The sequence below is a fragment of the Lactuca serriola genome, chromosome 5, assembly GCF_051521515.1.
Source record: "Lactuca serriola cultivar US96UC23 chromosome 5, Lser_US96UC23_V15, whole genome shotgun sequence".
Taxonomy (NCBI): Eukaryota; Viridiplantae; Streptophyta; class Magnoliopsida; order Asterales; family Asteraceae; genus Lactuca; species Lactuca serriola.
Window position 1 is genome coordinate 199,296,581 of NC_136412.1, and position 72,089 is coordinate 199,368,669.

The window sequence follows — 72,089 nt, forward strand, 5'->3', positions numbered from 1 at the left end:
CGACCTTACTTGGATCAGTTTGTCATTGTCTTCATCGATGACATCCTGATTTACTCCCGAAGTAAGGTAGAGCATGGCGATCACCTGCGACAAGTTCTAGGAACCTTACGAATGGAGAAGCTCTATGCGAAGTTCTCTAAATGTGAATTTTTGAACCGAAGAGTCTAATTCTTAGGACACGTGGTAAGCGAAGAGGGAATCCACGTGGACCCATCCAAAATTAAGGCCATTGAGAACTGGTCAGCATCGAAGACGTTTACTGAAATTCGTCAATTTCTGGGTCTCGCTAGCTACTACTGCAGGTTCATACAGAACTTCTCCAGAATTGCGAAGCCTCTTACAAAACTGACCCAGAAAGGTGTGGCCTTTGACTGGGAAGAGAAATAGGAGAGAGCATTCCAAACGCTCAAACGAGCTTTGTGCACCGCACCAATACTATCCCTCCCCGAAGGGATAGAAGACTTCGTAGTCTATTGCGATGCATCAAATCAAGGGCTCGGGTGTGTTCTGATGCAGCGAGGTAAGGTCGTCGCCTACGCCTCGAGACAGCTGAAAACACACGAAGTTAACTACATGACCCACGATCTTGAGCTAGGATCAGTTGTGTTTGCTCTGAAGATCTGGAGACATTACTTGTATGGAACGAAAAGCACTATCTTTACCAACCACAAGAGTTTACAACACATATTTAATCAGAAGGAGCTCAACATGAGACAACGACAGTGGGTCGAGCTACTCAGTGACTGCGAATGCGAAATTCGTTATCATCCGGGTAAAGCCAACGTAGTAGCAGATGCCCTAATTCGGAAGGAATATTCTGGTCGAAGAGTCAAGTCGTTGACAATAACCATCCATTCACACTTTTCTAAGCAAATTCAGGCGGCCCAGCTTGAAGCCATGAATCCTGAAAACGTGACGAGTGAATCCCTTAGAGGAATGGATAAAAATTTGGAAGCCAAGGATGGCGGAGCCTTATATTTCATGAACCGGATCTGGACACTAAAGCACGGTGGTTTCCAAGACTTGGTCATGACAGAGGCGCACAACACTCGGTATTTCGTCCACCCAGGTTCAGATAAGATGTATCTGGATCTTAAAAAGTTATACTGGTGGCCTAATATGAAAGTAGAGATTGCTACCTTCGTAAGTAAATGCCTTACTTGCGCAAAGGTTAAGGTTGAGTACCAGAAGCCCTCTGGTTTACTACAACAACCAGAGATTCCAGAATGGAAGTGGGAGCGGATCACTATGGATTTCATAACCAACTTGCCCAAGACAACGGGTGGACTTGATACCATATGGGTCAGCATCAATAGATTGACCAAGTCTGCACACTTCCTTCCTATCAAAGAAACTGACAAGATGGAGAAGCTTACGAGAATATACATAAGGGAAATCGTACGACTACATGGGGTACATATATCCATTATCTCCAATAGAGATAGTAGGTTCACCTCAAGATTCTGGCAATCGCTACAACATTCCCTTGGAACAAGGCTCGACATGAGCACAGCCTACCATCTACAAACCGACGGACAAAGTGAGAGGACCATCCAAACACTGGAAGATACGTTGAGAGCCTGTGTGATTGACTTTTGAAAGGCATGAGATACTCATTTACCCCTTTTCGAGTTTTCCTACGATAACAATTATCACACGAGCATCGAGGCAACTCCATTTGAAGCCCTCTATGGCCGAAAGTGCAGATCCCCTCTGTGCTGGGCAAAAGTGGGTGATACACAATTAGCTAGGGGGCATGTTTCTCACAGTACTCTCACAGGCCCAGAAATCATTCGGGAAATGACGGAGAAAATCGTTCAGATCCATGAACGAGTGAAAGCCTCTAGAGACCGACAGAAGAGCTACGCTAATAAGCGAAGGAAACCGTTGGAATTCTAGGTGGGAGACCGAGTCCTTCTTAAAGTCTCACCCTGGAAGGGCTTGATACGCTTCGGTAAGCATGGGAAGCTTAATCCGATATATATAGGACCCTTTGAGATTCTCGCAAGAATCGGCCCTGTAGGTTACAAACTCAATCAACCCGACGAACTTCGTAACATACATTCTACCTTCCACGTTTCTAACTTGAAAAACTGTATGTCCGACGAGACTCTTGTAATCCCACTCGACGAGATCGAGATCAACGAGAGCCTCAACTTCGTGGAAGAACCAGTAGAGATCATGGACCGAGAAGTCAAGCAGACGAAGCAAAGTCGTATCCTGATTGTGAAGGTTCGCTGCAACCTCCAAGTGAGGACCGGAATTCACTTGGGAGCGTGAGGATCAGATTAAACTGAAATACCCTCATCTTTTTGCTTAGTTATTTGTAACTACTTTATTCGTTTAGACTTTAATTTCGGGGTGAAATTCCCTTTAACAGGGGGATGATGTGACAACCCGAAATTTCCATTCGGCCAAACCTTAAATGTCAACCACTTTGTATCATGAGTCAATGTCATTATTTCTTATTTTTAAGAAATATAAAGTTCGTTTGATTATTTTAATATTATTTTTAAACGAACGGGAGAAAGAAAGTGTCGTCTCAGGTTTTGAATTTTAAAAACTGCAAACACCTCGCGTCTTAGAAATTCCCGACCAAACTTTTATGTGTGGGGTGAAAAATCACCCAAAACCGTGAACTCTGTAACGACCGAAAATTCCAACCAATTTAAAAATTTTCAAAAACAACCTGATTCCATTAAAGTTATTACAAAAAGGTTTTCAATACAATTTATTTAATGTATTCCCAGAATCACATACCGACGAAAACATGAGGAGCGGTATGATCACGCCTTCGCCTTGCCACGGTCTCCTTAAGAACCTGAAAAACATTAAACCACAACTGTAAGCCAGAATGCTTAGTGAGATATCCCCAAAATACCAACTACATATACCATACACGCATAACATGCCATATCATATCCGATCATAGAACAACCATGCACTTCGGGTCTACTGTGTGACTGGTCCGCCACACCGGCCAACAGTCCACCTGGTCCACCCTCCGAGTCTAGCCATATACATTGAGTCTGTAGTGTGATTAGTCTCCCTGCACTGGGCCTTCAATCCACCTGGTCCACTCTCTGAGTCTACAGTATGACTGGTCCGCCCGCACCGGGCCTTCAGTCGGCCTGGTCAACTCTCCGAGTCTACAGTATGACTGGTCCGCCCGCACCGGGCTTTCAGTCGGTCTGGTCCACTCTCCGAGCCTCGGCATGTCTGGTCCGCCCTCTTGGGGCCTATAGCCTATCCAGACCGCTCGCTGGGCCTTCGGGACAACCGGTCCGCCCTGGGTATCTTGGCCTACAGCACAAAGCAGGACCCGCCTCAACCCAACCCCAGTCCAACAACCATGTGCACATAAACATACAATCAATAACAATTCACAGTCAACAAACTGATCTAGCAGATCACATAACATATCATCATCCTAACCAGGATACCGACCTAACCGGTCACTAGCATAGCATCATCCTACATAACAGGATACCGACCTTCACTAGATCTCTAACGTATACCATCCTAGCTACCAGGATGCAAACATATCAAAGCAATAACATAACAACAAATACCCAGATCTCAATCCGATAAAGGGCCGGCCTTGGTGCCTTAGACCCTGTTGATATAGTGAGGATAACTCACCCTAAAACTGCCGATTGAACAGATAACCCAAGCTGCTCCGATCACTGATACGGTCTCCACCACTGGACAACCACCAAGGCACTGAACTCAAAACAATATCCAACAATTACCAAAATGCCCCTGGAAATCATTGGTCAACCCTTGGTCAAAATCAAAGTCAAAGTCAACCCCTGACTAACTCTACTCGCCGAGTTCCCCTTCCCAATTTACTCTTTTAGCCCTTCAACTTTACTCTTGATATTCTGGGATGTTACAAACTCATACCTATGTATGATTTTACTCCCCAAAAGTCTAGTCATTTGTGTTTACTCCCCAATTTCACAAAAGAGTAAACTCCAAAAATTCTTTCAAGTAACATCCTAGATTTGATTCCAAATCTTCAAAGTTGTAAGTATTCTAACCATTTCAAGTCAGTAAAACACTTAAACTAGTGTTTGTACATCTATTCATCCATTCATTTATGTATTTTGTCTAGATTTCCAAAACACCAAGAACACACACTAAGTGTTCTTGGCCTTTTAACTCAAATCAAGCCTCCTAATAGTAAGTACTTCCATCCTTGAGTGTTATTAAGCTAGTATTACATTTAAACATCAAGAAACTATGTCAAGAACACAAGGTTAGAGGGTTTCACAGTCCAAGAATGCTCTTGGGCCATAAACACCATAAATGGTACCAAAGTGTGCCTAAGTCCCTAATCTAAGTCCTAGTTGATGTATAAACCATCCTTGACATGTTTAAACCTTTCCTTATTGTGTTTATGCCTTAAAAAACATCAAAAACCAACATTTATAGGTGTTTATGGTTTGGGGATCTCCCAAACGTGTAAACACCCAAAAGTGTGTTTAAGTTGGTCATTTTATTACCTTAGGCTTAGAAACTAGCTTATACACTTACCTAATTGTGTTAAGGACTTGATAACATGGCAATACCCTTTTCCCTGACGGTTTATGGTAGTAAACCCAAAGGGAAATGTCCATGAGGCCGTAAACTCCTCCAAGGAGTGTTTTTGAAGCCTTAGTCCCTTCCACAGGCAAAATCACTAAGTAGAAATGCTTCAATAGGCTTGTTAAACCACAAAACAACACTTGGTCAATAGGAGTAGAGTTTACGACCGTAAACTCTAGAGTTTACTGCTATAAACTCCCTAGGTTATGACCATCAAAACCGTAAACTCCAAGGGAGTTTAACCTTGAACTCCAAACACACTAGCTTTGCCCTACCAACACTCGGATGCAATCCTTGTGATCTTTAACACTTGTAACAAAGTGTTTTCATGTTCTAGATTGTCCCAACTTATTTTATTAGTTATTATTTAGCTAATTAGTTATATATATGTTCATTATATGATAACTAGGCTCGTGCGTGTGTACAAGTCTTCATTTGTCACCTAGCACCATACCCGACACTTCAATCCAATCCACTCACCACAAGTGAGTTCAAACTGTTTTACTTCAAACTGCTTGACAAACTCTTTTACTTATCACATACTTTTACTTAAGCTTTGTTAAACTTATTATAAATAGCATGCCCGTATATGTATAGTTATATAAGCAATGTTTAAAAGGCTTAGGAAGGCCGTCCGCCCTATTTCCTTTTCATGCTTGAGATGTGGTATGGTGGGATATCGGGTAGCCGTCCGAAGGTCGTTTCAATATTAATTATATATCATGTGTACATATATAGTCATAAAAGTTCTTCCATATTCATGCGTACTAGTTACATCATTAGTATGTTACCATCATGGTAGCACAGGATCATACTTATACTATTGCTAGATCAATGAGTCACTTCATTCATGAGTCAGTACTTACTACTATGAGAACATATACATTACATTACTATGAAAACATATACAACTATACTAGAAGAAGAACATATACAACTATACTTGAAGAAGAACATATGCAACTATACTGGAAAGAGAACATATGCAACGATACTAGAACAAGTAACAATACATTACATATACATGAATACGTTGACAAAAATTGTGATCCACTATATCGGAGCATGCCATAAATGTCATGGCCCGAGTTGTAGCCAAAGTCTCTTGGAGGGAGAGCGTGAGTTTGAGTATAGATCTATACTGGATTGACTATCCTACACCTTGCTGCTAGCTACTGCCGGACCTGCAGGTCTGCGGGTGCCAAACATCATATCTTTTCACGACCTACATTTGTGGTTGTAACCTAGTCGATAGTATTGTACAATTAATCACATGATACCTTAATATAAATCCGGTTTAAGGTAGTTAGTACAACAGTAGTTCCTATAATACAAACCTACAGAACTACAATAATTTAGCCTTTAGATACATTTAGTGGTCATTTCACTTAAACATTAATGTACAAACTATATTTTGTTAATGATAGTTACACTTGGGAAAATTACACACTTTTACGATAAACGAGCATACAAAAAAGTTACGCCTTGGTAGAAGGCTACTTTTAATAGAAAATATAGGTTTTTCTGAGGGATTCAAACGTTTTGATACAAACACCGACACTAAATTACTTATGAACTCCCCAGCTTAATGTTGATAAACTCTTTCAAAATAATTTGTATTCTCAAGTCGTCAGTAGACAGGTACCGAGGCTAGCTTTTGAGAAGATAGAGCGCATCGAAGACTTATCTTATTATTTTGATTTACTTTTGGTGTCTATAACTATACATAACACATGTATTAAAATTATATATTTAATGCAATGGATTATGTTGTTTGCTTATTTTCTGTTATACTGTGTTGTCATACTTTACATGACGGCCTCCACCCCAGAACGTTTCCGTCGTTCTTGGTTTTAGGGTGTGACAGATTGGTATCAGAGCTTTGTTTATGGTGAATTGAGTATATCAACCCATAAAAGATATACTAACTATAAACCCATTTGGGATTAAAACACTCTGACAAAGAGTCTATACTTTAAATACTAAAATATTTAATTAAGTATACTAGTCTGCATTCATAATAAAATCAGTGTCACAATGACAAGAACAAAAGTATTACGATTATTAAATATCACAAATGAACTCAGGGATGTATGGTCAGTCCTGGGAATGGCATAGCCTGATCAACTATGCTGGTCCGAAGAGTGATTAGCATATGCCATTGAATGGTTGTGATATGTTAACAAGTCTAAAAACTTACCAACAATACCACAAGAAGAATAGTAGAACCTAAACTTAAAATACTATAGTGGTATTTTGTGCTACTACAAGCTATTTATACACTAGATTCTTATACCTCTCTTCTCGTGTAGATTAAATGGTTGTATTCCATCATGGCGACCCGTACTTCCCAAATGAAGGCAATGCTAGGTGGATTGAAGAAGAGCCCAAAGATGGGCATCCAATCCCTTAGGATGATCACATCGCAGAAGGCTTTTCTGATGGATCTGACTCTAAGCTTGAAGTTAACAACCTACCGCCAGTAGGTCAAGCCCCAAACAACAACCCTCGTGCGTGTGTACAAGTCTTCATTTGTCACCTAACACCGTACCCAACACTTCAATCCAATCCACTCACCATAAGTGAGTTCATACCCCTTAACTAACCTTTGAAATACTTTTAAATGTTTTAAATGCTTTAATGGGGGGGAATACAAGTTGAATACTTATAGTTATTACATCACTCACATGTGATTAATAACTACAAAACCAATGATTTTACTACTGTTCAAACTGTTTATCAAACTGTTTTACTTCAAACTGTTTTACAAACTCTTTTACTTATCAAATAATTTTACTTAGACTTCGTTATACTTATTATAAATTGCATGCACGTATATGTATAGTTATATAAGCAATGTTTAAAAGGCTTAGGAAGGCTGTCCGCCCTATTTCCTTTTTGCGCTTGAGATGTGCGGTGGTGGGATATCGGGTAGACGTCCGACGGTCGTTTCAATATTAATTATATATCATGTGTACATATATAGTCATAAAGTTTCTTCCATATTCACGCGTACTAGTTACATCATTAGTAAGTTACCATCGGGGTAGCACAGGATCATACTTATACTATTGTTAGATCAATGAGTCAGTTTATTCATGAGTCATTACTTATTACTATGAGAACATATACATTACATTACTATGAGAACATATACAACTACACTAGAAGAAAAACATATACAACTATACTAGAAGAAGAACATATACAACTATACTAGAATAAGAACATATACAACTATACTAGAAAGAGAACATATACAACGATACTAGAACAAGTAACAATACACTACATATACATGAATACGTTGACAAAAATTGTGATCCACTGTATCGGAGCATGCCTTAAATGTCATGGCCCGAGTTGTAGCCAGAGTCTCTTGGAGGGAGAGCATGAGTTTGCGTATAGATCTATACTGGATTGACTATCCTACACCTTGCTGCTAGCTACAGCTGGACCTGCAGGTCTACGGGTGCCAAACGTCATATCTTTTTATGACCTACATTTGTCGTTATTACCTAGTCGATAGTATGGTACAATTAATCACATGATACCTTAATATAAATCCGGTTTAAGGTAGTTAGTACAGCAGTAGTTCCTATAATACAACCCTACAGAACTACTATAATTTAGCCTTTAGATACATTTAGTGATCATTTCACTTAAACATTAATGTACAAACTATATTTTGTTAATGATAGTTACACTTGGGAAAATTACACACTTTTACGATAAACGAGCATACAAAACAGTTACGCCTTGGTAGAAGGCTACTTTTAATAGAAAATATAGGTTTTTCTGAGAGATTCAAACGTTTTGATACAAACACCGACACTAAATTACTTATGAACTCACTAGCTTAATGCTGATAAACTCTTTCAAATAACTTGTATTCTCAGGTCGTTAGTAGACTGGTACCGACGCCAGCTTTTGAGAAGATGGAGCGCATCCATGACTTATCTTATTATTTTGATTTACTTTTGGTGTCTATAACTATACAGAACACACTTTTATTAAAATTATATATTTAATGCAATGGATGATGTTGTTTGCTTATTTACTGTTATACTGTGTTGTGATACTTTACATGACGTCCTCAACCCCAGAATGTTTCTGCCGTTCTTGGTTTTGGGGTGTGACATCTCGTCATTAGTAGCACAACAGTAAAAAGTCTAACAAAATCGGACGCCAGATGAAGAAGTTATAAATTTTTAACAGATTTCCTGTCCCGGTCTATTAAAAATAATCATATAATAATTAAATTCAAAGTTAGCCGACGAAGTCTAAACAAAAGTTGTAGAGCGTAATTTTACCTACGTGTGCATGTGAAGAACGTCAAAAATGGAGCTCGTATGTGAAAGTTATGGATTTTAGATGTTTTCACATGAAGAACGAGAAAAATCTCCAAAACCGAGGAATTTTGCATAGGTGGACTTCGGCCACGTGTCCTTGCCTTGCATGTGCCACGTGTCTGAAATTCTGATGAGTCACCGAAGTCATGGAAGCATCCGAGGAGTGACGCGTGTGCAGCTAAGAGTCCGACACTACCAGATGATTCCTCCATCCGAAACCACCTTACCTCGCCCCGACGCGTGTCGCAGCAGCTGTCTGAGCCGCGCAGGTTGCACGAACCATCTCTACTTCGGACTAGACTACGGTCCACTAAGGAGCTGCCAGCAGACCGTTCGCACGCGCAGCCCACATGCGAGCCTTTGGATCTACGACGCGTGGTTCCTTATCAACCGTTAGAACAGGAGGCTCGGACCTATAAATAGGTGGGTGCGAGACCTCCTGGGTATAATTCGGAAAATTGCCACTTTTAGTCCCTCTTTCCATATTTCTTTCATTTTAACGTCCCCTGAGGCGTGTTCTTAGGGGGTCTGACACTCTCTCTCATGTGTGATCATCGGCATCCCCAACCGTTACGCATCAGTCAATTCCGAAAAACCCTTCCATTCCCAATCGAAGATTTGGGAAGATCTTTCTCTCTCTTTACCCCACAGTATAAAAGGCAACATCCTCCACCGTTTATCTCTTTACTGCAATTAAAATTCCCAGAGCGCAAGAAATCCCTGAACCTTCACTATTCATCATCTTCTTCACTTTCTTCAAGCAATGGCAGATTCATCCTCTGTTCATGCCACATCCCACATACTGCCTATTCGCCCACAACAATGCCTAATCATCGATTTAACCCCCTCATGCTTACGATGCATTCATGTTCCCCATAATCGAGTGTTTGAAGTTTTCGCCGATTGCTCCTGCACTTACAAGGGCTGAATCAGTTCCGATGGATTTCTTGTCGCAGATCTTTGCGACTGCTCACTATGACAAACCGGTTGACAGAATCTTCTTTGACGTTTTTCAGCACAAAGCGTCAATTTCCAAGCAACGATTTTGCTCCCTGTTAGGGTTTGAAGCTGACTCTACGAGGGTTAATCATGAGACGATTCCACTGGGGCATTTGTTCAACATGTTTTACAACATGGGTTATACGGAGGTGCTTACTTCAGTCGCGAAGTTCAAGAAGTCGTGCCTGCCTCCACAGTGGAACGGAATGTTCACTGTGCTATTCAAAGGGTTATCTGAAAGAAGATCTGGATCTGACGGGGCCAGTCGGTTATTTCTGTCAATAATGTATGGTGTCTACAATGGCATTAACATGGATTATGGGTTTGTTCTGTGGCAACAACTCATCCAGAGTCTATCCTTTACATCCAGTGTGACAACCCGATATTTCGAGACAATGTAATGTAAAACCAATCATATTTAGGTCAAAATATAACTTTCCTAAAATCTTATATGGGTTAAATAAAGTAATAGGAATCGTATCAAGGTTTTCGTACATATAAAGAACCCTAAAATCCGAGTTATAACGAAGAAGTTATGACCAACCGAAGATTCTCGGCAAAACCGACAACAACGAATAAACGAAAAACGCGAAGTTTCAATACAATAGTTTTTAGCCTTAAGTATCTAAATGAAAGTTATAGATAACCTCAAACCGTGAGCGTACATAAAAAGAACGTCCAAATCTGACTTCGTATGAGAAAGTTATGATTTTTCCAAGATTCGGGTATAGCAGTAGACAGCTAAAAATTCGAAATAGAGCTCGAGATACTTTTGACCAACACAACCTAAATGAGAATCTAAGGTCTCAACATTAGTAGCGCATCGGTGAAAAGTCTAACGAAAACGGAAACCGGATGAAGAAGTTATGGATTTTTAACGGACTTTTCGTGTCCCGGCCCGTAAAAATAAATAATTAAAAGTAAAGTCAAAATTTTCCGATGAAGTCTAAACGAGAGTTGTAGATAACATTTTCAGCTACGCGTGCATATAAAGAACGTCGAAAACGGAGCTCGTATGCGAAAGTTATGGATTTTACAAGTTCGGGGTCCAAAATCCGAGGCTGTCAGGCCCCCACGACGTGGCACAAGCTTGCCGCGACCCGGCAAGTGACTGAGGGCGTCCAATCAATGGAAGAGGATAGGTTTGACCCCCCACGACGTGGCCATCACTTGCCACGACGTGGCACACCCCAAAAATGCCCCTATAAATAGATTTCAAGGGCTCCGAGTTCCATTGCTCAGTTCCCTTCTTTCTCACGCCGAAACTCTGCGTTTAAGCCCCCGAGACCCTCCCAAAGCCCCGGTTTTCACCTTCAAGTCCCGAAGGAAGGTTTTGTGTTCTCGACATTCCCGAGATTCCCGAGAATCCCGAGATTTTCCCGCGTTTTCAACTCTTCCTGTCGAAGTTCTGCTCGATTCTTCTCTAGACTATTTCCAATCAACCACTTCAATCGAGTGAGTTCATACCCCTTAACTAACGTTTTAAACTACTTTTGAATGATTTATGGGGGGGGATACAAGTAGAATCAAGCTAGTATTACATCAATCACATGCGATTAATAAATAGAATTACGCTAGTTATTACATCAATCACATGTGATTAATATACAGCATTCAAATGATTTGGCTACTCATTAGCCGTTTTTTTCCAAACAGTTTCCTTCAAATGATTTTTATAAACATTTTATATGTTTTAAACTCCTTATTTCGCAGTACATTTTACTCAATACATTACCTTTCAAACTTATTTACAACTGTGTTTCAAACAAATGTTTCCTTATACTTAAATTGTTTTATCAAACTTATGCCTTCAAATTGTTTTATAGATTGACATCAAGTCGATCTTTTCTTAAAAATAATATTTATATTTCAAAGGTCTTACAAAACTTATTTATGCTTTTATATTATAAATTGCATGCCTCTATATGTATAGTTATATAAGAAATATTTAAAAGACTTAGGAAGGCTATCCACCCTATTTCCTTTTCGCGCCTTGAGATGTGGTCTGCTGGGATATTGGGTATTCGTCCAAAAGTCGTTTAAATATTAGTTATATATCATGTGTACGTATATACTCATAAAAGGTCCTTCCAGTTCATCCGATGCCCTTGGTTAGCAAGGGTATACATCCATGTCCATACGTACTACTTAGATTACTAGTAAGCTACCATATGGGTAGTTTAGGAAGATACTAGAACCGTTACTAGAACGCCACATCATACAATGAGTCAGTTCATTCATGAGTCAATACTTTCTAGAACATTACTATACATTACATACACAACTATACTAGGACGAGAACATATACAACTATACTAGGACGAGAACATATATACTAGAACGAGAAACATTACCCTTACATTAATACGTTAACAATTGTGATCCACTGTATCGGAGCATGCCTTAAATGTCATGGCCCGAGTTGTAGCCAGAATTCTCTTGGAGGGAGAACGTTGAGTTTGCGTATAGATCTATACTGGATTGACAATCCTACACCTTGCTGCTAGCTACAGCCGGACCTGCAGGTCTGCGAGTGCCAAACGTCATTCCGTTATTACGATTGTTCTTTATGTCATTGTTATCAGTCGATAGTATGGTGCAATTTATCACATAGTGCCTTAGCCTAAAATCCGGTTTAAGGTAGTTAGTACGGTAGTAGTCCTTTTAGAGCTACGTTGTAGTACTACGTTAATTTTCCCATTACATATTTTTAGTGATAACCTCACTTAAACATAAATGTACAAACTATATTTTTGGATAATGATAGTTATACTTTGGAAAATACTTACTCTTACAAGAGACACACATAGAACAGTTAGGTCTTGGTAGAAGACACCTTCATATACTAGAAGGAATCAGAGGGATTCTAGGGTTTTTCAAACACTTACAATTCATATACACTTTCAAATTCTTACAATACATAGACTTACAACTTCTTACATACAAATTAAGACACTAAATACTTATGATCTCACCAGCTTCAAAGCTGATACTCGCTTTCAAAATTACTTGTATCCTCAGGTCATCATAGACAGGTACCGATGCAAGGAGAAAGGAAGATGGAGCTTGTTCAAGACTTATCTTTCATTTTGATTTATGCTTTAGTGTTTATCAAAATTTGACAGAATACAATTGTATAATAATTATTTTATTAATGCAATGGATGATGTTGTTGCTTGTTTACTACTTTACATTGTTGTTGATATTATACATGACGTCCTCCGCCCCAGAACGTTTCCGCCGTTCTCGGTTTTGGGGTGTGACAGATTGGTATCAGAGCATTATTTATAGTGAATTAAGTATATCAACCCATAAAAGATATGCTAACTATAAATACATAAGGGATTAAAAATACTCTGACCAAGAGTTTATACTTTAAATAGTAAAATATTTAAATAAGTATACGTGCTGCATTCATACTAAAATCAGTGTCACTAGGACAGTACAAAAAAATTACGATTGTTGGGCAACACAAGTAGGCTTAGAGACATATGGTCAAAACTGGGTAGATATAGCCTGATCGCCTATATTATCCGAGGGTTGACTAGCATGTGCCTAAGTTTAATTGTGTGGTTGCAACAATGCTAAAATCTTACCAACCCTACCACAATGAGAACAATACAACATAACATTAAAATTTAAAATACTATAGGAGTATTTGGTGTTACTATAAGTACTTTATATTTGAGAATTAAAACGGGATCTTCATTGCTAAGTTGATCGTTGCAAAGTGGATACACTAAGGCTACATGTAATTAGGATGTTATAGACTTAGAATCAGTGATAATTTTGCCTTACCCCTATTCTGTGTGAATTTGGAAATAAGGTCACTTATTCGAAGGTCTATCCTGTTTAGATTACACATAGCTGGTATGCACTTCACAAATAGCGATGTAACTAATGAAGGTTTTCTAAAATAATTATCTAGAGAGTTCGTCTAATAATTATCCTCTTACCCTAAATTCTCGCATATAAATCATAGCTGGACTCCATCCCCTTGACAACCAGTACCTTCCGAATGAAGTCATAGCTGGTTGGTTTGGAGAAGAACCAGAGAATGATCATCCTATCCCCTAGGATGATCACCATGATGAAGACCTTTCGTATGATACTAACTCCGAACCAGAGGTTGAGAACCTACCCCAAGCAGCTCCTTTCCGATTCCTAACCCTCGTCCGGCTTTTCATGGCCCGACCCTGAGTGAGTGGAGTGCTTGGAAATATGGAGCCAAGGACAAGATCAGCCTACGCCATTTAATAGCGACCGAAGCTTTTACGACTTGAGCAATGAGGGCTTAGCAGATATAGTCTTGCCAATCTTGGTCCGCAGAGAGGCCCGAAATGAGATTCAAGGCAGGACAGCCCTACATCAGATTACAGAAGTAGTCGCCTATGCTAGAATGCATACCCTCCACACCATTCATCTAGAATATACTCACGAGAGATCAGTAAGAAACCATGAAACCCTGTTGCAAGCACTGGCTGAATCACGAGCCGAAGCCATAGAGCTCCGAGTACGCCAGATGGTGTGCGAAAGATACCTACTTGACATGGAACGTCAATTGGTTGAACTTAGAGTTCACCAGAGGGATGATCGTCGCCAGTAGTAGACGCTTTACTTTTTTTCCCTTATAAAAAGAAATCGTGTTTTTTCTGTCTATGCTCAATATGGCATTTTCTATGAAATTATCTTGTACCGTAAGTACTTTAGTTAGGTCTTTATGCTGTCAGGAACTATCTTCTGTGGATATGATGTGAGACCTTTAAAAGGTCATTTTCCAGAATCCTTACATCGTGAATATCAAAGATATTGACAGCCGACTAACTTCTGTGTCATTCTTCATCCAAGTACTTTTATTTTACTTTCATTGGAGTCTATCTGAATCATACTTTAGTCAAGTCGTTGGACTATGGTGATTTATCTCCAGAGGCATTTCCAAGTCTCTTTCAGTGGTTGGATCTTGTTATTCACCAACCCACAATACCTCAGCTCGAACGGCAAACGTCTTGAGACCATTCTACGAACATACTTCCATTCCGTACTAGGACTACATCCTAGGAATGTAGGTCAACCCTTCGCGAACATACTTTCATTCTGTACTAAGGACTGCATCATAGGGATGTAGGTCAAACTTTCGAGAACATACTTCTATTCTTTTCTTAAATAGTCAAATTAAGTCTAGGTTCAACCATGATCGCTCACAAAATCTTTATTCTTTCGTGTTAGCAGAATCATGTCGCCAAAGAAAGACGAGCAACCCATCAACCAAGCACCAACCCTCCAGATTGATGCAGCTACCTTTCAAGTTGCAGTGTCGGCTGCCATGTCAGCTATTTTGACCCACCTTCACGCTAACGATGCGAATGTTAGCGGAGCTGTTAACAACAATGCCACACTAGGTGACAATCCAGTACCTCGACAAACAACAAACTACCACAATACCCCGAGTGCCAGGACCAAGAGTAACAAATGGAAGTTTTGGGATAGAAAGAAGGACAAATCACGAAGAGGAACGAACAAGAAACAACCACCGGTAACGACCTTCACAGCTACTACATATGCACCTCCTACTACCATTCCTTCTGGTGTCCCAATTGTCCCTACACCAGCCAGGCAATATGCCGGAAACCTACTGAAATGCTATAAGTGTAGCTTTCATCATCTGGGTAGTTGCCGTCCGTTACACTATTTAAGGTGCATCAGGAATGGACATACTACCAGCTGCTGCAGGATTCCGATTCAACACATCACATCAACCACCAATGTCCAAACCTCTCAGATATGCCATCTATGTGGCGTCATGGGACACTTCAAGAGGGACTGTCCAGCAGAGATGGACAACAACAAACCTGACGGAGTTTGATCGCAGAGTGGAAAGAGACGGTTAAGGACCCTAATATAGTATAGGTTCCCTCCAAATCGTCAGTTTTGTATGATCAAAAACATGTTTAAATCTAGTGCAACTAGAGTCTTACCTTTTGCGAGATCCTGTCTGTATAGGAATTCTCGTGCTGCGTATACTTGTCTTTTGTAGTATATCTTATTTACAGCAATAGTCTGGTAGTAAATCTAAAGTACTGTAACTCTGTTCATGGTTGCACGGTTGTTTTTGTCTGTAAACGTTTTATGTTCAAATCTAATGTCTTAAAGTTTCTGTATGATTCCGACATTATCATACAATCAGATTCAATTTGATTGACGCCAAAACAGCTTCATACGTACATCTCTTTCTTCTAGATCACTTTTCCAGCGAAGCCGTCATATCAGAACACCGAAGTACTCATTCCAGGAGTACCTTTTAGTTATGTTTCTTTCCGAAGAAATCCGCAAAGTACTCATTCCAGGAGTACCTCTTAGTTATTTTTATTTCCAAAGAAATCCCTGAAGTACTCATTCCAGGAGTACCTCTTAGTTATTTTTTCTTTCCGAAGAAATCCCTGAAGTACTCATTCTAGGAGTACCTCTTAGTTATTTTTTCTTTCCGAAGAAATCCCTGAAGTACTCATTCTAGGAGTACCTCTTAGTTATTTTCTTTCCAAAGAAATCCCCGAAGTACCACGCGTGCAGTACATCAAGTTCAATCCAAGGATTTATACGATTGATCTATCACTGAGAAATGTATGCATAAGAGTGATATATAATCAAGGTTCTACAGGTTTAGAATTGATGATTCCACTTTAACTTCTTTTCCCGGATGGGATGTGAGGGTAAGGAAGAATCAGTTATTCGACTACCTTTTCAATCTTAATTATATACGACTCGTATACACGAGATTGTGATCGTGAAGCCCTGTATAAATTCTAAAATATACTTCAGGACGAAGAACTGCCTAAGTATATGAGTAATCACATCATCATGTGAACAAACTTAGAACCCAGTACGACTCCCGAAAACAGATCGCCCTATAGTTTAAACACCCTCGGAGATACCAGAACAGTACAAACCACTTGACGAACTACACAGAAAGAGAATTAGAAGACTAGGCTTCTCAGCCTAGAGAACCCCAGTCATATTCTCGCGGAGATCGACGAATTGCAATGTATGTGCCTCGGATATCGAGGACTCCGTCAAGATTTTCATAGAAATCGTTATCTCTGCCTCGCATAGACAAAATGGTTGAGCAAACGCAAGGAAAGAAACTACTTCCAGGAATGGATCTGGAATCCGAATATCACCAGTTTGAGTGTTAGGGGAGGATGCCCGGAAGACTATCTCCTGAACTCGATGTGGACACTTCGAGTCCGTAGTGATACCCTTCAAATAGGACCAATACGCCCATAGTTTTCATGAGCTAAATGAATAGGGTTACGTCTTTCTTACTTGGATTGATTCGTCATTTCTCCATATAATGACTTAGTAAGAAGAAAACCCATGAAAACATTTTCTATAGAGGAACTTTTAGCAAAGTTCTCTAGGCGAGTTTTGAAATTGAAGAGTCAAATTTCTAAGACACACTGTTAGTAATGTGGGAAATTATGAGTACTCTTTCAATTTGTCAAAAACCATTGAGCATTTATCAACACCAGAGATGCCGACAGTTTTTCGCCGGATTCTAGGTCTTACCGACCTACCACCTTAGTTCATTCAGAACTCCTCGCAAGCTACAGAAACTCGTACGACTTTGACCCAGCAAGGGGTGGCCTTTGACTGGGAAGTTACGCAAGAAAAGGAACCTTTCAAATTCCAAGTGGGTGACCAAGTTCTTTAGGATAACTCACTCTGGGAATGGCTTAATACGCTTCGTAAGGCGTGGAAAGCTAAATCCAAGTTTGACAAGACCTCCGAGATTCTTATCAGAATCGGTCCTGTGCCTCGCACAAACTAGACCTACTCCGCGAACTCAGTAACGTCATTTCTACTCTTCGCATCTCGATTGTGAAACCATACCATTCTGTTAGGACTCTTGCATGTCCACTCGTCGAGATCCTCACCTTCGTATTAGAACCGTAGTGACCCTCGACCGAGAGGTCAAGCGGACGAAGAAACGCCATCACCAGTTAGTGAAGGTTCGTTGGAATGCCAATCGAGAACCCGTTATCACTTAGGTGCGCTAGAACCAATCGATTAGGAAGTTTCCTCCTCACGACTCGATCATTCGTGCATACTTCCTTGCTTAAATTCAAATTTCGGGACGAAATTCCCTTTAACGGGGGGATGATGTGACAACCCGATATTTCGAGACAATGTAATGTAAAACCAATCAAATTTAGGTCAAAATATAACTTTCCTAAAATCTTATATGGGTTAAATAAAGTAGTAGGAATCGTATCAAGGTTTTCGTACATATAAAGAACCCTAAAATCCGAGTTATAACGAAGAAGTTACGACCAACCGAAGATTCTCGGAAAAACCGGCAACACCGAATAAACGAAAAACACGAAGTTTCAATAGAATAGTTTTTAGCCTTAAGTATCTAAATGAAAGTTATAGATAACCTCAAACCGTGAGCGTACATAAAAAGAACGTCCAAATCTGACTTCGTATGAGAAAGTTATGATTTTTCCAAGATTCGGGTATAGCAGTAGACAGCTAAAAACTCGAAATAGAGCTCGAGATACTTTTGACCAAAACAACCTAAATGAGAATCTAAGGTCTCAACATTAGTAGCGCATCGGCGAAAATTCTGACGAAAACGGACACCGGATGAAGAAGTTATGGATTTTTAACGGACTTTTCGTGTCCCGGCCCGTAAAAATAAATAATTCAAAATAAATTCAAAATTTGCCAATGAAGTCTAAACGAGAGTTGTAGATAACATTTTTAGCTACACGTGCATATAAAGAACGTTGAAAACGGAGTTCGTATGCGAAAGTTATGGATTTTACAAGTTCGGGGTCCAAAATCCGAGGCTGTCAGGCCCCCACGACGTGGCACAAGCTTGTCGCGACCCGGCAAGTGACTGAGGGCGTCCAATCAATGGAAGAGGATAGGTTTGACCCCCCACGACGTGTCCATCACTTGTCACGACGTGGCACACCCCAAAAATGCCCCTATAAATAGATTTCAAGGGCTCCGAGTTCCATTGCTCAGTTCCCTTCTTTCTTGCGTCGAAACTCTGCGTTTAAGCCCCCGAGACCCTCCCAAAGCCCCGGTTTTCACCTTCAAGTCCTGAAGGAAGGTTTTGTGTTCTCGACATTCCTGAGATTCCCTAGAATCCCGAGATTTTCCAGCGTTTTCAACTCTTCCTGTTGAAGTTCTGCTCGATTCTTCTCTAGACTATTTCAAATCAACCACTTCAATCAAGTGAGTTCATACCCCTTAACTAATGTTTTAAAATACTTTTAAATGTTTTATGGGGGGGGATACAAGTAGTATCATGCTAGTATTACATGAATCACATGAGATTAATAAATAGAATTACGCTAGTTATTACATCAATCACATGTGATTAATATACAGCATTCAAATGATTTGGCTACTCATTAGCCGTTTTTTTCCAAACAGTTTCCTTCAAATGATTTTTATAAACATTTTATATGTTTTAAACTCCTTATTTCACTGTACATTTTACTCAGTACATTACCTTTCAAACTTATTTACAACTGTGTTTCAAACAAATGTTTCCTTATACTTAAATTGTTTTATCAAACTTATGCCTTCAAATTGTTTTATAGATTGACATCAAGTTGATCTTTTCTTAAAAATAATATTTATACTTCAAAGGTCTTACAAAACTTATTTATGCTTTTATATTATAAATTGCATGCCTCTATATGTATAGTTATATAAGAAATGTTTAAAAGACTTAGGAAGGCTATCCACCCTATTTCCTTTTCGCGCCTTGAGATGTGGTCTGGTGGGATATTGGGTATTCGTCTGAAAGTCGTTTAAATATTAGTTATATATCATGTGTACGTATATAGTCAAAAAAGGTCCTTCCAGTTCATCCCACGCCCTTGGTTAGCAAGGGTATACATCCATGTCCATACGTACTACTTAGATTACTAGTAAGCTACCATATGGGTAGTTTAGGAAGATACTAGAACCGTTACTAGAACGCGACATCATACAATGAGTCAGTTCATTCATGAGTCAATACTTTCTAGAACATTACTATACATTACATATACAACTATACTAGGACGAGAACATATATACTAGAACGAGAAACATTACCCTTACATTAATATGTTAACAATTGTGATCCACTGTATCGGAGCATGCCTTAAATGTCATGGCCCGAGTTGTAGCCAGAATTCTCTTGGAGGGAGAGCGTTGAGTTTGCGTATAGATCTATACTAGATTGACAATCCTACACCTTGCTGCTAGCTACAGCCGGACCTGCAGGTCTGCGGGTGCCAAACGTCATTCCGTTATTAAGACCGTTCTTTATGTCGTTGTTACCAGTTGATAGTATGGTGCAATTTATCACATTGTGCCATAGCCAAAAATCTGGTTTAAGGTAGTTAGTACGTTAGTAGTCCTTTTAGAGCTACGTTGTAATACTACGTTAATTTTCCCATTACATATTTTTAGTGATAACCTCACATAAACATAAATGTACAAACTATATTTTTGGATAATGATAGTTATACTTTGGAAAATACTTACTCTTACAAAAGACACACACAGAACAGTTAGGTCTTGGTAGAAGACACCTTCATATACTAGAAGGAATCATAGGGATTCTAGGGTTTTTCAAACACTTACAATTCATATACACTTTCAAATTCTTACAATACATAGACTTACAACTTCTTACATACAAATTAAGACACTAAATACTTATGATCTCACCAGCTTCAAAGCTGATACTCGCTTTCAAAATTACTTGTATCCTCAGGTCATCATAGACAGGTACCGATGCAAGGAGAAAGGAAGATGCAGCTTGTTCAAGACTTATCTTTCATTTTGATTTATGCTTTAGTGTTTATCAAAATTTGACAGAATACAATTGTATAATAATTATTTTATTAATGTAATGGATGATGTTGTTGCTTGTTTACTACTTTACATTGTTGTTGATATTATACATGATGTCCTCCGCCCCAAACGTTTCCGCCGTTCTCGGTTTTGGGGTGTGACATCCAGGCATTCTGAAATTTCTTACGCCAGGTTCTGGACTTTGGTTACGAAATGGGTGATGAACAAGTACAAGGTCCCGGTTTTTGCTGGTGCTCCAATGTCTTCGATTGGTACATTCCATACCACGAAGATTATTTTCTCGGACTCTTCCAAATTCCCATTCAACGGTTCCATTCCGGATTCTATGTATGGTGACGTTCCAGCTGATAGCCGGATCATCAGAACTTACAAAGAATTTAAACGTTCTGGTCCGAGGGATCTCACACCGAAGATGTTGAAGTCTATTCACGACGCCGACAAGCCTGCTCCAAGAGGCAAGAAGGCTGATAAAGGGAAACAGGTGGCGAAAGGGGCTAAAGGCCCTTCTCCAAATAAGAGGAAACCCACAAAGGCTGCTCAGTCTCCGCAGAAAAAGAGGCGAAAAATCCAACCCAAGAGAAAGCTAGTTATCGCTTCCTCCTCTAGTGAGTCTGAGGGTGAGAGTTCGGATTCTGAAGACTCTCCACGAGGCAACACTCCACCCAGATCTCCTACCCCTGAAATTCAAATCCCTCCTTCTCCAATTCCCTCTCCTCCTAAAACTATTCCTACTTCCATTCCCACCATAAACCCCTTTACACACATTCCAAACACTTCAATCCCAATGCCACCACCAATATTCACCGAAGCAACCACAACATCCACTGCAGATGTTAGAGCCAACGTATCTGATACGGGGGTTCATACTGATGCAACCGAACCTACACCAGCACCCGAAACCACAAACACAACCGAAACCCCAAAAGCAACCGAACCTACCCGCACACCTACACCCGAAACAACCCAACCCGAACCTACCCATACTACTGTACCACCCACTTCACCACCACCACCATCTCCCGGTCATGCCTCTGAGGGAGAGGAAACATTCCTTGGCGGGGAAAATATGACGTTTGACTCGGTCTACTATAGTACGTTTCAAGTACAGAGCGATGATGATGATGACGCTCCGGTTACAAAGAAACATCTCAAGGAGCTCCATGACAAGGTTGACTTGCTCATTGCCTCTTCTTCCACGTCTCAATCATCATTTTCTGAAGCTGCAGTTCAGAAGATTGTTGATGCTTTCTCAAAGGCTCAGCAAGATTCTCTCGCTTTTGCAACCTCCGCCATTGATGCCTCAACAAAAGCCTGTCAGGCTGCGACCGAAAAAGTCGATAAACTATTTTCTGATGCCCCTCCCTATTAAAGTTTTTACAGGAGAGTGCCAATGCCACTAAGACTACGTTGGAACCACTTGTTCAATAGTTGGCCACGTCTGTCTCCACTGAGTTGAAGTCCTTCACTTCATTTCGTCGAATGCTCTTAGACGACAACTCAGCATTTCGTGCTACTATTGACGAGCGTCTCTCAAAGCTCCAAGAAGATTTGGCTGCTGAGAACTGCTCTGAAGGTCAAGAGTGTTCAACTCTCCCATTCTCAACAGGAGGTTAACTCTCTTCGGTCCGAACGGGAGGTCATAAAGACGTGTGTTTCGGATGTCCACTCAACTATCTCAAACATCCTCGAAGCACATGATCCTATCCTTAACCATTATGTGAGGCGTACCCTTGCAGAAAAGCTCGCTCCTGCCCTTGACCTGTTAAGCAAAATCGAAGGGTTACCTGCTTTCGTGTCCAATCCGAAACAAGGGGGAGAAAAGGAGTCTGTATCCCAACCACCTCATTCCTCAAAGGCAACTCACACAACCGAACCTCCTCCTGTAGGCCAAGCCTCTGGTTCGGGTGTGAAAGATAAAGGCAAGAAGATTGTTGAGGAAGAGGAGGAAGAAGACAAAGAAACCATTGTTGACTTGTTGAAACGCAGAAGTCGACGCAATAAGGCTGATGATAGTGCTCGTGTGGCAAAAGAAGCTGAAGAAGCTGAACGAAAATAGAAGGAAGCCCACGACCTTCTTGAGAGTAGGAAAACTCTTTTTCTTGCTTGGACTCTTGAGAGGATGATAAAGGAAGCCATCGACACTCCGAGCATCTTGTGGCTGGAACCCATAATTTCTTTTGATTGTTCCAATACTATAGACTCTCAGTTTAACATGCCACTGACCCGAAAGGCGTTCATCTTTCACGCCTTCGCCAATGTTGCAGAGTTCCCTCATCCTTCTCCAAAGGTTGATCGGGACTTAATTGATTTTTATCTGAAAGCTGCTCAACCCCAATATCAAACTTGGAGCGCTCAGAAGATTATCAACGTTCGGGTCTTGAAGCCGTACACTGAAGGGAACTTCATTATCATTCGGTTCAAGGTGCTTCGGGGATCTGCCAAAACCGAACATGCCATTTCTTTAGCAGATCTTCCGAACCTCAATCCCCATGATTGGATTATCCTGCACAACATCCTTCTGACCAACGAAGCTGAATATGGTCCGATCATCGACCATCTAAAGAGGATGCTGGTGTGCTACATCATGGAAGTTGCACTGATGGATCAGGAGATAGCAACCATCTTCAAGAAGAAACCAAAATATCTCCTGTTAATATCTCCTGTTGGCTCGGCCAGTGATCCGAACCAAATGCAGATGGGCAAAATTGACTCGAGGCGGAACTCAGTCATGTTTACTAGGAATGAAGGACAGAAATGTCTTTTTGCCTTAGCTGATAAACATCTGTACACCACTGCTTGCCTAGAGCATGTGTTGGGGATCATCCACAAATGCAAGCAAAACTCAGCGGACGATGTCAAGTACTTCGACGACAGGATACATTGGTACATTCGGTTCAAACAAACGATTCTTGCCCTTATCTCACGTTTGTTTGATACTATAAAGAAGACACCCGCTGCTGCCCAAGCAAGAAGAAGAAGTAGTCTCGCTCCAATTTGACGCAAAGAGGGAGATTGTTGGGTCATGTTTTGTTATGTATTGCATCGATTGGGCTCGCTAATTAGTCCAGTTTTGTAACTCCGGTTTGGGCCTATCCAACCGTGAGCTTGATAGGGTTTAATATAAATATAGGTGCTTGCATGCATCTTAGATTAATGACTGAAACGATAGTTACGATAGATCAGAGCATTATTCAGTAGTTTCATTATCGTTCTTGTAACCCTAAATCCTCTACAGCAGAAGTTCTTTGTCGAGCTCTGTTGAGGATTGTTTGAATCAATCATTCGACATATTGTGATTCAACTTTGTCTTGTTTATTGTTTATGTTCTTCATACTAACTATTACAAAGATCTAATCGATCTTCAAGTTTATTTATTATCTTATCAATTGGTATCAGAGCAGGAGGCTGTGTAATTCATACACATCTTTTCTGTGAAAAAGGTTGCGATTAGGGTTATTCCGCATTAACTAATATTTATTGAGCCGTCATCCCATAATTGACGAACTCAAGATTTATTTGTGTTGCCTTAATTTAATACATTACAAGTCTGATCTTTTAAACATGTTATTCGATCAAGCATGGACGAGTCACAATCCAATCCCATTAACATCTAAACAGTATTGGATCAACGACAAAGATTCCCATCCTTTATACCCAGGATTACGAAATATGGGCACATCACTTTGAAGATTATGTCATTGGATCTGAGGACAATGGTTATCTCATCTGCAAAGCAATCGTTTCGGGACCATTCGCTCATTCAGCAACTTCAAGAGTTATTAAAACTCAGAAGGAATACAATGATCTTTTGAAAGATGTTAAAGATATCGCTCAAGACGAAAAAGATAAATTTTAGTGCAATATTAAAGAATTGAGATTAATCAGATTCGCTCTTCAATCTGACACTTTCAGGCTGGTGAGTTCATGCACAACTGCCAAAGAAATATGGGACAGGCTACGAGAATTATATTCTACGGACGAAGATCTTGAGCATTCCATTCAAACCTTTCTTTTGTCCGAATTTGGTGAATTCAAGCAGAGTCCTGAAGAAACTGTGACTCAGACGTTCGATCGCTTCAATCATCTTCTTAGTAAGATGATTAAACATGATATTGAAAGGAAGTTGATTGAACAAAAGGTTACATTTTTGAACGGTCTCAGATCTGAGTGGAGGGCGGTAGTGTCAACAGTTAAAGCGCATGAGCAATTCAAATCTTACTCTTTGGCGAAACTGGTAGGGATTTTGAAATCTCAAGAAAAGATCGTGTTACAGGAGAAAAATGTGGTTTCAAGCTTAGGTTCATTGGCCCTTCTGTCCCAAAGCATAAATGTGATGGAAGATGAAGACCTCAACCTAGAGGATTATGACCTTACCTCTGAAGACTATGCAATGATGGTCTCAAACCAAAAGAGGTTCATCAAGAAAAGGTTCCCTACAAATAAGAACCGAAATTGGCAGGGAAGTTACAGTTCTGAAAAGGTTAGGGAAGAACCGAAAGAAGAAGAACCAAAGAAGGAAACGAAAGCTGAAGGAGATTCGGGTGTGAGCTGCTATTATTGTGGAGGAAAGAACCACTATGCCAAAGATTGTGTTCTCAAGAAAATGGCAGAAAAGGATGAGGAGAAAGATGAAGAAGCAGTGTTGTTGAAAAAGCTGGAAGAGATTAAGAAAAAGAAATCTACTGCTAACCCTTCTATGAATGCTTTAATTGTGCAGGGTTCGGTAGCTGATGATGAGTTCGATGGCGTGGAGGTCTGGTCAACCGACTCTGAGGATGATGAAGTAAGGAAGCCTTCTCATGGAAAGGCTTATGTGGCGAAAGATGATGGTAGCGGTGGAAAGTGCTTAATGGTGTCAAACGTGTCTCAGATGAGGGGATACAACACAGATGGTGGGAATGAAGACACAAAGGAGCAAGAGGACTTATGCTTCACAGCAAAACCGCTCAGCGTGCAGTTCAATGAACTTGATGAATTAATCAAGAAGGTACAATCCGTTTTTATTGCATTCAAAGTCCCACAAATTTCATATGAAAAAGAATTAAAAAATGTTAATTCGAGAATCTCTCATCTAGACAGCAGTTTAACTCAAACACGTGTCTCCTATTCTAACCTAATTGACCAAATAAGCAGGGTGTCTTCAAAAAGTGAGGAACGGAGGATGTGGATCGAACTGAAGGAGTCGGAGTTAATCAAAACCAAGGATGAAAACATTTATTTGCAAAGAGACAATTTAAAACTTTTAAAACAGCGAAATGTATTTTGTTTAATTGTTAAGCATCTTTATACTAATATCACTCAGCTTCATTTGGACTGTGAAATAGGGCAACAAATTCATCGCATGATTTTGCCCTTCCTTGAGTTTAAGGAGGATGAAATTGACGCTGAAGCATATAACTGTGAAAGTGTTGTTTCGTCTGAGGATGTTAATCCGACATATATGTATGGTCTAGACAAAATCGAATCTTTCATAAAGTCCAAAGACCACAAGGACATGCTGAAAAACCTTTTCGATGAAAATGATAAACTAAAACTGAGGACTAAAACCATATAAAAATTTGACTCATTAAATGCCAACTTGAGCTAAGAAAATAAAATTGATGTTGAAAATGCATCTGAGCTTAATGAGGACGACAATATGAGTGAAATTTCTATAGAGGACATAGTTGATTGTTCATAATTTGTCAAGAGCGAACCCAAAAACCACAAGAATCTCATTTCATAAAATTCAGTGGAGTTTGCTCATTTGTCCCAACAAAAGTCCCTGATCCTTGCAGAAAAGGCAGTAGTATATCAAAAGCTAAGGACAACTCCGAATCAGGTGTATAAGGTCACAAGTGTAACCGAACATCAGACAGCTGAACTCACAGCCTTTGTAAATGAAGATAATGCTGATGGCTGCGATGAGTTCTTCTGGTCAGCTCCCATCGACAATGCTGATGAAACAGTAGGTCTGTCTGAAAGAACTTCATGGAAAACCAAAGGCAGATATGTGCCAGAACCTTTGAACAAGCTTGATAGCTTCGACGTGCCAAGTACTAGTGGTACAAAAGATGTTCCTGAAGAAAAAGGAATTCCTGCAAAATAAGTCACTTCTTTAAGCTAAACATCATCAGTTCGGAGTGAACCAGCTGACGGAAAACAAAAACCAAAATCGAATATCCATCGTCAGCTGAAGCACGTGAGAAATCAGAAACAACAAAGGAATCAGAGATGCAAGAAGAATCTCTCTGAAAGAAAACAGTTTTGGCAATCTCAAAACGCCTATTTCTCTTATCGTTACAGAAATTTAAAGTCAGAGAAAAACATTGTAAGGTCACAAGAATGTCAAAACAACCGAAAGCAGAGGTTCGGTTCAGAGAACAAAAGCGACCAAAATTCTAGGTGCGGTCCCACTGATGATCAAAAACAAAAGGGTCACCCAGAATCTCAAGTCAAGAAATCATCTCAGTCTAAATTCTCTCATTCTAACTCTTCAAATTCTTCTAATTCCACTCATTCCCATTCTAAATTCTATTATGTTCTCTCTCAAAATCCTAAATCTTCAACAGATCTAAAAGGAAAATCGACGTTTTCATCGATCGAAACAAATCAAAAACCTAATCCAGAGTCCAAACCAAAAGCAACAAATCCCAATAAAATTAAGGTTTTCACCATCAAAAAGAAAGATGAAACAACGCTAATAAAAAGAACATATCTTGTTGACATCTCTCTTAATATTCCTGTTCCTGTGAAAGGCTCACGTGGACCCAAGAAACTTTGGGTTCCTAAATCTGCTTAATTTTTGCAGGTTATTAGTGACGAGCAGTTTGACGAAGAATGGTACATTGACAGTGGCTGCTCACGTCACATGACAGGAAGGAAGGAAGAACTGAGGGAGTTAAGGTCTCTTTCAAACGGTGGAAATGTCAAGTTCGAGAACAACTCCTTCGGCACCATAAAAGGCTATGGAATGATTACAAACGGTGATTTCACGATTAGGAAGGTTGCATACGTAGAAGGACTACAACATAAACTCATCAGTGTATCTCAGCTTGTTGGAGGTACCGGTCTCAAGGTTTCATTCGACGATGAGGGTTTAGAAATAATTGAGAAGAAGACGAAAAGAGTTTTATTCTTAAGTCGGAGCGCAAAGGTGAAATGTTTCCGCTGAACCTCAAACCCATCAAAGGGAATCCAGCTATCTGCCTGTTATCCAAAGCATAATCTGACGAAAGTTGGCTGTGGCACCGAAGGCTCTCTCATCTCAACTTTAAGGACATCAACAAACTTGTCACTGGAGGTCATGTTTGAGGTCTTCCATTGCTCAAGTACTATAGAGAACGCTTATGTGCTGCATGTGAAATGGGGAAGCAGAGTCGTCAAAGTCATCCATCAATTATAAACACTAAAGTTGTTGAACCACTAGAGTTACTTCACATTGACTTATGTGGTCCATCATCTATCGAAAGGATCGGCGGTAGCAAGTAAATTCTTGTTATTGTTGATGACTTTTCACGTTTTACATGGGTGTTCTTTCTGAAGCTTAAATCTGAAGCGACTCTCAAGCTGAAGATGTTCATCAAGCAGGTTGAAGTACAGCTGAAGAAAGTCGTTCGCAACATCAGGAGCGACAATGGGCTGGAGTTCAAAAATAAAGAATTCGAAGAATTCTTGGCAGAAAAAGGAACCAGTCATAACTTCTCAGCTCCCTACACTCCTCAACAAAACGGGATTATTGAAAGACGAAACCGTTCTTTGTGTGAAGCGGCCCGAACCATGCTAAGTTTTGCTTCTTTACCTTTATATTTTTGGGCTGATGCTATCTCTGCTGCTTGCTTTACACAGAACAGGTCATATCTCAATAAGCGATTCACTCTCACTCCTTATGAGATCATCAACAACAGGAAGCCAAATGTCAAATTCTTCCATGTATTCGGTTCTCGGTGTTTCATCTTCAATTCTAAAGAACACCACAACAAGTTTGATGTCAAAGCCGATGAAGGAATATTTCTGGGCTATTCTCTCACTTCTAAAGCGTACAGGGTATTAAACAAGCGCTCAAGGAAAATAGAATAAACTTATTATGTGCCTTTTGATGATAGCTATGTCAAAAAGCTAAAAGACAACGAAGACACAGCTGGAGAAATCTTTCCTCAAACAGGTCAAGTCACAGCCTCAATTGCAAACCTCTTTGAGAAGTTTGTCGAGTTATTTGATGAACCAGAGAAAGCCACTCTCTTAGAAGCCAGTGCAGCAGACAACATAGTAGATCATCTGAAGCAACTTGTCGAAGATGCTGCAAAGCGAATGAATGATGGAGTATCATGTTCCAACGAACCTCCACAGCATAATGCTTCAGTTGAGGGGGAGGATCCATCTTCGTCATCACAGTCGAGCTCACATGTTGAGGGGGAGAAAATTTTTCAAGCTGCTCCCGAACGCACTTCACCAACCGAAAGTGCCACACCAACCGAAAGTGCCTTACCACCCGAAAGTGCATCAACACCCGAAAGCTCAGCACCACCAGAAACCTCTGTAGCTCAAGAAACTCAAGACACAACAGAAAGCTTATCTGTCGAGGGGGTGAATGCCGATATGCTTTATGACGATGAAAGTCAATCCGAGCTAGAAGAGATGGTAAACGCTGAATTGGATCCATCCTATGATCCAAATTATCCTCCTCTCGTCAAATGTACCAAAGATCATCCTATCTCCCAGGTTGTTGGTAATGTCTCTGAAAAGGTCCTGACCCGATCACAACTAAAGGCAAAGCAAACTTCCTTATTTTAAAAAGTAGAATTTTGTATGTTTAACTCCTTCGTCTCAAAAGTTGAACCAAAGACAGTTAACACTGCTCTTGATCAATCCGATTGGGTTCAAGCTATGCAAGATGAACTAAATGAATTCGAAAGGAATAAAGTTTGGCGTCTCATTCCAACTCCTCAAGATGCCTCAGTTGTTGGTCTCAAATGGGTCTTCAGAAATAAAATGGACAAGGAAGGCAACGTGATACGAAACAAAGCCCGTCTGGTAGTGAAAGGATACCGTCAGGAGGAAGGAATCGACTATGAAGAAACATTTGCTCCTGTAGCTAGGCTGGAATCCGTTAGAATATTTCTTGCCTATGTTGCACACAAAAACTTTGAAGTCTACCAAATGGATGTCAAGTGTGCATTTCTCTAGTTGGAAATGCGAATAATGAATGAATTTGGTTCAGAATTCTATTTATAGTCCTGAGATATTTTTGGTAGAAAATATTTTTATTCCCGAAATGATCTTTAATATAATAGAGTGATGGGATAATAGAGTTGCACTAAACCCTAGTGCATCCACTCTCCTGATATTTCTTGAAGTGTAAACCCTGACTTTCTCAAACTTACACAAAAAAGTCTGAAAATTAACCGTGACTGTTATAACTTTTATTGAAGTGATATTGTTTGTACAGAATGGAAATTTCGGGTTGTCACATCATCACCCCGTTAGAAGGAATTTCGTCCCGAAATTAGAATTTAAGCAATTAAGAAGTTACTAATATCTAAGCAAAAAGGTGAGGGTGTTTCAGTTTCATCTGGTCCTCTCGTTCCCAAGTGAATTCCGGTCCATGCTTTGCGTTCCAGCGCACCTTCTCTATCGGGATACGGCTCTGCTTTGTTTGCTTGACCTCTCAGTCCATGATCTCTACTGGTTCCTCCACGAAGTTGAGGCTCTCTTTGATCTCGATCTCGTCGAGTGGAATAACAAGAGTCTCGTTGGATAGACACTTTTTCAAGTTTGAGACAGGGAAGGTAGGATGTACGTTACTGAGTTCTTACGGTAGATTGAGTTTGTAAGCTACAAGGCCGATTCTCGCGAGAATCTCGAAAGGCCCTATGTGTCTTGGATTGAGCTTCCCACACTTTCCAAAGCGTATCAAGCCCTTCCAGGGTGAGACCTTCAGTAGGACTCGACCGCCCACCTGGAATTCCAACGGTTTCCTTCGTTTGTCAGCGTAGCTTTTCTGTCGGTCTCTTGAGGCTTTGAATCGTTTACGAATTTGAACGATCTTCTCTATCGTTTCCGGAATGATCTCCGGACCCGTGAGAGTGCTCTCAAGAACTCGTCCCTTAGCTAACTGGGTATCACCCACTTCAGCCCAGCACAGAGGGGATCTGCACTTTCAGCCATAGAGGGCCTCGAATGGAGCTGCCTTTATGCTTGTGTGATAACTGTTGTTGTAGGAAAATTCGACAAGGGGTAAATGGGTTTCCCAAGCTTTTCCAAAGTCAATCACAGAGGCACGCAACATATCTTCTAAGGTTTGGATTGTTCTCTCACTTAGCCCATCGGTCTGTGGATTGTAGGCTGCACTCATGTCCAGCCTAGTTCTTAGGGAACTTTGTAATGACTGCCAGAACCTCGAAGTGAATCTACTATCTTTATCTGAGATAATGGATATAGGAACACGTTGCAGTCTTACAATCTCCCTAATGTATGTTCGTGTAAGTTTCTCCATCTTGCATGTTTCGTTGATCGGCAGGAAGTGTGCAGACTTGGTCAGTCTATCGACGATGACCCATATGGAATCAAGTCCACCAATCGTCTTGGGCAACTTGCTTATGAAGTCCATAGTGATCCGCTCCCACTTCCATTCTGGTATCTCTGGTTGCTGTAGGAGACCAGAGGGTTTCTAGTATTCGACCTAGACCTTTACGCAAGTAAGGCATTTACTCACAAAGGTAGAAATATCTGCTTTCATTTTTGGCCACCAGTATAACTTTTTAAGATCCAGATACATCTTATCTGAACCCGGGTGGACGGAATAACGAGTGTTGTGAGCTTCGGTCATGACCAAGTCTATGAAGCCACCATGTTTCGGTGTCCAGATCCGATCCATGAGGTATAAGGCTCCGCCACCCTTGACTTCTAAGTTCTTATCCATCCCTCTAAGGGATTCACCAGTCACGTTTTCAGATTTCAAAGCATCAAGCTGAGCCTCCTTAATTTGCATGGACAAGTGTGAATGGATAGTTAGAGTCAAACATTTGACTATACGACCAGTATATTCTTTCCGACTAAGGGCATCAGCTACTACATTGGCTTTACCCGGATGATAACGAATTTCACACTCGTAATCACTGAGTAGCTCTACCCACTGTCGTTGTCTCATGTTGAGCTCTTTCTGGTCGAAGATGTGTTGTAGACTCTTGTGGTCTGTAAAGATCGTGCTTTTTGTACCATACAGGTATTGTCTCCAGATCTTCAGAGCAAATACGACTGGTCCTAGTTCAAGAACGTGGGTGGTGTAGTAAATCTCATGTGTCTTCAGCTGTCTCGAGGCATAGGCTATGACATCACCTCGCTGCATCAGAACACATCCGAGTCCTTGATTAGATGCATCGCAATAGACAATAAAGTCTTATTTCCCTTTGGGGAGGGATAGTATCGGTGCGGTGCACAAGGCTCGTTTGAGCATTTGGAACACTCTTTCCTGCTTCTCTTCCCAGTCAAAGGCCATGCCTTTCTGGTTCAGGTTTGTCAAAGGTTTCGCTATGCTGGAGAAGTTCTGAATGAACCTGCGATAGTAGCCAGCGAGACCTAGAAATTGACGAATTTCTATAGGTGTCTTCGGTGCTGACCAGTTCTCAATGGCCTTGATTTTGGAGGGGTCCACGTGTATTCCGTCTTTGCTAACAACATGGCCCAAAAATTCGACTCGTCGAATCCAAAATTCACATTTGGAGAACTTCGCATAGAGCTTCTCTGTTCGCAATGTTTCTAAGACTCTACGGAGATGTTGACTATGTTCCTCCTTACTTCAAGACTAGATAAGTATGTCATCAATGAAAACAATGACGAACTGATCCAAGTAAGGACGACACATCCTATTCATTAGATCCATGAATATTGCGGGCACGTTAGTTAATCCGAAAGGCGTCACCACAAACTCGAGAGTAGATGATTATGTCATCGATGAAGATGATGACGAACTGATCCAAGTAAGGACGACACACCCTATTCATCAGATCCATGAATACGGCGGGTGCGTTTGTTAATCCGAACGGCATCACTACAAACTCGTAGTGCCCATAACGAGTTCGGAAGGCTGTCTTGGGAACATCCTCCTCTAACACTCGTAGTTGGTGATATCCGGATCATAGATCTATCTTCGAGAAGTAGTTGGCTCCTTGAAGTTGATCAAATAAATCGTCAATGGGGGGCAAGGGATAACGATTTTTAATGGTTAGTTTGTTGAGTTCTCTATAGTCGATGCACATGCAAAACGATCCATCTTTCTTCTTCAAGAACAAGACCGGTGCTTCCCATGGTGAGAAGCTTGGTCGAATGAATCCCTTCTTGAGAAGTTTGTTAAGCTGACTGGAAAGTTCCTGCATCTCGGCCGGTGCCAGACGATAAGGAGATTTGGCTACTGGGGTAGCTCCTGGCACTAAGTCGATTCTGAACTCGACTTGGCATTGCGGTGGTAAACCGGGAAGTTCTTCTGGGAAGATGTCGGGAAAGTCTCATACTTATGGGATGTTCTGGATGTCTTTCAGTTCTTGACTTGTATCGACGACGTGTGCGAGGAATGCATGATATTACTTTCGCAAGCACTTCTGGGCTTGAATGCACAAAATCATGTGGAGGCTCGTACTAGGTTTGTAACCATAGATAACTAAAGTTTCGTTGTTAGGAAGGTTAAGATGAACTGCTTTTTCAAAGCACAAGATGTCGGCGCGAAGAAGACTCAACCAATCCATGCCGATGATAACGTCGAAAAATTTAATTGGGACTGGCATGAGATCTATCTTGAAAGTATGGGCATCTAAAGTTAAAGTACAACCTACGTATATGCAGTTAGTACTCTCTGTTTTCCCGTTAGCCATTTCTACCGTGAATGAACCATCCAATGCACATGGTTTTTGTTTAAGCAGGTGTGCAAATTTGTGACTTACAAAACTCTTCTCTGCTCCACTATCGAAAAGTATGCAAGCATATGAGTTATCGAGGAGAAACGTATGAGTAACTATCGTAGGATCAGCTACCGCTTCCTCGTGGCCTAGGGCCATAACTCTTCCTACTCTGCCAGCCATCCCCACTTTAGGGCAGTTCCTCTTGTAGTGGCCCACTTTTCCACAACCGTAGCAAGCTTGGCCCATAATAGCGTTAGGAACCTGGGCGGCCTGAGTTGTTGGCGTCCTGCAGACACGGGCTGTATGCCCCTTTCTATTGCAGTTAGAGCACTGCATCTCCTTGCAAGGTCTGTGGTGGTGGAAGTTGCACTTGGTGCACTTCGGAAGGGTTCCAGCATATGTTTTTGCTGGTAAGGGGTTCGCAGGGACAACAGGTGTTACTGTGGCAGCATTGATGGCCACAAGTTGTTGTTTCCTGGAGGATTCTTGTGAAGCCCCTCTTTTCCTCTTAGTCCACCCCTTCCTGTTGTGGTCGGGGTTGGACTTTTGTGGAACGGGTGTAGGGATTATTGGGTTCTAAGGTTTCCTATGATCTATGAGAGATTGTGACAGTTCTTTGGCGCTATCGAAAGTAATAGACCTGGAAGCTAACACACTCGACTGGATCTGGGGCGACAGTCCCCAGATATACCTCTCTATCTTCTTGCTCTCGAGAGCAACCATATCAGAGCATAGGTTTGCCAGATCACAGAACCTATTTGTGTAGGTCGTGATGTCGGATCCAACCATTTGTAGACCCCAGAATTCCTGCTCGAGCTTTTGTACTTCGCCTCGAGGACAATATTCTTTCATCAGCATGTCTTTCAACTTTTCCCAGCCGATGGAATAGGCCACCACCAAAGTCAGATACTTAACATGGCCATTCCACCATGTTAGTGCTCTGTCACAGAAGGTACAAGCTGCAAACATGACCTTGTTGCCCTCCTGGCAAGCACAGATTTCAAAGACGGATTCCATCTTTTCAATCCATTGTCTCAACACAATAACACCCCCAGTTCTGTTGAAGCTGCGGGGTTTGGCGTTCGTGAAGTCCTTGTAGGTGCATTCCCAAAGGTGTCCATGGCTTTCGCCATGGTTCAAGGGAGGTGCACCTATTCCTGATCCACTAGGGGCAGGAGCGTTGATTGCTGACACAACAGCTGCAACTGCTGCTGTGAAAGGTACCTAGAACATATTGGCATCAAAAGGATTAGCTGGTTGAAGAGGTTCAGGTGGTGGTGGAGGTGGTGGTGGTGGTATCGGTGCTTCGTTGTTTGGGTTACGCCTAGGATTTCTGTGTGGCGGCATCTTTAACTATACATTTAAAAGATGACGACTTGGATAAGAATAAATGAATAATGACTATGTCTCATGGACTAACTCCCCATAGTCCAACAACAAAATGAATAGAATGACTAAATGAAGATGACAACATTTGGATAATAATTTCCATATGATTAGATATCTGTCAATAATACTAGAATTATAGATGTAACAAGTTCGGGAAAAATGGCCTAGAAGTAGGCCTTACATCGACCAAGATAGGAAAATTTTGATAGAACTATGACTTGATCAAGACATAACAGGTCTAAGATTTATAAAGATAGGAAATTAGACCAAAGTTTTTACATAAACTAGGTTATATCCCAAAGATGATTCGACAAAATTCTATCGGCGACGAGAACTGCTAGCATGATTTCTTGATCCCGATAGTAGACGTTCCATGTCCCTCATACGCCTGTCAGCTCTCACTTGCTAAGCTCGAAGTTCCCTAACTTCAGCTTGAGTTTCAGCAAGTTCCCTCTACAGATTTGCATTGCGGACCAGAGTCCTTTCATGAGCAGACTCTAGTTGGCGAATGTGGATAGTTTTAACGCCAGAGTTGGCTTCAATCTCCACGACCTGGTCAATAGTTGCTTGACCCAGTATTGTGTTTCTAGAAATTCTACAATTCATGATGGGTAGGCCCCTGTCAGCAGAACCTCCTTCAGTGAGGTTGTAGAAACTTCGGTCTCCATTGTAGGGAATGGGCTGACCTTGTTCCTGACTCCATCTTGTCAAGTTAGTGGCCCACAGAGGTGTGGGTCCGTGAAATGCGGGAGGGGGGTTCAGGTTTGGGTTTTCAGCAGTTGGTGGTAGGTTGTTGACTTCAGGCTCCGAGTCAGAACTATCGGAAAAACCCTCAGCATGGTGATCATCCAAAGGGATTGGGTGATCATCTTCTGGTTCTGCCGCTAGCCAACCAGCATTGCCTTGGTTCGGGAAGTACGGATCGCCATGGTGAAATCCATCCATTTTAATCTACGCGAGAAAAGGGATATAAGAAATAGCTAAATAGACGAATTGGCTAAGATAATTATAGTAAGACCAAATACCCCTATGGTATTTCTTTATGGTTGTGTTGGTAAGTTTTTAGACTTTTTGCCACATCACAACCATTCATGAGCATTTGCTAATCACTCCTCGGCTTACTTGTGATATTAAACAATCGTAATACTTTTGTTCTTGTCATTGTGACACTGATTTTAGTATGAATGCAGGCACGTATACTTACTTAAATATTTTATTATTTAAAAGTACAACTCTTAGACAGAGTGTCTTAATCCCCATGTATTTATATTTAGTATATCTTATATGTGTTGATATACTTTATTAACTATAAACAATGCTCTGATACCAATCTATCACACCCCAAAACCACGAACGGCGGAAACGTTCAGGGGTGAAGGACGTCATGTACAGTATCACAACAGTGTAAAGTAGTAAATAAGCAACAACATCATCCATTGCATTATAATTAAAGTTTTAATACATGTGTGTTCTTTCATTGTAATAAGACACCAAAAATATATAATAAAAATAAAAGACGAGACTTGTCTGGGCTCCGTCTTCTCAAAACTTGGCCATCGTACCTGTCTACTGGTGACCTGAGAACACAAGTTATTTTGAAAGAGAGTATCAGCTTTAGAGCTGGTGAATTCATAAGTATTTAAGTGTCATTGTCTTGCTTTGAAAAGCTGTTTTAAAAGTCATGTAAACCTTTAAATGAAAATGTTGATATAAGTATGAAAAACCCTAAGAAATCCCTTATTTCCTACTAGTATGAAATGTAGTCTTCTACCAAGACCCAAATGTTTTGTAAGTAAAATGATAGTTTTTCCTTCTATTGACTAGTACTAAGTAATTAGTCTAACTCATCGTTTATGTGAAAGTATCAAAAAATAAAGTAAACAGGAAAAAGTAAAATCATGTAAGTTGTTATCCCTAGATTACCGGGCTTAACACGACATAGCCGAAGCGAAAGGGTATAACCTAATGAACATCCGAAGATTGTCCAATTAACCTCTGTAGCGAACAGAAGGTTCCAGGAATGGTTAGTCCCGTAACTGGCGCTACATCGCTGTAAGAGAAATAGATAACCTAATCAACATCCGAAGATTGTCCAATTAACCTCCGTAGCGAACAGTAGGTTCCAGGAATGGTTAGTCCCGTAACTGAGTCCTAATATAAGTAATAACCTTAGGCATCCGTAGATGTCCATTAACCTCCGTAGCGAATAGTGGTTCCAGGAATGGTTAGTCCCGTAACTGACTCCCGTTGAACTGGGATGGGCTGGATGATTTACTGAAGGTACTAATAAATCGTCATTACGAATCGAGTTTCAAGTATTCATGTAAGTATACACAGGAAGATGTATCCACGTAAAGGTATTCATGTAATGTGTTCATGTAAGCGTATTCATGTATCATGTAAGCATATGTAAAGGTACTTATGTATCAGGTAATGTACTACTAAAGACTCATGAATGAACTGACTCTTTTCTGATTCCTTGTAATAGGAATAATGTTTGATATCTTCTAACTATCCCTATGATAGTTAACTGAAAGGTAATTGGTCGTTCAAGTAGGTTTATACACCCTTGTTACCCAAGAGTGTGGGAAACTAAATGAAAGATGTAAACTATAACATCAATAGATATATAAGAATATAAGTGTATATGCATAGTTTAGTTCAAGAATGTAAATTGGTTTTGTAAGACATGTAAGGGTTTCGAACAATTATAAAATTGACTTGATGTCATTTTGATAAACATTTCAAAAGTAATACATCTGATAACAAAGTATTTTAAAGATAGAAAACCATTTCATGCATCGCATTTGGTACTATGTCAAATCAGTTGAATGAAAACACAATTATAAAATACATATAGATGATTTAATAACATGTTGTTTTCTACTTGTATCCCCCCCCCCATTAAAGCATTTAAAATCATTTAAAACATTGATTAGGGGTATGAACTCACCTGTAGATGGTGGCTTGGATGAACTGAACGGTGTAGGATTGTTAGGTGTCAAGTGAGGACTTGTACACACACTACGATCCTAATGAACATATAATCACACATATATGCACTCAATTAGTCTTAAATTACTAATTGATAAAGTTAAAACATCCAAGAACATAGTAAACACTTTATATAATTTTTTAAGCCCTAAGGATTGCATCTAAGCTATTGTGGGACAAGGCACTTGGGTTTAGGGTTCCAAAGGACCCTATACATGAGTTTACTCTCCATATATCCTCACACATGGAGTTTAAGTTTGTAAACTCTTGAGTTTACGGCCGTAAACTCCCAATCTTGGTGGTATTTTTTGGGTTTTGAAGTTCTAAATGATCCATAGAATTATTCCAACTTGGTGGTTTAATTCTTGGAAGGGTTTAAGGCATAGAAACACTCCTTTGAGGATTTCATGGCCCTAAGGTCATTTCCTTTAGAGTTTGCAGCCGTAAACTCTTAAGGAAAGGTGTTTTTGAGGGGTGTTTCTGATGTGTTTTGGTCCTTCAATTAAGTGGGAAACAATTCTAGGTAAATGTCCAAGGCTTTAGGTGTCTTAAAAACACACTTTGGTCCAAGATTTTGGAGTTCATGGTCCAAGATCTTCTTGGGCTGTGAACACCCAAACATTTGTGTTTCTTTGATGTTTTCATGTCCCAAATACACTTATAAACAAGCCTAAGGCAGTAGTATATCTCAGGGGAAAGGCTAGGCATTGTTTCGAGAGTTTACCGCCCAAGAAAACCTTGGGGAGTAAACTCCTAAATCTAGTGATTTAGCCATCTAAATAATGTTATAAGCACGTAATAAGCTTTCTAGCACTACTAGAGAGAGTTACTCACGTTTTGGTATAAAAACCCGAAGATCCGTGAGAGAGAAAATGGCTTTTCTCTAGTTGGAAAGGCGAATAATGAATGAATTTGGTTCAGAATTCTATTTATAGTCCTGAGATATTTTTGGCAGAAAATATTTTTATTCCTGAAATGATCTTTAATATAATAGAGTGATGGGATAATAGAGTTGCACTAAACCCTAGTGCATCCACTCTCCTGATATTTCCTGAAGTGTAAACCCTGAATTTCTCAAACTTACACGAAAAAGTCTGAAAATTAACCGTGACTGCTATAACTTCTATTGAAGTGATATTGTTTGTACAGAATGGAAATTTCGGGTTGTCACAATAGGTATAGTTTAGAAACCGACCATCAATTTCATGAAGGACAACTTAGCTATATCAATATTCTAAAAACTTATAATTTTAGTAAAAAAAAAAAGAAGGGTTTGTAGAAATCAAAACACGAGATACATCCTCATGACGTGGATTGCACCGTTATCAAGTTGGTAACGAGAGTCTCCTGGAGGGAGAGCAGGCATTGTATGTATAGATCTATACGGGATAGACCATCCCACATCCTGACTGCTAGCTACAGTCCCGGTCGACCAAGCCAAGTGGTGACAAATGTCACATTCATTTCGACGCCAGCAGGTCGTCGTGTTTACATCCGTCAATCAGTATCGTTACTAGTATCTTTACATTTACCTTATAATTCAAGGCTTGAAGGTAAGTATTATCACGGTATTTTCTACATATAAAACCATCATAATATATTTTCCTATTTATACACTAGGCCAAATTTTAAACGTTTAAAGTAACCTACTTAGGATTAACGGCTACTCTAGACTCCCCGAGGTGTATTGTTCATTTAATACCACCTGGAGTCTGCATTTCATTCATTTGGACTCTCTGAGGCGTATTGTTCATTTAATACTACCTGAGGCCTGTATTTTTCTACTCTAGACTCCCTGAGGTGTATTGTTCACTATATGGTAGAATCTATTGCTTTTACTAGTGATCTTCTCACATATTCATTAAAGTATAAACTATATTTTGATAATGATAGTTACTTTTGAGTGAAAATACTCCTTAAACATAAAACAGTCGGGTCTTGGTAGAAGACCGCTTTTAGTAGAGAAACTCATTCGTTTAAACATAAAACAATCGAGTTTTGGTAGAAAGCTACTTTTATTAGAAAATATAGTATTTACAGAGAGAAATTCGAATACTCTATGACTCTAACCACCATCCCTTAATAAGATTATTTTGATGATTAATATATATTTATATCAATGTCATTAAAATACTTATGAACTCACCGGCATTAAAATGTTGATACTCTCTTTCAAAATAACTTGTATTCTCATGTCGTCTGTAGACAGGTACACTGTAACAAACCCGAAATTTTCGTTTGGTCAAACCCTTGAAGTAAATCACTTCTTATTATAAGTTAATGTCATCATTTCTTATTTTAACAAATTTAGAGTTCGTTTGATTATTTTAATATTATTCTTTAAACGAACGGGTGTGAGAAAGTGCCGTCTCGGGTTTTGAATTTTAAAAACCGCAAACACCTCTCGTCTTAGAAGTTCCCTGCAAAACTATTTCATTTGGGTCGAAAAAAAAATCATACCAGAATCTGTAAACTCATGCTTATCCATGAGTTTACTCCCTAAGTCTAGTCAATATAAGTTTACTCCCCATTTATCCAATAGAGTAAACTCAAGAAAACCTCTCAAGTAGCAAACTAGAAACAATTCAAGATCTTCCAAGTTGTAAGTGTTCTATCCATTTCAAGTTGATTAAACACTTAATCTAGTGTTTGTGCATCTATTCACCCATTCACTTTTGTGTTTTTGACTAGATTTCCAAGAACACCAAGAACACACACTAAGTGTTCTTGGACTTTTAGCTAAATCCAAGCTTCCTTATAGTAAGTACTTCCATCCTTGAGTCTTCTTAAGCTTGTATTACATATTAACACCAAAGAAACGTCCTAAGAACACCAAGATCAAGGTGTTCACGGTTTTGGGAGGCTCCCAAAACCGTAAACACTATTTATGGTGCAAAGTGGTGCCTTAAGGTGCCTAGATGCTTCACCATGCCTTAGGGACTTGTCTACCTTCATCCTTGATGAGTTTATAACACAAAAAGCACCAAATACTTCCATTTTTATGTGTTTACGGTTTGGGGATCTCCCAAAACCGTAACCACCCCAAAAAGTGTATAAAAGTCCCATAAAAGTTCAATGGTTATTCCTTATGTCTAAATCTAACCTAGACTATTGCCATGATTGAGCTAAGGACTTGAAAACCCACAAATACCAAACTTAGGAGTTTAAGGTAGTAAACTCATGAGTTTAAGGTAGTAAACTCATGAGTTTAAGGTAGTAAACCCAAAGAGAAATGACCATGAGGCCGTAAACTCCTCAAAGGAGTGTAATGATGCCCAAATGTCTTCCAAAGGCCAAACCACCAAGTAGAAATGCTTCAAAGGACTCGCAAAACCTCAAACCAACTTATGGTCAAAAAGAGACGAGTTTACGACCGTAAACTCTTGAGTTTACAACCGTAAACTCATTAGGTCAAAGTCATGCAAACCGTAAACTCCAAGGGAGTTTACCCTTGAGCCCCAAACACAATGGCAAGGTCCTTTAGCACCTAGATGCAATCTTTATGGCTTGTCGCACTTATATAATGTGTTTTACATGCCTTAGGATGTCTTAACTTTCTCAATAGTGGTTTAAAGTCTAATTGGATATATATATATATATATATATATATATATATATATATATATATATATATATATATGTGTGTGTGTGTGTGTGATTATATGTTAACTAGGATTATTGAGAGTAAACAAGTCTTCACTTGTCACCTAGCAATCCTACATCATTCAGTTCATCCAAACCACCATCTACAGGTGAGTTCATACCCCTTAATCAATGTTTAAAGGATTTTAAATGCTTTAAAGGGGAGGGGGGAATATAGGTAGAAAACAACATGTTATTAAATCAATCATATGTATTTATAACTGTATTTTCATTCAGTAGATTTCACATACTACAAAATGTGATGCATGAAATGGTTTTATATCTTAAAAATACTTTGTTATCAAATGTATTACTTTTGAAATGTTTATTAAAAGGACATCAAGTCATTGTTACTTATTGTTCAAAACTCTTAGATGTTTTACAAAACCATTTTTAACCTACTTGAATAACCAATTACCTTCCAGTTAATTGTTATAGGGATAGTTAGAAGATACAAAACATTATTCCAATTAGAAGGAATAACATCAGAGTCAGTTCATTCATGAGTCTATACAATACATTACATGAGTACCTTACATGAATACATTACATGAGTACCTTACATGAATACATTACATGAGTACCTTACATGAATACATTACATGAGTACCTTATATGAATACATTACATGAGTACTTTACGTGGTTACATCTTCTTGTATACATTTTCATGGATGCTTGTACCTCGATTCATTAGGATGAGTTATTAGTACCTTCTGTGTAAATTGTCCTGCCTATCCCAGTTCAACGGGATATCTAGACAGGACTAACCATTAGAATACGATTACGGGACTAACCATTCCTTGGGCCTACTGTTTGCTACAAAGGTTGATGAACATCTATGGATGCCTACGGTTAATACTTATATTAGGAAATCGATTACAGGACTAACCCTTCCTCCCCACTGCTGTAGCTATAGAGGGCAATTGAAAAATCTATGGATGTTCAAAGGTTATACATTTCGCTAATTGTAATATCGTGTTAGTCCTAGTACGAAAGGATAACAATTACATTAGTATATTTTCGTATTACATTATTTTGTGATACATTCACATAAACGCGGAGTTAGACTAAGTACTTTTAGTACTAGTCAAAAGGAAAGGAAAAAGTATCATTTTACTTCCAAAACGTACGGGTCTTGGTAGAAGACTACATTTCATACCAGTAGGAAATAAGGGATTTTCTAGGTTTTTCATTACTTACATCAACTGTTTCATTTAAAGATTTACAGGGCATTCATAAGTGTTTTCCAAAACAAGACAATGACACTTAAATACTAATGAATTCACCAGCTTTAGGCTGATACTCGCTTTCAAAATAACATGTAATCTCAGGTCACCAGTAGACAGGTACGATGGCCAGGTTTTGAGAAGACGGAGCTCAGACAAGACTCGTCTTTTATTTTGATTGTATTTTTGGTGTCTTATTACATTGAAAGAACACACATGTATTAAAACTTTACTTTTAATGCAATGGATGATGTTGTTGCTTATTTACTACTTTACACTGTTATGGTTAGATTTTCCCTTGTCTAGATGCTGCTTGCTTTGTGCATTGTGGGATTCTGAGTGATGGGAGTTAGCCATTAGGTGGATACGACATGCCACATGTGATCAGGGTTGAATAATCTCAGAGTGTTGGACTTGGTCCTATTGCGCAGCTCTTGTTTGAGTCCAACCGTTGTAGGAACAAGTCTTTTACTTGAAGGATTATCTGAGCCTCGTCGCATGTGATGGTATCCAGGTGATGGCTAATTGGCATCACAAGGAGACCTTTAGCTGCTGAGGATTGGTTTGAGCTGAGTTAGAGGTTTCCCTAGGGTATGCCTAGGATGAGATAGTGCTGGGAGCAGTGGTAATGGATAAGGGACCTGGTGGAGTCGAAGCAATTCCTGAGGAAAGTACGAACAAATGTGGAAGGTAGTATGGCCCCGTACTACTGAAAGCAGAGGATCCGTACAAGATTCGGGAAAGGCCGAGACAAGACCGGGAACCTGGTAGAGTATGTTGGCCTCGCATCAGTGATGAGTATTCTGATAGTGGTTGTGGTAAATTTTTCAGCATGGTGACGTTGTGAGAGAGACCAGCAGGCGGATCAGGTGCCGGAGAGGGATCAGGCTCGGGTTCAGGGGCCGAGCAGCTCGAGAAGCGAATGAGGGAGTTGATATCCGTCGAGGTTGTGCGCAGTATGCTAGATCAGACTCCTGTGATCATTGGCACGATCAAGGAGGGTATGTTGGAGATTTTGGACGAGAGGCTGGGAGCCTTCCGTGCTGAGATGATGGATTTGTTGGGAGCACGTACCTTGACATTTCGAGAGTTCAGGGCCTGCGGGGCACTGGATTATCATGGGGCTAGGAACCCCATTGCTAGCAGCAGATGGCTGGCTGATGTTTCCAACGCTTTTCGTACAAGCAAGTGTCCCGAGGGGGACAAGGTCAGACTCACTTCCTGTCTTCTGATGGACAGAGCGAGGGATTGGTGGGAGGAGATTGGTCATGCTTTGGGGGATGATGCCGCGTTGGATGCGATGACTTGGAGCGATTTCTCAGCCAGGTTCAAGGCGGAGTTTTTGCCGATTACTGAAGTGCAGCAGTTGACACAGAAGTTTCAGGATTTGACGCAGACCACTGAGACTGTGGTGGAGATCACCGCCAAGCTCAGGGAGGGGGCTCTTCTTGTACCGCAGTATGTCGCGGATAAGGAGATGAAGAAGGCCCGATACCATGAGATGTCGAGGTATGACATCAATGAGTTCGTGAGCAGATCCAGCTGTAAGATGTTGGAAGATATGATTTCTCGGGCTAGAGAAAGGGAAATTAATTTGGAACAAATCCGGAAAAGGAAGTCGGATGAGGTTCAGGTAGCTGCGGGTTCGGGCAAAAGGCCCAAGGGATCGGATTCGAGATCGAGGGATTATTAGGACCGCAATCGGTGCGGGAAGTGTGGCAGGGCGCACGGGGGCGCGTGCAGGGGTGGTAGCTGTGGTGAGTCTGGCTGTTTCAAGTGCGGTCGGACTGGTCATTTTAGAAGGGAATGTACTGTTACCACCGCGTAGGGATCCAACTTGTTATGTTTTCCTTGCCATCAGCGGGGCCACAAGAAGGCCCAGTGTCCCAGTTTGTTTTCGGCAAGACGGGTGATGGCACCCGCCCCTACAACCTTGAGGATCACGGATGGCCAGCAGGGCCCGGTTGAGGCACCTGCAGCAGAGCGTAGGGATTTTCAGATGACGACCTTGGAGGCGCGAGCAATGTCGAACGTTGCAGGTATGCAATTTCCATTTTTTTTAGTTCTTTTATTTGTGCATGATTATATTGTTATGGTTCTGCATCATTATCGGTGTGAGTATTTTAGTTTTCGAACGGTTGGTTGTGATCGAGTTATATGCCATCTGCATTCCTTAGATAATCGAAGGGTAGTGAGGGGATGTGCCCTATTGGAGAAGGTTACATTGAATGCAGTAACTGTAGCATGCTTGGGAGAGACTTGGTATGTCTCGCTATATCGGAGTTGTATAGTGTTAAAGATGGATTAGTTAGATCCCTAGTTATGGTAAGCTTGGGTTCCTCAGCAGATTTATTATGGAATGGTAGCAAGGATTGGGATTCTTTTTGAGTATTGAGTAACAAGGGGTAAGCAGGATCAAAGTGGGGGAGAATCCTCCGAGTGTGCAAAGGTAGGAGCACGCAGACCCAGGATGAGTGTGCGACCTCCGAGAAGGAAAGGAAGTAGCTCAGCGGTTGATGGATTGAGGATTTTAGGGTTGGGAGTTTGAGGAACTCCCCATCAGCTAGTGCGTGTGATGGTAATGTTAAGTTCGTGGTTGGGAATTCGGTTTGAGGATCGCCCGTAGGACTCGAGGGAGTCGGAATGAGGATCATGAGAGCTAATGGCACATGCGTGCCTTCGTGATAGCAGCCAGTGGTGGAAGTGTTGTAAGACTACGGGGCAGCCGTAGCACTCACTAGCAGTCAGCAATGGATGGTGATGTAAGACTATGGGTAAGCTGTAGCATTCCTTAGTAGCTTCGTTAGCGGAATTGGGGCAAGGCCCTTATTTCCTAGTGATCAGATAGGGATCAGGATGGGTAGTGGATGAGAATGATAGGGAGTTGCCTATATAGCCCTAGAGAGGTGAGACCTTGGGAGAGGCCGCTCCAGGATATAGTTGGGCGAGGCCCATGAGTTTTAGCAGCACAGGAGGGACCTTAGTGTCAAGTTAGGGGATCGGGGATCCCAGGTCTGTAGTGCCTGAATGGCAGAATTGATTGAGCAGTTATAGGTGATCGAGGTTTCTTTGGAAGTCGCTGGGAGCGACTAGTGACGGTGTTGGGACTAGCTACCGATGGGAGCCGGTAATCTAGACACTGATAGGTTGGTAAGGACCAGAGTGGTCTCAGTTCATCCGGAAGGCAGAAATTTCCAGTCAGTAGTAGTGCGGGTACGCGGTTTATGGTGGAATTCAGTTAGTCGAGCCGAGGGGTGCTGACTCCAGGTTATGACAAGAGAGGAGTGTCACTGGTTACTAGCGGTGATGACCCGTACTGGTTTTAGCAGGAATAATGCATTGGTGAAGATAGGATCTTCACAGTGTCAGAGGAGATAGTTGGCTATGGAGCATTGCCTTGGAGAGGCAAGGAAATCGCGCAAGGAAGGAAGTGGAGAACCCCTATGGGTTCAGTGCAGTACTCGGTGAGCACCATAAGGAAAGTCGTTTGAGCAAGTTATGTTCCAAAAAGTTCAGGGTCAGGGTTGACTCGAGATGATTAACTACAAGGATTAATGTTAGTCGGAATAACCGAGCAGAAGGCCATCAAGGGAAGGCACCTGGTGTTTGAATAATTGGCTGGGTATTAGAGGCAGATTGTAGGTGGTGGGCCATAACAAACTTCAAGGACGAAGTTTAGTTTAAGGGGGGGAGAGTAGTAACACCCAAAGTTTTTAAGGCCAAGAAAGGAAAGAAACCCTAATTTTAGGGGCGACTCGGCGAGTCCAAGGAGGAACTCGGCGAGTCCGAGCAGGATCCGGGTCAAGGTGTAAGTGACCAACTCGGTGATTCGGCCAACTGGACTCGGCGAGTCTGGTCTGTGCGAGGAAAACCCTAAATCCGGGACTTTCGGCGCTATTTAAGCTCCTTATTCTCTCCATTAGGGTTCCTTAGAGCCTCCTTCATTCAGAAAGCGAACCCTAAGCCTCCATTGTTGTGCATTCAAGCTTCCAAGCTATTTTTGGGTGATTTGAAGGAAGAAGAAAGAGGGGAATCAGTGAAGCTTCAAGGATTGGCTTCAGATCTGGAGTTTGTGGAGCCTTTCTGAGGTATTGAAGGTATTAAGTCATTTCCTTCCCTTAGATCTATTTTGGTTGTGAGTTTTGGGGCTTTTTAAGCCATGGTTAGCCACCCTTATGGGTTAGAAGCCGGATCTGGAGTTGCTACTTCAGATCCAAGTGTGTTATGGACTGGAGAAGCATAAAGTATCAGCCCTGGAGCCGATTTTGAAGCCCCGTGGCCTTAAACCCTAGTTTATGGTGCATTTTGCCTAGATCTCCATCTCTACACGTAACGTTTGCAACTTTACATGGGGAATATACTTGGGAAGGGTAGCTCTACAGTTGTGAGTCCCTGCATGACTAAAAAGTCCTCTGCATGTATGAAGGACCGGATGGACTCGGCGAGTAGCTTGAAGACGGGGAGGAACTCGACGAGTGGGATGAACAGCTCGTCGAGTCAGATGATGTTGGGCAGGAACTCGGCGAGTTGGAAGAACAACTCGGCGAGTTCGATGAAGATTGACTTGTACTCGGCGAGTCTGTTCTTGGACTCGGCGAGTCAGGTCACGAAACCCCAAACCCTTCGAGTTGAGACTCGAATCAGTAAGTCGGGTGGAGACTCAGTGAGTTGGTCAGGTCAGGACTCGGAAATCGTTGGACTCGGCGAGTCATGGACTGACTCGGCGAGTCATGTCGCGAATGGAAGGACCCTGAGTATATGAACTCGGCAAGTCGGTAAGTGGACTCGGCGAGTAGGGTTGACCTGGAAAGGTTGACTTTGACCGGGACTTTGACTTAGACCAGAATTGACTTGGTTAACTGTCGGGGGTCAGTTAGACTAAGTGTTGCATTGATATTGATAGCTCGGGAAGCTGGTAAGGCAGGAGTTCAGGGAGTGGTCGGGCAGCAGCTAGTGGGATCATCAGCAAGTTCAGCCACTGCAGGTGAGTTTCCCTTTGTGTGAATGGGTCTACGACCACAATTTTGGTCCATGTAGTTATGAGTAGAAGACCCGGGGGATAGCCCTAGGCATAGCATCCTAGTATGATATTCGGGACGAGTCCTAATGTTAGTGGGTGGGTGCCCAAGGAATGGTTTATGTGATAGTTTATACTTGCTGTCTATGTGATACTTGTATGTGCCTAGTAGGGAGGTGAGTGTGGGAGAGGTCCCGCATCTCACCTATAGCAGAGTGTGGATGGTGTTCCACATCTTAGTAGTAGCAGAGCAGGGGCGAGGCCTGAGTTAGGGAAAGAGTGAGTGCGGGTTGAGCACGTATCTCACTATCAGTAAGAGCATGGACGGGGCTCCCTGGCTCATCAGTAGAGTTCGGTTGTTAGTACCGGAGGGTAGTCAGACACCCCAGAAACGTCTGACAGTATGTGATGATATGTTTGCATGCTGGCCTATTACGTTATATGCGATAGAGGTAGTTGGAGGGGACCAATCCCCAAGTTCGGTTGTTAGGACCGCAGGGTAGTTCAGACACCCCAGATATGTCTGATAATCTGTTACGTTATGATATGTGTGTGTGTGATAGTAGTAGAGTTCGGTTGTTAGGACTGAAGGGTAGGTCAGGCACCCCTGATATGTCTGATAATATGTTATGTTACGATATTTGTGCTAGTAGCAGTAAGGGGTGAAATAGTCCCCGAGGATCGGTTGTTAGGACCGACGGGTAGTCAGCACCCCAGAATGGCTTGACACGGGTAGTCAGCACCCCAGAATGGCTTGACACGGGTAGTCAGCACCCCATAATGGCTTGACACGGGTGGTCAGCACCCCCGAATGGCTTGACACGGGTACTCGGCGCCCCAGAATGGCCGCACAGGTAGTCGGCACCCCAGAATGGTCGTACAGGGTAGTCAGGGACCCCAGAATAGCCTGGCAGTATGTATGTTGTATGTTTGCATGGTAGGTGGTAGGGTGGGGAACTCACTACGCTTCGTGCTTACGGTTTTCAGTTTTGGTTTCAGGTACTTCCGATAGCGGATGATGGAGCTCGGGATGATCGCATGGCACACACCATATTTTAGACAGCCTGGGATGTAGTACTCTGATAATGAACATGTGTTTTGAAAACTATTACTTTGATTATGCTTTGAATCGACGAATTTACCTTAAGTAATAATTTATTAAAAGAAATTTTTAGTCTTGAATTTTGGGACGTTACAAGTTGGTATCAGAGCCTTGGTTTGAGGGATTCGTGCATACTCTCGGTTGTGCCTGGACTCAAACTGAGGGGTTGGATAAAAAGTTTTCAAAAATGAAAAGACAGTTTTGTAAAAAGAATTTTGAGAACGAAAAACAGTTTTAGAAAAGCAAAAATGATTCAGAAAGAAAAGAACTTTGAAAAGAGAAAAAGGGGTGTGGTGCATGCAATCAGCCGAGCTTAAGTAAGTACCCCAAAATACCCATACAAGTTTATGTTATGACTATCCGTTGATAGAACAGCATGCTAGAATAGGACTAAGGATCTAGGAATGATGCCTTTTGTGCCTGTTATTTGTGCTTTTTAGCTGCATAGTAGTGCTGATTAGACAGTAGTAGGACAGCCTGTTTAGGTTATGCCTGAGTTATGAGTTTGTGTTGCATGCTAGTTCAGATTCTTGCTATGTGGATACGATTGCTTGAGTATGTTATGGTTAGATTTTCCCTTGTCCGAATGCTACTTTCTTTGTGCATTGTGGGATTCTGAGTGATGGGAGTTAGCCATTAGGTGGATACAACATGCCACATGTGAACAGGGTTGAATAATCTTAGAGTGTTGGACTTGGTCCTACTGCGCAGCTCTTGTTTGAGTCCAACCGTTGTAGGAACGAGTCTTTTACTTGAAGGATTATCTGAGCCTCGTCGCATGTGATGGTATCCAGGTGATGGCTAATTGGCATCACAAGGAGACCTTCAGCAGCTAAGGACTGGTTTGAGCTGAGTTAGAGGTTTCCCTAGGGTAAGCCTAGGATGAGATAGTGTTGGGAGCAGTGGTAATGGATAAGGGACCTGGTGGAGTCGAAGCAATTCCAGAGGAAACTACGGATAGATGTGGAAGGTAGTATGGGCCCGTACTACTGAAAGCAGAGGATCCGTACTCGATTCGGGAAAGGCCGAGACAAGACCGGGAACCTGGTAGAGTATGTTGATCTTGCATCAATGATGAGTATTTTGATAGTAGTTGTGGTATATTTTTCAGCATGGTGACGTTGCGAGAGAGAACAGTGGGCGGATCAGGCGGCGGAGAGGGATCAGGCTCGGGTTCAGGGGCCGAGCAGCTCTAGGAACGAATGAGGGAGTTGATATCCGTCGAGGTTGCGCGCAGTATGTTAGATCAGACTCCTGTGATCTTTGGCACGGTCAAGGAGGGTATGTTGGAGATTTTGGACGAGAGGCTGGGAGCCTTCCGTGCTAAGATGATGGATTTGTTGGGAGCGCATACCTTGACATTTCGAGAGTTCAGGGCCTGCGGGGCACTAGATTATCATGGGGCTAGGGACCCCATTGCTAGCAGCAGATGGTTGGCTGATGTTGCCAACGCTTTGCGTACGAGCAAGTTTCCCTAGGGGGACAAGGTCAGACTCGCTTCCTGTCTTCTGAAGGACAGAGCGAGGGATTGGTGGGAGGAGATTGGTCATGCTTTGGGGGATGATGCCGCGTTGGACGTGATGACTTGGAGCGATTTCTCAGCCAGGTTCATGGAAAAGTTTTCACCGATTATTGAAGTGCAGCAGTTGGCACAAAAGTTTCAGGATTTGACGCAGACCAATGAGACTGTGGCGGAGATCACCGCCAAGCTCAGGGAGGGGGCTCTTCTTGTACCGCAGTATGTCGCAGATGAGGAGATGAAGAAGGCCTGATACCATGAGATGTCGAGGTATGACATCAAGGAGTTCGTGAGTAGATCCAACTGTAAGATGCCGGAAGATATGATTTCTCGGGCTAGAGAAAGGGAAATTGATTTGGAACAAATCCGGAAGAGGAAGTCGGATGAGGTTTAAGTAGCTGCGGGTTCGAGCAAAAGGCCCAAGGGATCGGACTCGAGATCGAGGGATTATCAGGATCGCAGTCGGTGCGGGAAGTGTGGCAGGGCGCACGGGGGCGCGTGCAGGGGTGGTAGCGGTGGTGAGTCTGGCTGTTTCAAGTGCGGTCGGACTGGTCATTTCAGCAGGGATTGTACTCTTACCACCGCGCAGAGATCAGACTTGTTATGTTTTCATTGCCATCAGCAGGGCCACAAGAAGGCCCAGTGTACCAGTTTGTTTTCGGCAGGACGGGTGATGGCATCCGCCCCTACAACCTTGAGGATCACGGATGGCCGTCAGGGGCGGGTAGAGGCACCTGCAGCAGGGAGCAGGGATTCTCAGATGACGACCTTGGAGGCGCGAGCAACGCCTAATGTTGCAGGTATGTAATTTCCATTTTTCAGTTCTTTTATTTGTACATGATTATATTGTTATGGTTCTGCATCAGTATCGGTGTGAGTATTTTATTTTTCTAGCGGTTAGTTGTGATCGAGTTTCAAGCCATCTGCATACCTTGGATAATCGTAGGGCAGTGAGGGGATGTGCCCTATTGGAGAAGGTTACATAGAATGCAGTAACTGTAGCATGCTTGGGAGAGACTTGGTATGTCTCGCTATATCGGAGTTGTATAGTGTTATAGATGGATTAGTTAGATCCCTAGCTATGGTAAGCTTGGGTTCCTCAGCAGATTGATTATGGAATGGTAGCAAGGATTGGGATTCTTTTTGAGTATTGAGTAACACGGGGTAAGCAGGATCGAAGTGGGGGAGAATCCTCCGAGTGTGCAAAGGTAGGAGCATGCAGACCCAGGATGAGTGCGCGACCTCCGAGAAGGATAGGAAGTAGCTCAGCGGTTGATGGATTGAGGATTTCAGGGTTGAGAGTTTGAGGAACTCCCCATCAGCTAGTGTGTGTGATAGTAATGGTTAGTTCGTGGTTGGGAATTCAGTTTGAGGATCTCCCGTAGGACTCGAGGGAGTCTGAATGATGATCATGAGAGCTAATGGCGCATGGGTGCCTTCGTGATAGCAGCCAGTGGTGGAAGTGTTGTAAGACTACGAGGCAGCCGTAGCATTCACTAGCAGTCAGCAATGGATGGTGATGTAAGACTATGGGTAAGCCATAGCATTCCTTAGTAGCTTTGTTAGCGGAATTTGGGCGAGGCCCTTATTTCCTAGTGATCAGATAGGGATCAGGATGGGTAGTGGATAAGAATGATAGGGAGTTGCCTGTATAGCCCTAGAGAGGTGAGACCTTGGGAGAGGCCGCTCCATGATATAGTTGGGCGAGGCCCGTGAGTTTTAGCAGCACAGGAGGGACCTTAGTGTCAAGTTAGGGGATCGGGGATCCCAGGTATGTAGTGCCTGAATGACAGAATTGATTGAGCAGTTATAGGTGATCGAGGTTTCTTTGGAAGTCGCTGGGAGCGACTAGTGACAGTGTTGGGACTAGCTACCGGTGGGAGCCGGTAATCCAGAAACTGATAGGTTGGTAAGGACTAGAGTGGTCTCAGTTCATCCGGAAGGCAGATGAGGAATTGCAGAAATTTCCAGTCAGTAGTAGTGCGGGTATGCGGTTTATGGTGGAATTCAGTTAGTCGAGCCGAGGGGTGCTCGACTCCAAGTTATGACAAGAGAGGAGTGTCAGTGGTTGGTGGCGGTGATGACCCGTACTGGTTTTAGCAGGAATAATGGATTGGTGAAGATAGGATCTTCACAGTGTCAGAGGAGATAGTTGGTTATGGAGCATTGCCTTGGAGAGGCAAGGAAATCGCGCAAGGAAGGAAGTGGAGAACCCCTATGGGTTCAGTGCAGTACTCGGTGAGTACCAGAAGGAAAGTCGGTTGAGCAAGTCATGTTCCAGAATGTTCAGGGTCAGGGTTGACTCGAGATGATTAACTGCAAGGAATAATGTTAGCCGGAATGACCGAGCGGAAGGCCATCAAGGGAAGGCACCTGGTGTTGGAATAATTGGTTGGGTATTATAGGCAGATTGCAGGCGCTGGGCCATAACAAACTTCGAGGACGAAGTTTAGTTTAAGTGGGGGAGAGTTGTAAAACCCAAAGTTTTGAAGGCCAAGAAAGGAAAGAAAACCCTGATTTTAGGGGCGACTCGGCGAGTCCAAGGAGGAACTCGGCGAGTCCGAGCGGGATCCGGGTCAAGGTGTAAGTGACCAACTCGGCGAGTCGGCCAAGTGGACTCGGCGAGTCTGATCTGTGCGAGGCAAACCCTAAATCCGGGACTTTGGGCGCTATTTAAGCTCCTTATTCTCTCCATTAGGGTTCCTTACAACCTCCCTCATTCAGAAAGCGAACCCTAAGCCTTCATTGTTGTGCATTCAAGCTTCCAAGCCAATTTTGGGTGATTTGAAGGAAGAAGAAAGAGGGGAATCAGTGAAGCTTCAAGGCTTGGCTTCAGATCTGGAGTTTGTAGAGCCTTTCTGAGGTGTTGAAGGTATTAATTCATTTCCTTCCCTTAGATCTATTTTGGTTGTGAGTTTTGGGGCTTTTTAAGCCATGGTTAGCCACCCTCATGGGTTAGAAGCTGGATCTGGAGTTGCTACTTCAGATCCAAGTGTGTTATGGACTGGAGAAGCATAAAGTATCAGCCCTTGAGCCGATTTTGAAGCCCCTTGGCCTTAAACCCTAGTTTATGGTGCATTTTGCCTAGATCTCCATCTCTACACGTAAAGTTTGCAACTTTACATGGGGAATATACTTGGGAAGGGTAGATCTACAGTTTGGAGTCCCTCATGACTCAAAAGTCCTCTACATGTATGAAGGACCGGATGGACTCGGCGAGTCCTTTGAATGGACTCGGCGCGTAGCTTGAAGACGGGGAGGAACTCGACGAGTGGGATGAACAGCTCGTCGAGTCAGATGATGTTGGGCAGGAACTCGGCGAGTTGGAAGAACAACTCGGCGAGTTGGATGAAGATTGCCTTGTACTCGGCGAGTCAGGTCGCGAAACCCCAAACCCTTCGAGTTGAGACTCGAATCAGTGAGTCGGGTGGAGACTCAACGAGTTGGTCAGGTCAGGACTCGGAAATCGTTGGACTCAGCGAGTCATGGACTGACTCGGCGAGTCATGTCGCGAATGGAAGGACCATGGGTATATGAAGTCGGCGAGTCGGTAAGTGGACTCGGCGAGTAGGGTTGACCTGGAAAGGTTGACTTTGACCAGGACTTTGACTTAGACCAGAATTGACTTGGTTAACTGTCGGGGTTCAGTTAGACTAAGTGTTGCATTGATATTGATAGCTCAGGAAGCTAGTAAGGCAGGAGTTTAGGGAGTGGTCGGGCAGTAGCTAGTGGGATCATCAGCAAGTTCAGCCAGTGCAGGTGAGTTTCCCTTTATGTGAATGGGTCTACGGCCACAATGCCGGCCCATGTAGTTATGAGTAGAAGACTCGGGGGTTAGCCCTAGGCATAGCATCCTAGTATGGTATTCGGGACAAGTCCCAATGTTAGCGGGCGGGTGCCCAAGGAATGGTTTATGTGATAGTTTATACTTGCTGTCTGTGTGATATTTGTACGTTCCTGGTAGGGAGGTGAGTGTGGGCGAGGTCCCGCATCTCACCCATAGCAGAGTCTGGATGGTGTTCCACATCTCAGTAGCAGCAGAGTAGGGGCGAGGCCTGAGTTAGGGAAAGAGTGAGTGTCGGGTTGGGCCCATATCTCACTATCAGTAGGAGCATGGACGGGGCTCCCTGGCTCATCAGTAGAGTTCGGTTGTTAGGACCGGATGGTAGTCAGACACCCCAAAAACGTCTGACAGTATGTGATGATATGTTTTCATGCTGTCCTGTTACGTTATATGCGATAGAGGTAGTTGGAGGGGACCAGTCCCCAAGTTCGGTTGTTAGGACCGAAGGGTAGTTCAGACACCCCATATATGTCTGATAATCTGTTACGTTATGATAAGTGTGAGTGATAGTAGTAGAGTTCGGTTTTTATGACTGAAGGGTTGGTCAGGCACCCCAGATATGTCTGATAATATGTTATGTTACGATATTTGTGCTAGTAGGAGTAAAGGGTGAAATAGTCCCTGAGGATCGGTTGTTAGGAACGACGGGTAGTCAGCACCCCAGAATGGCTTGACACGGGTAGTCAGCACCGCAGAATGGCTTGACACGGGTGGTCAGCACCCCAGAATGGCTTGACACGGGTAGTCGGCGCCCCAGAATGGCCGCATGGGTAGTAGGCACCCCAGAATGGCCGTACAGGGTAGTCAGGCACCCCAGAATAGCCAGGCAGTATGTATGTTGTATTTTTGCATGGTATGTGGTAGGGTGGGGAACTCACTAAGCTTCGTGCTTACGGTTTTCAGTTTTGGTTTCAGGTACTTCTGGTAGCGGATGATGGAGCTCGGGATGATCGAATGGCATACACCATATTTTAGACAGCCTAGGATGTAGTACTCTGATAATGAACATGTGTTTTGAAAACTATTACTTTGATTATGCTTTGAATCGACGACTTTACCTTAAGTAATAATTTATTAAAAGAAATTTTTAGTCTTGAATTTTGGGACGTTACACATATATGTTTACAATTAGTATTTAAACAACAAATTATAAGGGATAACACCCTAATAGACTAGGAACTCTTAGATTGAAGGGATGCAATCACGTATGATTGCAGAACTATTGTGTATGGCCGCCCTAAAGAGTTTATGGTCCAAATGACATGACCAAGTGAGTTCACGGTCAAAATCGTATGACCATTGGTGTTCATGCTCCGAGTGGGTTTACGGTCCAATGACCTTACGGTCAAGGAGTTTACAGTTCAAATGGATTACGGTCTAAGTAGATTCAACTATAAACGCATCAATTCTTGCACAAAAGATGGTTTTCAAGGGCTTCATTTTAAGGCATCGGATTCTAGGGACCATGCTTAGCCTTAGGAAGGGTTTAAGGCCTCTAATGCACCTTTCATTAGAGTTTACAGTCTAAGAAGATACACTTAGACCAGAAACACCTTGTTCTTGGCTAAAAATAATGTTTTCAATGTGATTAACTAGTGATTCCAGCATATATCAAGCTAAGGGTAGTGTACTTACTGATTAGAAGCTTGTAAGGATGATTAGGATCCAAGAACACTAGTGTGTATTCTTGGTGTTCTTGGTGAAATGAAGAACACTTGAAGATTGTAACATCCCGAAATATCAAGAGTAGACTTGAAGGGCTAAAAGAGTAATTTGGGAAAGAGTAACTCGGCGAGTCCATGGATGGACTCGGCGAGTAGAGTCGCGACTTGGTCGCGTGTTAAGTAGCAGACTCGGCGAGTCAGTGAGATGGACTCGGCGAGTAGGCGCTGAGTGGAGAAAACCCTACTTCTCGGGGTTGAGCCCTATATAAAGAACATTATGTTTCCTCCCCAGCCTCCTTATCACCCCCCTGGAGTTCCAGAAACCCTAATTTCATGGAGATACCCCATTGTTGAGCAAATTGGAGCTTGGAGAGGTGGTTGTTGAAGAGATCTTATAGAAGAAGAGGCTTGGATCAGAGGGCTTTGCAAGGATTCGGGATAATCTTCTCTTGGAGCTTCCTTTTGAGGTATCTTTCCATTGTTTGAGCTGTTATTGTTTAGATTCTTCATTTTGGGGTTTGTGGGGAGCTTATCTTTGGATGGATTGGAGTTTAGAGGTTAGATCTGAGGTTGCTACCTCAGATCTGGAATGGAGAAGAGTTGGAATGCATGAAAGTCCCTGTGTTGAGTGTTGGATGAAGCTATCTTGTCCCAAACCTTAGCCCTAATGTGCTTAATGCATAGATCCCTTTGGATTAACGTAAAGTTTGCCACTTTACGTGATGGAGGGGTTGTAGGAGGCTAGATCTATGTTTTGGATCAATTGCATGGCCTGGAATGCTTTTGTATGGATTCAGACCGGTGGTACTCGGCGAGTCACATGGGTGTACTCGACGAGTTGCTTGAAGATGAACTGGAACTCGACGAGTTGGAAGAACAACTCGGCGATTTGGATGAAGATGGCCTGGAACTCGGCGAGTTGTATGAACAACTTGGTGAGTAGGTTGAAGATAGCCTTAGACTCGGCGAGTCTGTTCTTGGACTCGCCGAGTCTTGTCGAAGAGTCCCAATATTTTCTAGTTGAGTCGAGAATCGGTGAGTCAAGGGATGACTCGGTGAGTTGTGCGTGAGTGGACTCGGAGTTGTTGGACTCGACAAGTCTCGGGGTGACTCGGCGAGTTAGGTCACGGATTGAGTGAAGTTCTGAGTATGGGAACTCGACGAGTCATCGAGTTGACTCGGCGAGTAGGGTCAGTTAGGGGTTCACTTTGACCTTTTCTTTGACCAAGGGTTGACCAGTGGTTTCCAGGGGCATTTTAGTAATTATTGATTATTGTTTTGAGTCCAGTACATTGGTGGTTGACCAGTGGTGGAGATCGTATCAGTGATCGGAGCAGCATGGGTTATCTGTTCAGTCGGTAGTTTCGAGGTGAGTTATCCTCACTATATCAACGGGGTCTAACGCACCAAGGCCGGCCCTTATCGGATTGAGATCCGGGTAGTTGTTGCTATGTTGTTGTTATGTTGTTGCTGTGATATGTTGGCATCCTGAGAGTTAGGATGGTATGTTAGAGGCCTGATTGAGATTGGTATCTTCAAAGATAGGGAGGTGCTATGCTAGTGACCTGTTAGGTCGGTATCCTGGTTAGGATGATGAGATGTTATGTGATCTGTTTGATCTGCTTGTTGACTGTGAATTGCTATATGATTGTTTGTATATGTGCACATGGTTGTTTGGACTGGAGTTGGGTTGAGGCGGGTCCTGCTGTGTGCTGTAGGCCAAGATACCCAGGGCGGACCGGTTGTTCCGAAGGCCCAGCGAGCAGTCCGGATAGGCTGTAGGCCCCGAATGGGCGGACCAGACGTGTCGAAGGCTCGGAGAGTGGACCAGACAGACTGAAGGCCCAGTGCGGGCGGACCAGTCATACTGTAGACTCAGAGAGTGGACCAGGTGGATTGAAGGCCCGGGAGCGGGCGGACCAATCACACTGCAGACTCGATGTATGTGGATAGACTCAGAGGGTGGACCAGGTGGACTGTAGGCCGGTGTGGCGGACCAGTCACATAGTAGACCCGAAGTGCATGGCTGTTGTGTGATTAGATATGTTGTGGCATGATATGCGTGTATGGTATTTGTGGTTGGTATTTTGGGGATATCTCACTAAGCTTTCGGGCTTACAGTTGTGGTTTTTATGTTTTTCAGGTTCTTCAAGAGATCGTGGCAAGGCGAAGGCGTGATCGTACCGCTCCTCATGATTTCGTAGTATTGTGATTCTGGGAACACGTTAAATGTTTTGTATTGAAAACCTTTATGTAAAGATTTAATGGAATCGAGATGTTTTTGAAAAATTTAAAATTGTTGTATTTAAGATGGTTTTCAAAATGAGTAAGCGAGGACGCGGAGGTACGATCAGCCGGAGCCAATAAGTAACCCCAAAATACCATGCGTGTTATTTATTTTTGAGCTTTGATAGAACAGCATGCTAGTAGCCTAGGGTTCCTTCTAAAATATTTTCAGTGTTCCTCTAGTGGTGAGGATTGAGCGTTGTTATGCATGTTTCTCTAGGGTGTTGTGGTAGTACTTCATACAAATATGGGTAGGTGTGGAAGGTAGTATGGGCCCGTACTACTGAAAGCACGGGACCCATACGCGTATCAGGGAAACCATGATAGGCTGAGAGAGTTGGATCCCAGGTTAGTGGGAAGAGTTTAAGTTTTTGTGTGGTGGTTTTCCGTATGGAGATTCCGAGGCATGATGAGAGCGGATCCGGATCAGGATCGGGAGCTGGATAGAGAGTTCCGGGCGGATCGGTGCCGCCCGAGGTTATCGGTCAGATGAGCACGAGCGAGTTGGATGCAAGGATTCGTGAGATCCTGCGTGACGAGATTGCTGAGTTGTTCCGGGCTGAGTTGTCAGAGTTGTTTGGGTCGATCAAGACCGCCATGGTTGAGTATTTTGATGAGCGTTATGCTGTTCTCGCAGAGACGGCTGCCGCGGCGGCTACAGCGGCTGTAGCGGTGGCAGGGGGAGGAGCTGGTCGGGGCTTTCAGTATCGGGACTTCGCTAATACGAAGCCTCCCACCTTCGATGGAGTTCAGGACCCGATCGTCGCTATGAGATGGTTATCAGACGTGGAGGGGTGCTTCTTCATGTGTTTATGCCCTGCTGATCAGAGGGTGAGGTGTGCTCTGAACCTGTTGAGGCTCGAGGCAAAGGATTGGTGGAGATTGACCACGAGGTCATATTCGGATACGCAGAGGGTTGCGGTTTCATGGGATCAGTTCAGAGAAATGTTCATCACTCATTATGTTCCGCAGGTTGAGAGGGAGAGATTGGCTCAGGAGTTCCTTGAGCTGAAGCAGGATTCAGAGTCGGTGACTGAGATCACCAGGATGTTCACTGAGAGGGTAATGTTTTGCCCTGAGTTCGCTTTGGAGTAGGCTCAGATGTCCCGATATCTGATTATGCTCAAGAGGGACATCAAACAATTTGTGTCTGCGCAGAGGTGTGGGACATTGTTGGAGTTGCAGGAGGCCGCTAGGCGGCGTGAGTTAGAGATTGAGTTGCAGTTGCGTGAGCTGAGGCAGGCTCCGGTGCAGTCGCAGCCGGCGCCGAAACGGTCCAAGACCGTTGATGTTAGAGTGGGGGATCTGAGCAGCCACACTTGTGGGAAGTGTGGGAGGAGTCACACCGGAGTTTGCAGGTCCGGTGGTGCATGCCGCAAGTGCGGAAAGGAGGGGCACTATGCGAGGGATTGTCGGCAGTCAATGCCAGTTCGGGATTTGAGGATTTGCTATCACTGTCATCAGGTTGGACATTTGAGGGTCAACTGTCCACAGCTTGTTGCAGGACCGGTACAAGCTCCAGCACCGGACACTTTAAGGATTACAGGTGGAGGTCAGGGTGGAGCGGAGCCCCCAAGGGCTCAGGGTCGTGCTTTTCAGCTTGTAGCAGAGGAGGTCAGGGCAGTGCCGGATGCAGCTTCGGGTATGTTTCTTTCTTGATATCTTGTTATCTTGTTATTATTGTGGTGTATTGTTTATGTGCTGGTATCTTTGTGTGGTTTTCGTTGCGGTGTTCATCGTTTTGTGGGTTGTGGTTTGGTTATGTGTTATTGTTTTGGGAATTTCATTGGTTATCATTCATGAGGGTTAATAGTGGAAACCTGGCATTGGTTTGAAGGCCGGGTAGCATCTGCTTTCTGAGGAGAGGTTAGATGTAGATTGAGTTTCTTTTGAGCGGGTTAATCAATGTTGATGTGAGATCTCGTTAAGGTTGTTTACGCTTGTGGGAAGCAGTCCGCGTGTAAGTGTTTTCTTTGTGCAGAGTTGTTCTGGGAGGTCGATGATGGCGACCGGTGGTTGTTAATCAGTGCTACAAGTGGGGGAGAATTGGAGAATTCTCCGGGAGATTGATGAGTATTTGAGGGTGCTTAGCTGTTGGGATTCAGCAGTGTTCTGCAACCCAGAGTATAGGCTGATAGGAGCGAATGTCGGGAATACGGGGCGGGATATAGACCTAGGGCATTTGATTGTGGAGGGCCTGGGAGCAGGCCGGGATCGAGCATGTGCGATTGAGACAGAGTTCGGAACCCTTATAGGGCTAGAACAGTACGCATGGGAGGATTTCCGGGGGTGTCAGCTCGGAATGAGGAGTGCTAGTTGAGCGGTCCGGATACACTGAAGGCCAGTAGGCATACCAGTCAGGCCGAAGGCTCGGAGAACGGTCCAGCCAAACTGGAGGCACTGAGAGCGGTCCAGATTGGCTGAAGGTTCTGAGAGTGGTCTAGATGGGCTGAAGACCTGGTGAGGCAGTCCAGTCATGCTGAAGGCTTTGCAGGTATTGTTGGATCAGTTTGAGGATATGGATTGTGTATGTTGCAGTGTGATTGCATTGGAAGGTCTGGCCCCGGGTAGTGATCTTGATTAGTTGAGATTGTGCATGTGCTTGAGAGTCCCTGCGATGAGAGTCAGAGTATGTGTGTTGGATGGATAGCGGATACGCTATAAAAAGGGTGGTGTAGCGTTGGGCGAGCACCGTGGCACTTGTCGGAGTGACAATGTGGCCAAGTGGATTCCTTGGTAAAGGGAAAGAGAGAGATGAGTAACTCCGAGAAGTAGTGCAAGTTCACGGAAGTGAAAGCGGCAGAGTAGAGTTATGATTAGAGTAATTCGAGTATGGTTTTGAGCAGCGTGTTTGCGTCAGTGGAATAGAAGCTCATCCGGTTTGGGATGTCTGCTGAGGTCGCGTAGGGAATTCCGCAAGTGTAGAGCCAAGAGGCTCGGAAGGGATGCAGGGAGAGAGTCTTGGGCTCTCAGTGCAATTCTAATCAGGGTATTGGATATGTATTAGTGCTTCATCCTGGGGGATGTTTGAGGATATCATCAGTGTATCGGGTTTTCCCAAGCTGAGGGTGCTAGAGCTAGTTCAGCATGTGTATGTGATTGCAAGAGGAGAACTCGTGGGAGTTGCTCTGAGATAGAGAATAGGTCCTTCCGTCGTCATGGAATGGATAGAGTGGGATTCGGATCGGGGATCCGATGGTTCATGGTTTTCTAGCCCATATGAGTCGAGTCATGGTTGTGATTTGGAGCAGTGTTGCATCATGAGTAGTACTCAGTTGTTAAGTGGAGTTATCAGAGGGTGAAACCGGTGCCCGGTTTGAGACGGTGGTCAGGACACTGCAAGGGAAGAGAAAGTGAGTTTGAGTTTCGATGGGTATGCCTTGAGGGACCTGGTCCGGTTAAGGCCAGGTGGCGCGTTGTGGGAGTATCTTTGGAGTTGAGTTGTTGTAGGCTTCGAGGACGAAGCCTAATTTAAGTGGGGGAGAATTGTAACATCCCAAAATATCAAGAGTAGAGTTGAAGGGCTAAAAGAGTAATTTGGGAAAGAGCAACTCGGCGAGTCCATGGATGGACTCGGCGAGTAGAGTCGCGACTTGGTCGCGTGTTAAGTAGCCGACTCGGCGAGTCAGTGAGATGGACTCGGCGAGTAGGCGCTGAGTGCAGAAAACCCTACTTCTAGGGGTTGAGCCCTACATAAAGAACATGATGTTTCCTCCCCAGCCTCCTTATCACCCCCCCATGAGTCCCAGAAACCCTAATTTCATGGAGAACCCCCATTGTTGAGCAAATTGGAGCTTGGAGAGGTGGTTGTTGAAGAGATCTTATAAAAGAAGAGGCTTAGATCAGAGGGTTTTGCAAGGATTCGGGATAATCTTCTCTTGGAGTGTCCTTTTGAGGTATCTTTCCATTGTTTGAGATGTTGTTGTTTAGATTCTTCATTTTGGGGTTTGTGGGGAGCTTATCTTTGGATGGATTAGAGTTTAGCGGTTAGATCTGAGGTTGCTACCTTAGATCTGGAATGGAGAAGAGTTGGAATGCATGAAAGTCCCTGTGTTGAGTGTTGGATGAAGCTATCTTGTCCCAAACCTTAACCCTAATGTGCTTAATGCATAGATCCCTTTGGATTCACGTAAAGTTTGCCACTTTACGTGATGGAGGGGTCGTAGGAGGCTAGATCTATGTTTTGGATCAATTGCTTGGCCTGAAATGCTTTTGTATGGATTCAGACCGGTGGTACTCAGCGAGTCACATGGGTGTACTCGACGAGTTGCTTGAAGATGAGCTGGAACTCGACAAGTTGGAAGAACAACTCGGTGAGTTGGATGAAGATGGCCTGGAACTCGGCGAGTTGTATGAACAACTCGGCGAGTAGGTTGAAGATAGCCTTAGACTCGGCGAGTCTGTTCTTGGACTCGGCGAGTCTTGTCGAAGAGTCCTAATATTTTCTGGTTGAGTCGAGAATCGGTGAGTCAAGGGATGACTCGGTGAGTTGTGTGCGAGTGGACTCAGAGTTGTTGGAATCGGCGAGTCTCGGGGTGACTCGGTGAGTTAGGTCGCGGATTCAGTGAAGTTCTGAGTATGGGAACTCGGCGAGTCATCGGGTTGACTCGGCGAGTAGGGTCAGTTAGGGGTTAACTTTGACCAAGGGTTGACTAGTGGTTTCCAAGGGCATTTTGGTAATTATTGTCTATTGTTTTGAGTCCAGTGCATTGGTGGTTGACCAGTGGTGGAGATCGTATCAGTGATCGGAGCAGCTTGGGTTATCTGTTCAGTCGGTAGTTTCGAGGTGAGGTATCCTCACTATATCAACGGGGTCTAAGGCACCAAGGCCGGCTCTTATCGGATTGAGATCTGGGTAGTTGTTGCTATGTTGTTGTTATGTTGTTGTTGTGATATGTTGGCATCCGGAGAGTTAGGATGGTATGTTAGAGGCCTGATTGAGATCGGTATCTTGAGAGATAGAGAGGTGCTATGCTAGTGACCTGTTAGGTCGATATCCTGGTTAGGATGATGAGATGTTATGTGATCTGTTTGATCTGCTTGTTGACTGTGAATTGCTATATGATTGTTTGTATATGTGCACATGGTTGTTTGGACTGGAGTTGGGTTGAGGCAGGTCCTGCTGTGTGCTGTAGGCCAAGATACCCAGGGCGAACCGGTTGTTCCGAAGGCCCAGCGAGCGGTCCGGATAGGCTGTAGGCCCCGAAAGGGCGGACCAGACGTGTCGAAGGCTCGGAGAGTGGACCAGACAGACTGAAGGCCCGGTGCGGGCGGACCAGTCATACTGTAGACTCAGAGAGTGGACCAGGTGGATTGAAGGCCCGGGAGCGGGCAGACCAATCACACTGCAGACTCGATATATGTGGATAGACTCAGAGGGTGGACCAGGTGGACTGTAGGCCGGTGTGGCGGACCAGTCACACAGTAGACCCGAAGTGCATGGCTGTTGTGTGATTAGATATGTTGTGGCATGATATGCGTGTAAGGTATTTGTGGTTGGTATTTTAGGGATATCTGACTAAGCTTTCGGGCTTACAGTTGTGGTTTTTATGTTTTTCAGGTTCTTCAGGAGATCGTGGCAAGGCGAAGGCGTGATCGTACCGCTCCTCATGATTTTGTAGTATTGTGATTCTAGGAACACGTTAAATGTTTTGTATTGAAAACCTTTTTGTAAAGATTTAATGGAATCGAGATGTTTTTGAAAAATTTAAAATTGTTGTATTTTTTTGGTCGTTACAAAGATCTATCAAAATGAAAAGATTTCATGGATGAAATCATGTACAATCACTACATAAAGAGATGTAAGAACAAAAGTAAGGAAGGAATTCTTACATTTTTGGAAGATCAAGATGAACATCTTATAATACTTGAGAGAGTTTTCGAGATATTTGGCTTGGAAAGGAAAGAAAGTATCAAAATGATCATGAATGGTGTATATATATAGGGAGTTTACGATCACCATGACCGTAAGCTCTAAGCTTCCTGACCGTAAACTCATTTTGAGGAGGTTTACGGTTTGCTAGATAGTTTAGAACTTAAACTGACACTTCAAAACATTGATTCCTTTGATTCATTAGTCTCAGAATACTCAGAATAGACTCTAAACAGTGCTAAAAGTTAGCAGAACTGAGACAGAATTGATTGAGTTTAAGAGTTATACAAGATAAAAATTTCGGGTTGTCAAAGGTTATTGTATTGAATCCACTTGTCATACATCCTTAGAAGCACTCTCACACCCAATTCCATAGTTTAAGATGAATTACATAAAACACACTATACTATACACATTAAAATGACATCATAAAGCATGAATACGGCATAAGACACTTTGAATGTTCGCGACCGCGAGTCTAAATTCAAAGGACTTGTGAGATACGTCCTCTATTTCATAATAAACATCTAGGTCTGTAAATGAACCAAACGTTTGAAGAACTATTTTTGAACTGTTTTGCAAAACATTCATTTATCTTTTTTTTCTTTTATAAATAAACAAACATTAACATTATTTTCGGGTTGTGTAGTTCAACAAAATAACATGGACAATGATCTCATTCGTTCGATTACGTTCGTGAACGTTCTTTTATGTTTCTTTGTAAACATTCATTTTCATGTGAGAGACTCAAATGTTCCAACCTTGATTTAAGTCAAACAGATTACATGTTGTCCTACCAGCTAAATTAGCATAGAAGTTTGATGTCTTCCATATATCATGGGAATATTCTTGCTGGCCACATCAGAGAATGTATCTAGTGTAGACTTCTGGAACCCTTGAAACCCTATACTCTCACATACTTGAGCCATTTCAATTCTTGCAATCGACTTTGATAGGAAATTCATCATTTTTCCTTAGATTCTTTAATGTTCATTCATTTTTTTGAACTCTCCACCTTCTCCATCTCTCATATTAACAACTTCATATAACTTCATTCCAACATCTTCATCATATCAAAGAAATCGAAAGATAAATAAAAACTCAAATGCCAGAAACTAAAAGAAAAAAACCCTAATTTTTAAATCTCTTGTGGATTCGACTTATTTGTTTCCAAAAGCCTTGAAAATTTTCCACTAACCTATATACATCCTCAAATCAACGAATGTAAATCTATTGCAACAAGTACTCGAAAAAGAAGGAAACGAATTACGGGTGGTGTACGTACATGACTTCAGTGACTCGATAAATTCAAAATCGAGTATTCAAACACTTGACAAACGAAGGCCAAAGTCCATTGGAGGAGTGATCAGCGGCCATGAAAAATAGAACGAGAATCGCCAAAATTGACTAAAACGAGAGAAAATGTGATGAATTATAGGATACAAAAATGGGGTGTTTTGGGATTTCTTTTTGAAGGCAGATTTTATAATTTTAAGGATTTCGTTTTCCTGCTAGCCACTAAGGAGGAGGATGCGCGTTACCTAAAAGAAATATAAAACGATGGCTAGTTTTAGGTGACACAAACAATGTGTGTTGTAAATCCACTCCGTTTTATAAGAGATGACATTTGCTTACGACAACCACTTTTGATTGTCATAAATATTGTGTGTTCATACTTCACTTTCCTCTAAAGTCCTTTATTCTAGTTTTTTTTTTTCCAGCGGAAGCCCTTCCGCCCTTTACAGCTAAAGCCCCGGTTCGAACTCCCCACCTGCCCCTCAATGGTTATAACCCCTACACCTCTTTCCCAGCTGGGTTGAGTTTTATTGGTTCCTTTATTCTATTAGTGTTGAAAATAACACCGTTCAAAAACTCACAATCTTTTTCCTATACAACATCCCACATTGTCACCAACCCAAAACTTTACACTACCTATTACAAAACACATGTACAATCCATTTCTAAACGCAAAACACTCTTCCAATTTCCACGAACAAAACCTACTCACTTGATATTTTCCATGTTAAACAATCCGTGCCACAAGACAAATCAAATTAAATCCCCACATAAATAAACCTACAACCACCCTAATTCCATGCAAAACATTGCAACGTCCAGGGATTAACCCAATTACCTTTTATTTAAAAATATCCAAAAAGCTAACCGACTAAAAACCCATGCGTGCCTCAAAGAATACTTCACGTGCCAACCTAGTTCCATGCTACACTCTGAAAAGTCGTACAAATCGCCCCCAAACTCACCTAATTCCAATAATCTCGACACCCAATAAGTATAATTTGCCATCTACATATTACGTAACCCACAATATAATTCAGTATTCATGCAAGCGTAACGATCAATCAAACAAAACCTTCCCATAACCTCGACACCTCCTTATCCTGTAAGTTTAATTTGTCATCTTCATATTGCATAACCCACAAGATAATTCATGATTCTTGCATGCATAATCTTCTAGCAAACAATGTCTTTGAATACAAATCCTTGCACCCTACGTTAACCCATAATTACCATATCCCGCATTGCTAAAAAACTAAACCCAACCCACCAAATCAATCTATATATACATTATCAATCCACCATTTTCAAATCATCACATAAATATTTCTTATATTCCCGTCAAACCTTAAACATATCTACTATTCCCTCTAAACCATTAACATTTTCACAATAAATTTGGATCATACATGTCGTTTGAATTTTAGTAATAACCTTCGCCAATGTTACTCAACCACTTATTCGTCATTATGCTTTGGCTCCTTAGGAAGATTTGCAAGGGGCGTCTATAACAGTAAATTAGAGTTTTCTCTAGAGTATTTTTGTACCAAATTACATATCATTGGTGATACTTTTTTTGCTTTCTTGGTGGTGGGTTGGCATGTGTTTGCATCATATATGGTTTCTAAGTTTGTTTCCACTCTAAATAGAGGAACTTGGATGGTTATTTTTGCCATTTTTTGGAAACTTGGACTAGTCATGGAGACTTCACTCGCTTGGGTATATAAAAATCCATCTAAATTAATATGGCAAAATGGCCAAATGAATGGAAATATTTTTTATTATTTGTATCAATTTTGGAGGCTTCACTTCCTTGTTTTTACTTTTCTTAGTTTGACGGAATGAAATAAATCATCTAGTGATGAAGGGACATGGCTACATTCATTCTTGAGATGTTATTGCTTATGCATGGGCGTTATTATTTCCCTCTATCAAGACTACATTCATTCATTATGTTATTGCTTATGCATTGATGTTATTATTTTTCTCCATCATAAAAAGTATAATAATGCAAGTTATTTTATTTTCAATTTTTTATATTAAAACATTCGGTACCAAAAACCTATGTGGTTTTATGTGTCAAAATGACTTTTTATTTAGTTAACATTCTATCGCAAAATTTAATTTTCATGATAAAATATTTTAGTTAATAAAATTAAATTATGTTGTTATAATAGAAAAATAATTGAAAGTATGTTTCTACATAATTCATATAACCCTGTAATATAAAATATCACATAATCATTATTTTTAATTATATTTAATTGTAGTGGATCATACCTATATGTTGTTACTTGGACTACGTTTAATTTCATATCTTGTGGCGGTATCTTTTTATGCTATTGTAATAGGGTACCCAAGAAGCCTTCATACACAAAGAATATTCTCTTTTATAGACAATATTGTGACAAATGGCACTACTCTCACCAAAAAAGAACTCATGAAATCCTAGTTACTAATCAGAAAGGGCGCTCTGAAAAAAGTATCTACCTAACTAATTACATTGTCTCTATATGAGTTATTTTTGTGCGCACGGTTTGGCAAAAGTAAGACTTCTCATATTAACACATTTTTTTATTATGAAATTGTACTTTCAGTTCACACTTAAGCGTTTAGAAAAGTTAATATGATGCAAAAACCAGAAAATGTAATAAGGTACTTTCTTTGACATAATAGCATACTTTACTTTTTGTTTATCACATCATCCTATATTTATTTCTTTTTTAATAGTTTGAGACAATGTCATCCAAAAACAAATAAATTGCATTGTTATAACTTGATACATTTTTAAAATTAAGATATCACCACGAGTTGAGCGCAAAGGCACACATGTATTTAAGGAATTCAAGTCCGTCATCTAAGAAGAAATCATTTTCTTTTAGGCGTGCTTAAGTCTATTTTAACAAACAAAACATAGTGTTTTTAAAATACTCATTCCATGGAATAGAATCAATAAATGGAAGGACGAATCATGTTTTTAAAATACTCATTCCATCAAACAAAATAAATTTTTATTTAGATGAAGCCCTTTGGAACATACCCAAGAAAGTGAAGTTGCAATGATTGTTTTAGTCACCCATAAAATTGAAAAAACAGTTACCTAAGTCTCTTGATCCTTAGTCGGACAAAAACCAACAAATCATGCTCCAAAACACATGACCACATTCTTGACAAAAGCCAACAATGCAAAGGAGAGTCAACAAGGATATATAATTTGGTGCAAAAGCACTCTAGAATACAAACTATGATGGGATATTTATACATACACCAAGAAATTTTTTCATAAAAGTCCATAGATAAGAGGTCAAAAAGATGTTCAGTAACAACGATGATTAATCTTGACATTTGCGTCCATAATCCACATTTAATCTAAATTCTCATATTAGTAAAGTTGTTTTTTTAGTTTGTAGAAAAACTTCTTTCCTACAAGTATGCTATGATCTCTTTAAAGAACTAGTTCTACTATAGATAAAATAACCTTATTAGTAAATATTTATCCCACATCAATTATTAATAATGTAATGCCCCTACCAAGCATTTAAAAAAATATATTATTATATAGAGAAAACAATGAATGATGAATGAGAACTATGCCCAATTAAGGCCCACGTCTACCTAAAATCACACCCCCTCCATTGTTAATTTAATTGTCGATTAACTTTATAGTAGACGAATATTCGTGTCTTGCGCAGAATACAGCTGTAAAGTTACTTTTAACTATTATTGTTGTAAGTTATTTATAAGCTACTTATTTAAAATTTATTAATGTTTATAAAATATAGTTTTAGTAAATTATTTTACTTATTTTGGGATTACAATTTATGTTTTATATTTAACAATATAATTTACAACTTAGAAATATTTATAAAGTAGTTGTCATAATTTCTTTAAGTTTAACTGAAATTTCTATTTAAGCTAACACTTTAACGTTATATTTAAATTAACAATTTAAGTAGTTTATAAAAACTATTCAAAAGTTGTGACTTTAAACTGACAATTGTTCACATACGGCAACATATCAAAACTAAAAAGTTATATATAAGATGTTAAAAGGTAAAAACCTAACTTTATAATTAGAAGTAAAAATGATAACTTAATAATATCGAGGTTTAGTTAATTTTATGATAACAATTTACGTTTTATACTTTTTTAAAATTATTAAGAAATTTATAATCATTATTAGAAAAAAATAAAAAAGTAATGGAACTCATAAATACATGTGATGAAAGGAAGGGGGTTTCATGATTAAGAAGACTTTTGAGTTGTGTTTGTTAAAATATTGGGGTTTCAAACGAATATGATTTGAGGAAAAATGCCTCTATTATAAGATACTAAGCGAATGCCCAGTCGTTGTGCAGAAACATCTATATAATTGATGTCTTTACAAATATATGTTTTCTATAAATATAGCAATAACGTTGTTAAATTTGGTATAATAACTTGCATACTAAATAGATATAATATATTCATTATGATAAATTATATGTTAATATATACAACTATCATAACTATATAATCTCAATCGTTTGAATGACTTTTATCCGCGACTTACACATGAATAAAATTAAATATAATATATGGTTTAATGTTATTTATAGTTGTTGTTATTGTTAATTAACATTGTTTTTTTTAAAGATAGCAATATAATCATTTATATAGAGTTATTCTTAACTATTATTATTGCAAGTTATTTTAAGCTACTTACTTGAAAACTTTTAACGAGTATAAAAATATAATTAGGAAATATTTTAGTTAAATTAGGAGTATAATTTAGTTTTTGCATTTATCACTACAATTTATTACTTTTAACAATTTACAAAATATTATTTGGTTTTTTATTTGGAACTGAAATTTATAATTAAGTTGACACTGTAATGTTATTTTTAAATTAACAATTTAAGTATTTTGTCCAAACTGTTCAAAAGTTATAGCTTTAAATTGATAATTATTTTGAAAGAACCCCTTTCTAAACATTCATACTTGACAATATAGTTACTCAAAAACATTCTATTTGCATATTCATAAAAACAATATTTTACATTGATAAAGTGATTACAAACGATTGGATACAAACCGACTATGTTTTAATATTTTACATAACAACCCCAGGATATTGTAATTTTATACATACATGATCCCTAAATACAAAAGTAATATTACAACTATTCTAAACCTTTCAACAATATATGTCTACACTGGTTACTTATCTCCTACAAATTTGTTAAATATTGAGAGGGTAAGTGGTGACGCTTAGTGAGTTCAATAATAGATACAATATAACGTTATGCCATATATAGACTCGAATATGGCAGAAGCAAAGAGGAACAAGGAACAATAAAGGCATAAGTGAATCATGTGAAAAACTTTCCATATCAATCAGTGATTTGATTGAAAAATATACAATAAATGAGACATAACAATTTCCATAATTAATATACATCAACAAATCTGTGGCGTAAATGGCACAGAAGACATACAACTTCGGATTAACATGTTAGTAGATTTCAGGCTTATAGGCCTGTCTAACCTTCTGTCAATACCATATAACAGAAATCATTCTCTTACGGTGACATGTTCTACATGGCCAGCGGCTACATACCAGTAACAATTTGAATCTGGGTCCTTTCACTGATCACATGGTCAAAGGTATCTTTTTTGCTACTAAAAACAACGAATAAAAATAACAGGGGAAAATCAACCGGAATAATAACACTGAAAAGCAGGCACAGAAAATACTCAGGAATATCATTTTGCTAGAATATTCAGCCTTTCAGCCTTATCTTAGCATACTGCTGAAGCCTAAGTGATGCCTACGTCATACACTTCATGGTCTACGGTACATACCAATACCCAAGTGATGCCTATGTCATACACTTCGTGGTAAGAGGTATAGCCTTGCTATAAAAATAACAGAAATAATAACACGAGATGAAAACATGTAAAAGCACATAGAACATATAACATATAACATACAATTGTTCCTATATATTAAACTCACCTTGAAATAACTGGGGCTCAAAATAATAATTTATGCAGCATTTCGGCTCTAAATATGACTTTATTTTTTGAAAACCGGGAGATTTATTAAAAAAACCGGGCTCCGTGAAGGTAGGGTTTCAAAACCGAAAAGATAAATTTTTCGGGCTTCTCGAGAATTTCGGGGCGTGTTTCGGGTGCTAAAAATTATATCGGGGCTTCTCGAAAAGATAAATTTTTCTTGCTGTTTAATCATTAATTACCTGTTTGAGATCTAATCGATCTTCAAGATTAAGTTTTAATCTCATCAATTGGTATAAGAGCAGGAGGCTGTGTAATCGATACACTTCTTTTCTGTGAAGAGGTTTAAATTAGGGTTTTTCCGCAATTACTGATATTTATTGAGCCGTCATCTCATTATTGACGTATCTTGATATTTATTGTTTTGCCCTAATCTGATTTATTACAAGTCTGATCTTTGAACAGGTTTTCCGATCATAATGGACGAGTCGCAATCAAATCCCATCAATATTTCCAACAACATCGGTTCAACCACGAAGATT